Source organism: Aulonocara stuartgranti (genome assembly GCF_965226115.1).
Source record: "Aulonocara stuartgranti genome assembly, chromosome: 10".
Lineage (NCBI taxonomy): Eukaryota > Metazoa > Chordata > Actinopteri > Cichliformes > Cichlidae > Aulonocara > Aulonocara stuartgranti.
In genome coordinates this window covers 259892-331980 of record NC_138946.1, presented here as the reverse complement: position 1 = coordinate 331980, position 72089 = coordinate 259892, and the positions used below count along the sequence as shown (strand labels likewise).

At 44.6% G+C, this 72089-nt stretch overlaps 1 protein-coding gene, 1 long non-coding RNA gene and 1 pseudogene across 4 annotated transcripts in view; 1 reads left to right on the top strand and 2 right to left on the bottom strand.

Moving 5' to 3' along the window:
* Window positions 1–4953, bottom strand: part of csf1rb (colony stimulating factor 1 receptor, b) — a 28281-nt gene extending 23328 nt beyond the window's left edge. For both annotated transcript variants that reach the window (XM_082548108.1, XM_082548107.1), the window contains exon 1: window positions 4857–4953. In XM_082548108.1, the coding sequence (XP_082404234.1) occupies window positions 4857–4908 (52 nt within the window). In that variant the 5' untranslated portion in view covers window positions 4909–4953. The remainder of the gene's footprint in view (window positions 1–4856) is intronic.
* A 6687-nt stretch (window positions 4954–11640) lies between these two features.
* LOC309715621 (platelet-derived growth factor receptor beta-like) lies at window positions 11641–58166 on the bottom strand (annotated as a pseudogene). The gene is made up of 27 exons (XR_014280692.1): window positions 58033–58166; window positions 54737–54802; window positions 54569–54663; window positions 54281–54476; window positions 45726–45986; window positions 45459–45590; window positions 45285–45366; window positions 45126–45200; window positions 44828–45011; window positions 44298–44413; window positions 43965–44076; window positions 43671–43773; window positions 43460–43568; window positions 40350–40444; window positions 40072–40204; window positions 39268–39369; window positions 32309–32413; window positions 31199–31301; window positions 31006–31127; window positions 30742–30857; window positions 15661–15783; window positions 15461–15572; window positions 14777–14876; window positions 14589–14694; window positions 14408–14513; window positions 12114–12246; window positions 11641–12024 (listed from the first exon to the last, which is right to left on the bottom strand). The product of XR_014280692.1 is annotated as a platelet-derived growth factor receptor beta-like (transcript).
* LOC309715622 lies at window positions 58123–59185 on the top strand. Its single transcript, XR_014279248.1, has 3 exons — window positions 58123–58222; window positions 58675–58830; window positions 58917–59185. It is a non-coding gene; the product is annotated as an uncharacterized lncRNA (long non-coding RNA).
* The last annotated feature ends 12904 nt before the right edge of the window (window positions 59186–72089 follow it).

Sequence of the window (72089 nt, the reverse complement as noted above, 5' to 3'; positions counted from 1 at the left end):
AACCTTCAGACAAACAAACGTCAGACACACAAACTTCAGACACACAAACTTCAGACACACAAACTTCAGACAAACAAACATCAGACAAACAAACATCAGACACACAAACTTCAGACACACAAACTTCAGACACTCAAACGTCAGACACACAAACATCAGAAATACAAAACGTTGGAAACACAAACTTCAGATACACAAACGTCAGACACACAAACTTCAGACACACAAACTTCAGACACACAAACTTCAGACAAACAAACATCAGACACACAAACTTCAGACACACAAACTTCAGACACTCAAACGTCAGACACACAAACATCAGAAATACAAAACGTTGGAAACACAAACTTCAGATACACAAACGTCAGACACACAAACTTCAGACAAACAAACATCAGACACAAAAACTTCAGACACACAAACTTCAGACACTCAAACGTCAGACACACAAACATCAGAGACACACACTTCAGACACTCAAACATCAGACACACAAACTTCAGACAAACAAACACCAGAAATACAAACTTCAGAAACACAAACGTCAGACACACAAACTTCAGAGACACAAACACCAGAAATACAAACGTCACACACACATACATCACACACACAAAGACAAACAGGTCAGATACACAGAGTCAGACACACAGACACACAAACATCAGACACACAACCTTCAGACACACGAATGTCAGACACACAAACATCAGACACACAACCTTCAGACACACAAAACATCAGACACTCAAACGTCAGACACACAAACATCAGAAATACAAAACGTTGGAAACACAAACTTCAGACACTCAAACGTCAGACACACGAATGTCAGACACACAAAGACAAACAGGTCAGATACACAGACACACCAACATCAGACACACAACCTTCAGAAACACAAACTTCAGACACACAAAGTTCAGAGTGAGAAGATCAACAATCAGTAATGATTGGCTAACAGCTTGTGAGGTCGTCAGACCGAGCGGACATACGAGGTTTTCACTGTTTGGAGAAAGTGCTGCAGTTGGGATTTCAATGGGGGGGGGGGGGGGGGGTGTGCTGAAACCTCAGAGAGTCAGGAAACACATTTTCTTATTTTTACCAGAGACCACAAATACACACACGCACACACACAAAGGGACTGTGTGTCTGTGTGCGTGTGAGGGTCTCCTCTGTCCCACTTCCTCGTTTTACTTCTCCTTCTCTGAGGACTCTGTGGGAGTGGGGTGGAGGCCATGGAGGAAGCGATCACCACATGTTTACGCCGCTTGGACGCGACTCAGCGGAGTGTCACAGCTCAGCGCTGCGTTTAAGGTCACAACAAAGAGCTGGGAAATGATTGTCCTCTCCTCTGAGGGTGGAGACTGAACACACTGAACAATCACACACACACATACACTGCTGCACTTTTGTTTGATTTAATAAAATATTTAAAAATTAAAACACATTAAATCACAGATCACCACGTGTAACACCATCACGAGTCACAGCACACGGATGAGATTTATTGATTTCAGTGGTTTGTTTCAGCATTTTTGTACTTCATCAATCTGTCTGTGTGTGTGAGAGTTTCTACTATCAGAGTAGAAACTGATCTGGAGTTTCTACTAAAACGTTGGAGGTAGTTCATAAGAGATCACAGGACGAACCTAACCTCAGCAACAGGACTGCTCTCAGCATCGACCAAGTGTGTTTAAACTGTGTCTTCATTCCACCTACTTCACATACAAGGGTCAGTTTTACAGGCAGAAACATGGGTGTGCCATGGGCTCCCCAGTTTCACCCATCGTGGCCAATATGTACATGGAAGAAGTGGGAAAGAGGGCTTTGCTATCCTACCCTGGAACACCACCAATCCATTGGTTCAGATATGTGGATGACACCTGGGTGAAAATCAAATCTCAGGACGTTCCACATTTCACGGATCACATTAACTCAGTGGACCGACTCATCAAATTCACCAGGGAGGATATGAAAAGTGGCAGCTTAGCCTTCTTAGACTGTGAGATTTCCATCAGTAATGGGGGACATCTAAAAGCTGACGTGTACCGTAAACCTACACATACGGATCAGTATCTAAGGTTTGACTCTCATCATCCACCGGAGCACAAACTGGGTGTCATCAGGACGCTACAACACAGAGCGAACACCATCCCCACAGACACAGCGGCCAGGGAGGCAGAAGAACATCAAATCAAGGAGTAATACAGCCCATTGTTGTCTGTGAAGGTTCTCAGTCATCCAGGTCATCGTAGTTTAGGGAGCTTGGAAAGAAAAATGTCTGGACTTCTTTAAGTTTCTTGAAGACGTGTCATCCAAGAAGCTTCTTCAGTTGTAGGTCAAATGGTCGAGAGTCCCAGATTTAAGTCCTAGAGGAGTGTCCCCCAAGGGTGTCATGAATCCCCTGTTGATCCTCTACATAATTGCACAGGTCAAGGTGTGAAAGTAAGTGTAGGTCACAATCAGCCAACGTTGTTTGGCCATTGTCCAACAGTGCTACTGGTTTCAGTCAAACAAATGTCCTGTTTAAAAGGTTGGAAACCTACAGACAGCTGAGACTGAAGAAGTCACCTGATGATGATGAAATGTTTCTCAAACTGAAAACATTCAGATGGACAGAATCCGCTTTCTGTGCTGACTCCAGGTCAGTTTAACCCTACTGTAGGAGGCTGTGTGCAGGAGCACAGATCATAATGCACAAAGTGCATTGTGGGTAAACGCTCAGGCTTGTACCAGCGTGTAAGACAGGTGTCTGCTCAGCACAGGTGAGCACGTGAGGGGTCTGCTTTACTCTACAGCATTTATTAGAGAAAGAAACATGTATAAAACTAACTATTCTGTTTTTCTTTATTCAACTGATAATAAAGCAAAGTCAGAAATTGCTTCAGTGTCTAAAGAAGAGGCAGCTGATTATTGATCACTAATGTACTGATGTATTGATTGAACATCTGTAGGCAGGTGCGACTGCTCTTCCTGTCAGCCATGAGGAGTTCAGGGTCTGGATAGAGGTCCTGGTCCCGCGTTTCTGTGCTGTCTGTGTCTGTGGGCACGGTAGTGTGGGTGTGTGTCCTTCAGCTGCTGAAGCACAGCAAACCCTCCAACCTTCTTCAGGTTTAAGGCGGTGCTTACTGCTTTACAACTCACTTAAGTTTGCATTATTAGGGGCGTGGCCTCGTCGACTGACAGGTGGATGGTGACACAGGTGACTGCAGCTGCTGGCTGTCTGCTAGCTTCACCTAAGCAGGACCTCTGAACATGTTTGTGCTGCTGGAGCATTTTAATGACATCATGTGACCAATAACATGGCTGTTGTGAGGGCACTGTAATAACAGAGGACTTAGCTGCAGGTTACTGATTAGCAGGTATTCTAACAGCTGGAACATTATAACTTTATTTAAAAAAATAATTATAGAACTTGAATTATAAATTTTACAAAAACGAAGCAGCAAACAAGGGAAGTGAAGAAGACACAAACACAGAAATCACTTCAACTTTCAGCAGAACTACAGACCACGCTGACAACACTCCAAGCATCATGTTCATGGAAATCACCGTTTTCAGGTAGAAGCGCTGACAATGATCCAATCAGAATCCAGAGGACAAAAGCACTAAACATGACCTCCTAAGGACTGTGACACCCCCGCCACGTGTACGTTAACCACCGCTGCACAGACACGTTATTAGTAACCTGGGTCTGATTCCACGACATCATTTAAAAAGGAAAATATCAGACGTTAAAGCAGCCGTGCTGTTCCAGCCGTGACCCGGTGACCCCGGTTCTGACTGAAGCTCTGTGCAGACGCTGCTGTGCACATTTGCTTCCTGTGGTTCAAACAGCAGTTTAACTGTCCACAAACTTTTGTCCTGCGAGCGCTCTGAAAGCAGCGCCTGGTTTCCTGCTGCTGAATGGCTCAAAGCCACAACAATAAGAGCCTGAGGTCACATGACCCACGCAGTTGGTCAACAAAATAAAAACTTTTTACAGCAGGTTCACGAAACAAAGAGCAAAACACGTGTTTCATGTCTGATATTATATTAAAATCTTTTCTCTTTCAGAGAAACAAACCATCAGAAAATATAAAAATGATAATTTATAAAGTACTTATTAGTTAGAAATATTAAAACATCAATCTGAGCAACAAATCAGCCATTTTCATTCCTGTTGCTCCAGTGTTATCTAAAAGAATAATATACATGTGATAATTGTGTAATAAACATGTAATAAACTAATGACACCATTACCAAGCTGTAATAACATAACAAAATCTTAAAATAAAATGAATCCTTTAAAACCTGAACCATGAAATAACTGCCAGAAGTCTTTAGTTTTTTGAACTTTCAGACAATATATATAAAAATATATCAAACTTTAATTTGTATATAAATGAATTTTCAGTTGCACCATATTTGCTACATAAGCCATATTTTTGCAATTTAGTCATTAAAAACGTGTCATGTATAATGTTTTGAGGGTAAAACAAAGTCACACTGATGATGTAGAAGTCTCAAAAAGTCACAAAATCACATGAATCAGATACAATACGCCGGGCTTTAAAGAGTAAAATGTTAATTTCAGGTCATGAAAAGATTAAATGTGTCGTAAACATTTTTAATAAAATATTTGTTTTGTTCATTGAACATCACTGATCGATGTTTGATTAAACAAACAAGCTTCCTGATGTTATTGATTTGATTATTAATAAGTGATGTTACTAATGTAACTGTGATCTGAGACCAGTTTCAGGTTTTCCTTTTCATCACTTTGAATGTTTCAGAGTCTTGTTTCTGTTGTTTATTTACAGTTTGTTTTGGTAAACAAAGAGTAAACATAAACAGATTTGTTTTCTTACCTCCTGCAGAGCGGCTCAGGGCGATGAAAAGCAGCAGACAGTGGAGCCACATCTCTCTCTCTCGCTCAGTGTTGTTGGAGCTGAAGTCAGAGTGAATCTGACTGAATGAGTCCAACTTCCTCCTGAAACACCGAGCGCTCAGCTGCCCCTCCCCTCCTCCTTGCATCCAATCACAGGAGGGGCTCAGTCCTCTGAATTTGATCCACAGGTAACTTCAGCTGGTTTCTGTACTATCAAATTGGTTCACTTCTTACCTGGACCATCACCATGGTAACTGATGCTGCAGACCTGACTTGGGGTCCGTTCTTCGTACCTCGCTAAGTAGGTTAGCTGGATTAGATTGTTGACGATTTCGCGTGATCTTGGATCGTTCGGTTCCCCGAAGCTCATCCGGGACTTGCTGCCATAGCAACAGAGCCGTAAGCGTAAACCTGCTCGGGAGCAGGTTTACTTTATGTAAACAGGATTAGATCGCGGCCACGCAGGTATGTCCGCTTCATTTATACGAAAGCAACAGCGATATTCCACCACTGTTTCACCATAAATAAATAACATCAATGTAACTAAAGATAATGCAGCACTTGATCCTTTCATTGATGTCACACAGATACATACAGGTCATTTCCTAAAAAAGGGAAATGTACTATTAACATTCTATTACATGTATGTGATTATTACAGATGTAAGTCATATTTCAGAGTAGTAATTGCAAATTACTTTGTGTAATCAAGATGAGAGACCACGGCTATAAAAGCGAAGGTGGATTTGGGAAGCCCGTCGCAGCCATGTCCTGTCCGTATACGCGAGCCACCCATTGCGGAAGGTGCAAGATTGATAAGGAGAGTCCTCAGAACTCAGCGTATATTGCGGGATAGACAGGATCCTTTAGCTCAGCGCGACAGTGTGCTCATTGAGAGATATCGATATTCCCGTGAGGGTATTATTCACTTAACCAACTTGTTGACAAGGGGGTGCAGGACCACCACCTGTCTTTTTTTTTGCCCTGCCCTTTTCTTGGTTGCTGTTATGAACAAACAAACAGATTATTTCAGGGTCTCTTTTCAAGAGACGAAAAGCAATATAAGTGATAAATATTACCATTCTGTAGAATATTCTTATATTTCACTTTTACCTGTTCCCATGTTCTAGTGGGTCCTGTTGTGGCTCTAATGTGTAAGGGGATATAATATAACATAATATAATATAATGTAATATAATATAGTGTAATATAATAAATCTACCCTACCGCCTACTGGTGTTGGCCAGAGGGGCCGATGGCACGATATGGCAGCCTGGCTGCCAGTGAGCAGCTTCCGGTTCCTTGGCGTACATCTGGCTGAGGATCTTACGTGGTCAGTACACACAAACAAAACAGTGAAGAAGGCGCAGCAGCGCCTCTTCTTTCTCAGGAGACTGAAAAGATTCGGCATGAGCCCCCGCATCCTCAGGACCTTCTATCACTGTGCCATTGAGAGCATCCTCACTGGATGCATCACCACCTGGTATGGCAACAGCACCGCCTACAACTGCAAAGCTCTCTAGCGAGTAGTGCGGTGCTCTGAACGGATAATTGGAGGTGAGCTTCCCTCCCTCCAAGACATCTACAGGAAGCGCTGCCTGAGGAAAGCAGGGAGGATCATCAAGGACTCCAGTCACCCCAGCCATAAACTGTTCAGACTGCTTCCATCAGGAAGGAGGTTCTGCAGCATCCGGTCCCGTACCAGCAGACTGAGAGACAGCTTCTTCCACCAGGCCATCAGACTGCTGAACACGTCATAGACACCTCAGCTTCACTACTGGAACTTCAACATTATGCACTCCACACTGTATATAAATGCCACTTGTTTTGCACATATTCAACTCTGTATATTTTTATATATTTTATTTATTGTTTACTCTATTTAATTTGTAAAATATGTGTACACACACACACACACACACACACACACACACACACACACACACACACACACACACACACGTAGAAAAATATTTAGTATACACATCCAGAAATGCATACACTATTATATATTGTACACATATTTATTAGTTTCAGATGTAGCCATTCTTGTATTTTGCACAACTCTGTTGCTTGTGAAGCTCGCACACAAGAATTTCACTCACATGTGCTGTACCAATGTACCTGCACATGTGATGTGACAATAAAAGTGATTTGATTTGATTTGATTTTGGCTTCTGTCAGTCTGCCCCAGGGCAGCTGTGGCTACAACCGTAGCTGCCTCCACCAGTGTGTGAATGTGAGAGTGACTGAATAGTGGCATTGTAAAGCGCTTTGGGTGCCTTGAAAAGCGCTATATCAATCCACTCCATTATTATTGTTATTATTAAATCACTTACGAGTTTAATTTGTCAGCAACTTTCTGCCAGCCCTCTCTCCTTGCTTTCGCAGCCTTTGCAGTGTTCCCTTGCGTTCTGATTAAACTCTGAAACTCCTGAAATCCCTCACTCAAGAGTTCTTGCTCTGCTGCCGAAAAATACCGAGCGCTCTCCTTCGACATTTTCGCCGACCAATCAGAGGGTTGCCGATCAATGTTTCTACTATCGATGCGTAGCCCCTTTTACGACACCCAGTGATCTCACATTACTTCATCCAGCTGTACTAATCGTCAACAGCAGGTGTGTTCGGAGAACCGGATTAGCGAGCTCACAGTTAGTGCGATGATTTGGTCTTGGGTGTGTCATTTGATCTTGGATGTAGTAAGCGACGTACGAAGAACGGGCCCCAGGTGTGGAGTAGGTAATGTTTGCAGTATAAATTACTATGGTGATGCACCTTTGAGTACAGATACAAGGGTCAAGTTCTGCCTCTGGGCTACAAACAGAGCTTTCCACCTGGATCCTGATCCAGGACGCAAGTTCAGATTAAACTCTGACTTTGTTCATCCGGAGATTAGATGAAGTTGTTTAACAGACTCTGCCAGGTGATCCCTCTGACTCCTCCCCTCCTGCTCCACCTGAAGCAGCTGACTGAGTTCATAAAACAATAAAGTTTCAGGTAGACATCAGTTTTCTCTATCACAGCTTAAATAACCAATCAGACGAGAGGACTGACAATAAACCGAGCGGGTGGAGGGAGTGTGACCCCTCAGGTAACAGCGAGACTCGGCATCCTCACCCAGTGTGGGACAAATGGTTTGGGCTGCAAAAACGAGCGGCCTGGAAATGAAACACAAAAGCTTCTGAAACAAGCCGAGCAGACAGAACCCACCCACAGAAGAACCGTCCACAGAAAAAACAGCCACAGCAAAAACTGTCCACAGCAGGACCCGACCTGAGTCACAGTGAGCTGATTCATGGGTTCATGCTCGGCGCCCAGTGTGAATGGTGGCGTTCACTCAGACTGATGATCTGCAATCTCCTGAGGTTATGTGTAATAAGTTTCTTAATTTCTTTGTGGATAAGGTTGCCAGTTTGAGATCCTCCACTTTATCTTCTGTTGGCCTGGCTGTGCATGTTCCCCGTTTAAATTAATTGTTCTACCTGAACTAGAGAAGCTTGTGTTAACTGCTAACCCGTGTGGTTCTCCGAATGATGTCGCTCATCCCCGTTTTCTAAAAAAAGTGTTTCCTGCTGTTGGACCACGTATTCTGAACCTAATTAATACCAGCCTCTTGTCAGGTCAAGTACCAAGCGAGTTTAAGCTTGCAGTTATTCATCCCTTACTTAAAAAGCCAGGCTCAGATATTTCAGTTCAGTCAAACTTTAGACCCATCTCTAAACTTCCTTTTCTGAGTAAGATCTTGGAAAAGGTTGTTCACACTCAGCTGATGGATTATCTAAACAACTCTCAAATGTTTGAAGTTTTTCAGTCCAGCTTTAAGCCGTTTCATAGCACAGAGACAGCTGACTGCTGCATCTGACACAGTGGATCACGACCTGCTGATCTCTCGATTACAGCTTTGTGTGGGCATTTCTGGCTTGGCACTCCTGTGGATAAAATCATATCTCTCTAACAGGAGCTTCTGTGTTAAGTTGGGCTCGTCATCGTCCTCTGTGGCCCCTCTGCCGTGGGGTGTACCACAGGGATCTATTCTTGGGCCATTACTGTTTAGATTGTATCTCCTGCCACTGGGTGCGATCTTTCGTAAACACAAAGTGTCATTTAATAACAATAATAATGCTAATAATAAATTTTATTTATGAGCGCCTTTCAAGTCACCCAAGGACACTTTAAAATAGGATAAAACGGGTTAGGGTTAGGCGCCCCAGCGTTCACTCAAGCCGGAAGTCTTCAATTTCATTTATATGCTGATGATTGCCAGCTTCATTTTCCTTTCAGTCATTCTGATAGCTCTCCAATTAGACTCCTGCTTGATTTCCTTAGTGATGTTAAGTCATGGATGGCTCAAAACTTCTTAAATTTTAATGAACGTAAAACGGAAGCAATTCTGTTTGGCCCGAATCGTTCCTCTGATATCCCTGATGTTGAACTTGCTGCTCTGACCCTTCACCTGAAGAGCTCGATTACCAATCTTGGGTTAAAAATCGACTCTGCACTTACCTTTGATGGTCACGTGAATGGGGTGGTGAAATCATCATTCTATCACCTCAGGCGTCTGTCGAAGGTTAAACCTTTTCTTTCAAGGCATGATTTGTAGACTGTTATCCACGCTTTTATAACCTCACGCTTGGATTATTGCAGCTCCATTTTAATAGGGGTTGGGCTGGCCACTCTGACACGCCTGCAACTAGTCCAGAATGCTGCGGCACGGTTTTTATCTGGTAAAAGGAAATTTGAGCACATTACTCCGGTTCTGGCCTACCTGCACTGGCTTCCAATTGAATTTAGGATTCATTTTAAAGTTCTTTTATTGGTTTTTAAATCTTTAAATGGTCTGGCACCTGCATATTTAGAAAGAAAGAAAGAAAGAAAGAAAGAAAGAAAGAAAGAAAGAAAGAAAGAAAGAAAGAAAGATTTGTCTGATTTGCTGAAGCCCTATGTCCCCACTCGTTCGCTCCGGTCAGCTGAGCAGCTGTGGCTCTCAGTCCCCAAATCACGGCTGAAACTGAGAGGAGACCGAGCGTTCTCTATCGTGGCTCCTAAGCATTGGAATAATCTTCCTCTTCACATTAGGCGATCGACATCAGTGATGGTTTTTAAATCCAGATTGAAAACGCATTTTTATTCACTGGCTTTTGACTCAGTGTTTGACTGACTTTACTTATATTTTATTGTTTTCGCTATGTTTATTATTTTATCGTATTTATTAATTCTTATGGTATCTATTATGTTTCTATTGTTCAGCACTTTGGTCAGCCTTGTATGTTTTTAAAGTGCTATATAAATAAACGATGATGATGATGATGTTTGGAGACGATGAGGTCGACGTCTAGCTGAACACACACCTCTGTGGTTAACATGATTTCTTACCTGCCTCAGTACACCCGTGTGCTCCTCCCTGCTCGTTGGTCAGTGGTGGTTCGCTCCTTCAGCAGATTAATGATGGCGCCCACGTCACTGAGAGGTCGCATGCTGCAATTCCTGCTTGAACCAAAGAGTGGTGTGAGGTGGTTGGAGTAAAGGTCCAACAGGTGGACCAAACCATCTGCTTTGGGGTTATTGTTTCCATGGGTTCCCCTCTCTGTGTGTATGGTGGTGTGGTTGACTCGGGCTCTGTGGTGAGGTCAGGCGGTCAGGCGGTCAGCTGACCTCTATCTGATATTAATGTGGTTTTTGGCATGTTTGGGGGACCAGCACCCTGCTGGGAGCGGCACACCTGTACCTGTCAGCTGGTTTCCATGACCACAGGTGGACTCATTGTAGGGCCTGAGGTCTAGTTTCATTAAGGCAGAGTCTGTGTTACTGTCTGTGAAATAATGTCATTATTCTGGGACTTCCTGTGGTCAGCCTCAAACCTGCGGTTGCTAAAATGAGCAAAAACCCTGGAAGCTGCTCGGGGATCCATGGTGTGACGACAATCAAGATCTTAGTAGGTTTTCTTGGGTTTAATGAGCTTTCTCACAGTTCAGGGAGTAAACAGCGGTAACGTGGAGGTCCTTTAACCCCTTGCCTGCTGCCTTCTAACACAATATTTTAACTTTGCGGGATAAATGAGGAAGAAGCTGAGTCACAGCGATTCTTCTTTTCACAGGAAACATTTTCAGACATTCAGCACATTTCTGCCCTCCAGCTCTCCAACAGGAAGCAGAAGAAATGCAGCTGGCACAGAGGACGTGGCTTCCAGGGCTCTGAGGTCCCTTTATACTGAGCTCTCACAGGGGGAACCTCCTCCTCCACCTGCTGCAGGTTTCTTGTCCTCACGTGCTGACACTAAGAGTTTTTTTCTCTTTGTCACCTCCCCTCTGCATGTATTATTGTAGGGTCTACCTTATAAGAGATGACTGTTGTGATTTGGCTCTGTATAAATAAAATTGAATTGAATCTGGTTTAAACTTAAAAACTCAAATATTCTTCTCCACCACCAGCACCTAACCAAAAATAAGAAATCCTGAAAACTGCAGTGCCTCTGGTGTCCAGCAGAGGCAGCAGTGAGTCATAGACTCCAATGTTAAAATAAACATGCTCACAGCCTGATACACAAACTGGTCTATATAGATACCAAAGCAGCTTCATGTTCAGAAATTGTATTGAACTTGGCATTATTAGGGGTGTGGCCTCTGTGACTGATGTGGATGGTGAAACAGGTGGCTGTAGCTGCTAGCTTCACCTGAACCTCCACCTGAACATTGGAGGTGAGCTGACTGTTGTTGACCCTGATATGTGTGTGTGTTGTGTTTCTCATGAGGAAGCATCAGAACAGTCTGATCCACGAGTACATTTTAATGGGAGCTTCAGTCCTGACACGGGCCAGCAGTTTGGATATACAGATAGAAAAGTCAGAGTACATGAGGATACTAAAGTTTATAAATGTGAATCAGGACCTGCTGCACACTCAGCACACTCTGACTCTGTGACCTAAACAAGCTTTGCAGGTAAAAAGGTTACACAACCTCCTACAGTCCATACTCAGGGCACAGGAGCCCCCCTGCAGAGATGCATGGGTTATTTAAACCCTGCCCCAGACTTTCAGGCAGGTGAAACCTTCACAGACGACTCTCCTCCTCAGGCCCCACAGCTTCCTGTCTGTTCTCTGATGATGTCACTTCGGGAGAGTATGAGATGGCGGGAGAGTCTGATATCGAAGGGCTGCAGAGAAAACACAGCATCATCTCTATCATCCTCACAGGCATCGTAGCCTGCAGGATCGTACCTGACCACATCACATGGTTTCGTACCTGACTGCGTCCAGCGCAGCGCCACCGCTGCTTTCAATTGTGACTTCGGTAACGGGCAGAATGTAAGCGACATGCGAGGAACCTGCCTCTACTGGCTCCGCCTCTGGCCTATTTACCTGAGAGGTGGCACTTGCTGTGAAGAAAGCGGGCGGGATTTGTTTTAAACTTCTTAAACTTTCAAAAGTGACCTGTCTGTGTCTGAGGGTGTCTGTATGTGTGTCTGTCTGTGTCTGTGGGTGTCTGTATGTGTGTCTGTCTGTGTCTGTGGGTGTCTGTATGTGTGTCTGTCTGTGTCTGTGGGTGTCTGTATGTGTCTGTCTGTGTGTGTATGTGTGTCTGTGTGTGTGTGTGTGTCTGTATGTGTGTCTGTCTGTGGGTGTGTGTGTGTCTGTATGTGTCTGTCTGTGTGTGTCTGTATGTGTCTGTCTGTGCGTGTGTGTGTGTCTGTATGTGTCTGTCTGTGCGTGTGTGTGTGTGTGTCTGTATGTGTGTCTGTCTGTGCGTGTGTGTGTGTCTGTATGTGTGTCTGTCTGTGTGTGTCTGTATGTGTCTGTCTGTGCGTGTGTGTGTGTGTGTGTGTGTCTGTATGTGTGTCTGTCTGTATGTGTGTGTGTGTGTGTGTGTGTCTGTCTGTGTGTGTGTGTGTGTCTGTATGTGTGTCTGTGTGTGTGTGTGTGTCTGTATGTGTGTCTGTCTGTGTGTGTGTCTGTATGTGTGTGTGTGTGTGTGTGTGTCTGTCTGTGTGTGTGTGTGTCTGTGTGTGTGTGTGTGTCTGTATGTGTGTCTGTCTGTGTGTGGGTGTGTGTGTGTGTGTGTGTGTGTCTGTGTGTGTGTGTGTGTCTGTATGTGTGTCTGTCTGTGTGTGTGTGTGTGTGTGTGTGTGTCTGTCTGTGTGTGTGTGTGTGTCTGTGTGTGTGTCTGTGTGTGTGTGTGTGTCTGTATGTGTGTCTGTCTGTGTGTGTGTCTGTATGTGTGTGTGTCTGTGTGTGTGTGTGTGTCTGTATGTGTGTCTGTCTGTGTGTGGGTGTGTGTGTGTGTGTGTGTGTGTGTCTGTGTGTGTGTGTGTGTCTGTATGTGTGTCTGTCTGTGTGTGTGTCTGTATGTGTGTGTGTGTGTGTGTGTGTCTGTCTGTGTGTGTGTGTGTGTCTGTGTGTGTGTCTGTGTGTGTGTGTGTGTCTGTATGTGTGTCTGTCTGTGTGTGTGTCTGTCTGTGTGTGTGTGTGTCTGTGTGTGTGTGTGTGTCTGTATGTGTGTCTGTCTGTGTGTGGGTGTGTGTGTGTGTGTATGTCGGGGCGACCGTGGCTCAGGGGGTTGGGAATTGCATCTGTAACCGGAAGGTCGCCAGTTCGATCCCTGGGCTCTCTGTCCTAGTCGTTGTGTCCTTGGGCAAGACACTTTACCCTACTTGCCTACTGGTGTTGGCCAGAGGGGCCGATGGCGCGATATGGCAGCCTCGCTTCTGTCAGTCTGCCCCAGGGCAGCTGTGGCTACAAACGGTAGCTTGCTTCCACCAGTGTATGAATGTGAGAGTGAATAAATAGTGGTATTGTAAAGCGCTTTGGGTGCCTTGAAAAGCGCTATATAAATCCAATCCATTATTATTATGTGTGTGTGTGTGTCTGTCTGTGGGTGTGTGTGTGTGTGTGTCTGTATGTGGGTGTGTGTGTGAATGTGTGTGTCTGTGTGTGTGTGTATGTGTCTGTCTGTATGTGTGTCTGTCTATGTGTATGTGTGTCTGTATGTGTGATTTTGTTTTTGTATGTGTGTCTGTGTGTGGGTGTGTGTGTCTGTGTCTGTGTGTGTGTGTGTCTGTATGTGTGTCTGTCTATGTGTGTGTGTGTCTGTATGTGTGATTTTGTTTTTGTATGTGTGTCTGTGTGTGGGGGTGTGTGTGTGTCTGTGTGTGTGTGTGTGTGTGTGTGTGTGTGTGTGTGTGTCTGTATGTGTGTCTGTCTATGTGTGTGTGTGTGTCTGTATGTGTGATTTTGTTTTTGTATGTGTGTCTGTGTGTGTGTGTGTGTCTGTGGGTGTGTGTAAATCTGTGTGTGTGTGTGTGTCTGTATGTGTGTGTCTATATGTGTGTCCGTGTGTGTCTGTCGGTGTGTGGGTCTGTGTGTAATTCAGTGTGTGTGTGTCTGTGTATGTATTACTGTGTGTGTGCGTGTGTGTCTCTGTGTGATTTTGTTTTTGTATGTGCGAGTGAGTGTTACCGCGTGTGCTACCGTGTGTGTTACTGTGCGAGAGTGTGTTAGCGTGTGTTACTGTGTTTGTGTCTGTGTTACTGTGTGTGTTACCGTGCGTGTCCTCCTGCTCCTCTGCACCTCTGGATAAACTCTGCTTGTATCGGTGCACAGCTGGATTTCCTCCCTTCAGGAAGTCTTCGGCAATCTGCAGGTAACGCTGACACACAACAACATGATCAGCGTCTCCTGGGTCAGGTGGTGTGTGATGCTTACCTGAGGCAGGTGTTGGTACCTGTTTATAGTCGTCAGTCAGCATGTTGCCCATTGCGATGAGCAGTAAAGAGAATGAAGGTCTGGACTGAGGTTTCTCTTCCCAGCAGCGTTTCATCACGTCGTACCTGCAGACCGAAAAGTGCAGAGGGTCATGCTGAGCGTTGTCACAGGAAGCTGATGTGTGCGCCTGCATGCGTTGTGTCATACATGTCCTCAGGAGCGTGGTCGGGTCGACTCATCCTGTATCCTCTCTTCAGAGCAGAGTAGAATTCCTGGGTCATGGGGAGGTCGGGGTACGGGCTGCAGCCTGGGACCAAAACACAGAAACCCTGTGGTGAGGGGGCGGAGACGAGGCTGACAGTAGTGAGCAGACACACCTGTCACAGTCGACCAGAGGGAAGTGTGAGGCTGAAGGAGATCTCACAGCGACGTCTGGACCTTTGTTCTTGTTTTTGATTGAAATGTACAATAAATTCCCTTTTTTCTCTTTGATTAAAGTTAAGTCTGTTCTTCTGGGCTGTGAGGTTGCTGGTAATGGTTTGTTCCAGCTGCTGGATCTGTTTCCTGGTTTTGAACTGGTTTCCAGTTAATGACCAATTTACAACTTCAAATTAAAACTGTGTGTATAACTTTAAAGGGTAAAGGTCAGCAAGAAGAATCAATAAACTTCAACCAGTCAACCCCCTGTTAATGGTAAATGGTAAATGGCCTGTATTTATATAGCGCTTTTCTAGTCCCTAAGGACCCCAAAGCGCTTTACACAACCAGTCATCCACCCATTCACACACACATTCACACACTGGTGATGGCAGCTACATTGTAGCCACAGCCACCCTGGGGCGCACTGACAGAAGCGAGGCTGCCGGACACTGGTGTGACAGACTGGGTTACCCAGAGAGAATATCTCCCACAGCAGAACTCCATAGGACCAAACATCGCTCTGCGAGCTGTAAATGTTCTGGAAGATGCTCTCTGGAGACATCCACTTCAGCGGCAGGAAGCTCTGAAACACACAGGTGGGTGCACAGGTGAACACCTGACCTGATGATGTCAGGAGCCCTCAGTATAGTTGACTGAACTGGTTAACTAACGTTTCCCCTGGCGATGTAATCCTGGTCCTTCAGCAGGTCTCTGGCCAAACCAAAGTCACAGACCTTCACCAGCTTCCCCTCGCACACTAGAATGTTCCTCGCCGCCAGATCTCTGTGCACACACTGAGGGACACACAACACGAATACAGATAAATAGGTAAACAAGGTAACATGTGAGTACATCAACTGGTCAACAAAACCCTCGTATCTCAGTATCACTTCCTGTTCCTGTTACATCGCACAGTGGTGTCTTGATGCACGCTCATGCTCCAAGTAAGGAAATCCCTAAAGTTGACTGCGTTCATCTGGACATTTTCAGTGGGAGAAATGTTTCATCAGCATCAGGTGACTTATTCAGTCTCAGCTGACTGCAGGTTTCAACCATATAAACAGGACATTTTAACAGTGACTGAAACTTGCACCACTGAAAGAATTGTCAAGGATGTTTGATATGAAAGGAAGGTTGGAGATTGGCCTATAATTAGCTAAGACTGCTGGGCCTAGAGATGCTTTTTGAGTAAAGGTTTAACTACAGCCAGCTTGAAGGCCTGTGGTACATAGCTGATTATTAGAGATAGGTTGATCATATTTAAGACTGAAGCATTAATTAATGGCTGGACTTCTTTGAGCAGACTTGTACAGGCCTCTGGAGTGCAACCAATTTGGTCCAAATGCGACCAAATTTTTCAATGGTGCGACTAAAAAAAAATCCTAGGTTGCACCAGTGCGACCAACTTTTCGAGTAAAAAAATAAAATAAAAAAATTCCCTGCAACACATTATGCCCCTATCATGGTCTAAACCAATCAGAGATAGTCAGGGGCGGGACCTCTCTGAATAGCTTGAATAAAGCGATATCGATTCATTAAATCCTGAATCGACTTTTAAATATTACTGTATTTTGCCAGAATTTCAGGTTAAAGCTCTCAGAACTATTTCAACAGCCACCAAACAGCAAATGAGAGCAGGTACACGGATTCTGCACAAAGAAGTAAACACAGAGCAGACCCGACGCATCAGAATCAGCTTTGTCTTTCTCGGCTTTCTCACCCGACGGCCATTGAGTTTACGTGTTTTTGCGCTGATTCTGAGCTGCAGGTTTTGTCTGTCTCCAACCAAAATTCACTGACTAGCAGCAAAAGAAGATCCAAACTATGATTCACATTTGATAAATGTCGTCATTTATTAACTCTTACTTTTGCTGTTTTGCTTCCACCACGATAAAATCACACTTCATGCACAGTTCTCTCTCTCTCTGTGTACTTCAAGAACAGTTTCCCATCTCAAATCTCTGTTTTCTGCATTATTCATTCGCTTATTACCCACCAGTCTACCGTTGCTTACAGCGCTGCCGGCCGCTAAAAACCAGGAAAATCTCCTTCATGTTTTTCTGTGTTTTATTCTCAGTTTCTTTGACACAAAGACATCTGCTGTGATGCTCACACCTCTGATGAAGTCTCACAATTGTCAGTACTGATAAAGGATCAGAATTATAATATTTCTGAATGTCTGAGACAAAATTGAATAGAATCAGGACTTTGTGAATCGGAATCGAATGGATTGTAGAAATCAGTGATGGTACCCAGCCCCAGTGAGCAGCCTTGGCCTGACAGAAGTGGATGTAGCTATGGGTAATGAGAAAAAATGAAAAGAACAATTGATAACTTTTTTGTTAAGTTAAGGCCTGATCCATCTGAAATTCATAGCCAGCTCTGACATTGTCTACAATATCACCAAAGAGAGCCAAAGCACTTTAAGCACAAGCACTTTTTCAGTAACTTACCTTTCTTGTAGAACTGTGCTCCAAATAAAGAACTTTGTATTGACAAGACTGTTAGTTAATTATTTACAAATCAATATTGTCTGTATGGACAGCAATTTCCCCCCCGAAAAAGTGCACATGTAAAACTGCGGTTTTAAGCAATGCAGTTGAACAATTTGGATGCACCTAACTTTTGTGCTGGTGTGCCTAAAAAAAGTTAGGCACACAAGTGCAACCGTGGCAAAAAATTTGTCTAGAGCCCTGCTTGTAGGAATGTGCTAGTCTAATTTGGTTGTATGAGGTCAACATTGACCTTCTGTGTTGTAAGTTATAATGGCTGCACAGCCATTAAGGATCAAATCAGCTTCTAAATAATTTTCTGGTTTTTCTCCCTCTGGATTTTTGCTATTGAAAATAAAAGTTGGACTGACTTGCATTTAATTTGTGTGTAAGCAAAATTTAAAATAGTATGCTACCACAAATTGTTTTTTTTAATTTAGTAGCACTTGAAATGTTTGCCAGTGAGTAAACAATTAGTATTGCATAGTCAAGAACATCAATTCATTCTTAGTACTCTGTACTGTGTAACAAGAGGTGTCCTCCTACCTCTTGTTACCCCCGTTTCTGTATTCGTACTTTTTATTTTGACTGTTGTGTGCTTTTTATTCTTGTTTTAGCTTTGTGCCTCTCTGAGAATAACACATTAATCACATATGATCGGCTAACTTGGTTAAATTTCCAGCGACCGCTTTTTCATGAGTCGGATCCACATCGGGATTTTGGAGACGCTACACTGCTGTGTACCTGTCTGCCTAAACAATCTGCTTGCCTCCACCCACCCTGTTTAAGAGGTCCATCAGGAAGCGTAGTAAGCATTCATTATAAATAATCTTTTCCTTACTCTACATCTGGATGTGTTGTTCCTGACTGAAACTTGGATTCGCTCCAGTGAGCTCCTTTCCAGATGAACAGAATCAAATTTTTGGAGGCTTCTCCAAACTTCTTCCCCCCTGACTGTGTTTTTTTTCAGATTACCAAGATTCACAGGGAATGGTGGAGCCATGGTCTTTAAAAACAAACTTACATTTCGGCGACTGCCTTCTCCCACCTTCTCTAGCTTTGAGGCTCAATTTTTAACCTGGTGTTCAGTCTGCGTCTCTCCGAGTTCTTTAGTTTTCCCCAGTTTAGGTTTGTTTACTCCCCGCTCTGCTCATCCTGTTTTTGTCACCTTATCACCTCTGTAAATAAACTTTCACTCGCACCCTAGCCAGTGCCAGCATTTTGGATCCTTTTCTCAATTCACCACATGACTGCTGCGCAGCCGTGACATGTTTTTTGAAGGCCGAGAAAGATGCCAAGCAGATTTACTTTACCAAGTGGATCATCATGGCCTTGCCATATTGGTCCATTTAATTGACCTTAATTATAATTGTGTATTTATTTTATTAGATTTTCGGTTGTTACAGACGGGACAGACATGACTGGGGGATAGGACAGGGAGAAAGAAAGAAAGAAAAAGATGGAGAGAAAGAAAAATAGAGGGGAGAAGAGATGGTGAGAAAGGGGGGAAAACAAAACACCTGGATCACCTGTATGGAGAAAAAAACCAGAAGAGAAAACAAGCAAGAAAGAGCAACATAATAAATACAACACTATCACAACAAACTAGCTAGCAGTAGATAACAGTAGATACTAAATATTAAGTGTTATTGTGCAGCACACAAGATCGACAGTGCACAATGTGCTTTGGGGTAGCAGCCAAAAAAGGTGAAGTTTGTGTCTGTGAACACCCGTGTGTACACCTGTGTGCACACCTGTGTGGATCAGCACGCTTGTATTCAAAAGGTTTCTCCATGTAACGATCTGCTAGGGAGTGTGGGGAGCCATAGCACCGCCCCCCCAGGGCATGAAGCAGGTATGGAGGAGATCAAGGCCCCAGACATCCAGAGGCCCCAGAGTACGAGGACCCAAGGAGGACCACCAAAGGGGCAACTGTGCCACCCTCCTGGGAAGAGCTGAGGAGAGCCCCAAACGAGAGGTCACCAAGCAGCCACAAATAGACACTCTACACACATTCACACTCCCCAAACATATTCTATATCCCAGGTCCAGGTACCCCCGCATCCCAAACCCCAATCTGACGGCCAGCACCTCCTCCCAGCACCCCAGCCCTGACAGTTAACAGAACGGGTGTGGGAGAGGACCCCAAACCGCCCTCCACCCGCTCTTATGTAGTGTTGCTGCGTGCTGTTCTAAAGTGCAATTCAAACACAGGAGGGCATGGTGCTGCTGCCAGAGAGCAGCACGGCTCCTCCCAAAAACCCTCAGTGTCTATATGCATTTAAAATTGAGGGTAGGGCACCAGCACCAAAGATGGGTTTGAATACACAGACCATCCTCTGGAGCCTGTAAAACGTGCCCACCCCCAAGGACCTATATGTATGTGTTATGAGAGTATGAGTAATGTGGATGTCTAGTTTGCAGAATAAAATTGAGGCACAGGTGGCCAGAAGGGGACAGAGGGGGAGTGCCTCCCCTGCACCCTGGTGACACACCTGCACCCCAAGGCCCTGCATGTGTGGGTGAGCGTGGTGGAGCGTGGTGGAGCGGGAAGAGGGAGGCAACTGAGGAGGATGGGGAGGGAAGGCCAGCTCCCCTGCTGACCCCAGTAGGCACCCCCACACTCTGGAACCCACCCACCACCCTGTGCTTTCTGACTTACATTGACTGCCTATTAAATTTCGTATCGATTTCAAAGTCCTGTTGCTTACTTTCAAATGCCTAAACAACCGGACTATCTTACTGACCTCCTCAGTCTTTATACTCCCGGCCGTTCATTGCGATCATGTGGACAGTTACTCCTGGCTTAACCCAGGCACCGTCTGAAGACTAGAGGTGACCATGCCTAGCACCATACCTCTTAATAGTCTCCCTGTTACCATTCGTGCCTCTGGCACCATTCAATCTTTTAAAGCACGCTTGAAAACTTAATATTTAAACCCGCTTTTTTCCCTTGTTAATTCTCATTTCTTAATCGCTGCATCTTTCCCTAGATTATTATGTATTCTCCCTATCTCTACTCACTAATGATTTTGCTTGTCCTTCATTTTACTGTGTTTTTAATTTTTCATTGCTCAGTATAATGATTTATTGTCTATTGCTTCGTGAAGCACTTTGTGTACCCCTGGTTTTAAATGTGCTATATTAATAAATTTGTATTGTATTGCAGTGTACTTGCAATGAATAAGTTGTCCTAACAGTCATCTTAAGTAAGCTTCACTTAGTTTTTTTGAGGCAGAGTTTGCATAATTTTGTTAAATTCTGGGAACTAATGAGGTTGTACAGTGTGTAAGGCAGAGTATACTAATGTAACCCAGTGAGTTTACACGACTCAGTAATGCACTATAACATGTTATTGTTAATTGGGATTTATCATTACTCTGTTAATCACTGAGTTGATCAAAAATAAATCAATAATAAAAGATAAATACTATAAATATAAGAATAAAACTAGAGCTGGGCGATAGAACGATAACGATATGTATCGCGATATAACTTTTACTCGTTAGAGAAATTAAACTATCGCGATAGACCTCGCCGCTTTTGTCCTCTTAAAAAAAAGAAAAAAGGTCAGCCAATCCAAATTAAGTAGCGCAGAGCCGAACCAATCACAGCCGCAGCGTCACGTGACTTGTTACGTACAGCACAAGTGCCAAGCCGCACATGTGTATTTGTTTGGGAAGCAGCCAGCCACCGTACCGCCCGGGTAATGGAGGAAATGAGTGCACCGACTAGAAAAATCAACCGAGCGTGACCGAAGAGAAAACAGATGATGGTTCCAACGCCGGAGAGATTGTCGAACGGAAGAGCCATAGAAGTTCCGTAGTGTGAAGGTATTTCGGCTATTTCAAGTTTGACAAAAAACAGAGTAGCGTGCACTGTAAATGTGCCGAAAGCAAGTCTGGAAATACAATAAACTGGTGCATGCGTCACACTGTGCGCCACGTTATTGTTTCGGTGAAATGAATTTCTACAATACTGTTAATTCTACTCTCTGCAGTGTTTAAATGCTTACATATACACACAGTTACTGTCCCTCCACACATACGACTCGGTTCTGCTTCTATGCCCCAGCTTTGTTTACTTTTTCCCACCGAGGCTTCTAGACTTCTGATTGGCCAACATTTCTGCACGGTTAGGAATCTAGCGCCACCTGCTGCTTTGGCATGTTCATAGCAGCGTTTTCCTTCATTTCTGCCTTTATGTGTGGACGGGATTATTTTTTAAAACGAAAACGGAAAATCTCAGTTTTCAAAAATACCCGTGTACGTGTGGACACGTCTCTGACTGGAAGCGCTGATTCGTCATTCGGCTTTTGTCAGACTAAAGTAACTGTTAAAACTGTTTGAAAAGCTCAGCTATACAACAAGGAGAGATTGAGAATTTCCTTTTAGTTCTCAGTTTATTTGATATTGACAAAAGTTAGTCAGTTTTGTCTGTTCTTCTGTAAAACAAACTAAGATTTATTTTTAGAATTAATATTTTGTTTCTAAGTGGAATTGACAATTTAGTCTGTTTCGTTTGTTCTGTTTTGAAACTTAAACGCTTTAGCGGCTGCCTTTTGTGTAGTTTGCAATATTTGCCTTTATTTATCTGAAAAAGTCTCATGTTCCTTAAGTACATCTACCCTGTTGAACTTCATCCATCCATTCGCGTCCACTTAATGGATGAACTTATTATGGGAAATAAATATTTAAATAAAAACAAGCTGCTGATTATTTCACATTTTACTTGTGAGCAATGGCACATTTAAATCTTACAAATATAGTTATTTGGCTTATATCGTGATAGATATCGTTATCGCCTGAAATGAAAAAAACATATCGTGATATGAAAAAATCTTATATCGCCCAGCTCTAAATAAAACCCAAAGAGTATATTTAACACCCCTACTGGTTAGGAAGGAACAAGCCTCGCCTTCCCCTGCTCTGTACCGTCACATGCTCAGACACAGAGAGAGACGGAGGAGCACGAGACCATCGCTGGTTTTCACCGCCAAGCTTTTCGCTGGAAAATAACTATTAACTTGATAAATTGAGCAAATATCCATACCGGAGATCTGCATGGACCTTGGAGAATTTATTGTGAACATTTTGGACCTTGAAACCATCGCGGTGAGTCAGAAGCTGTTAAGCTAACCTTGAAGCTAAAAAGCTAACAAGAAGTTAACAGGGAATATAATGGCCCGATTTCAATGTTGTAGATCTGCGCGGGAGCAGATGAAGTGGACAAGATCCTCTCTGAGAGTTGAACAAGATCCTCTCTGAGAGTTGAACAAGATCCTCTCTGAGAGTTGAACAAGATCCTTTCTGAGAGTTGAACATTAGAAGTGTGCTGGTGAGTTAAACTGGGGCTGGGCGAATCAGGCTAATTGAAAAGCTAACTAGCCTAATGCTCATAGCTGCAGCTGTAGCTGACCACGTTTTCACTGTGGGAGAACACACGGGGTTTCTCATGGAGTTCAGCCATTTTGAGCACTCAGCTTGTGTGCTGATGATGTTCTAGTATTACTTGTTGAATATTAAATGCACTAAAATTAGATGATGGAATAAGTTAATGTTGATCTTAAAGGTCATGAATCTACTTTATTTTGTTACATTTGATGCTCGAGCGGCACTGGATAGATGTCCGTGTGTATTCTTACTGTGCTGATACGTTACCACATACTGTAAAACTACAGCCTGTGAGTTTTTGTATATTATTTTGGTAATTCTATTTTGTACATTGAGTGTAAATAATATATTGCTTCATTGCTATGCAGTGTAAAGCAATGCTCCTGTAATTCAGTTAAAGGGCAATGCTGTAAAAAAAAAAAAAAAAAAAAAAATCTACCATAGTTTATGGTTTATTTCTGATCTCTGATAGAAATGTGCACATTGATGATAGAATAAGCTGATTGTGATTTAAAGATTGCATTCATGATTAAGATGCACTGTATAGACTATAGTTAGAAATTAGAATTAATGTTTTGTGCTTGTTTTGTTATAGCACTTGCATTATTTACTCATATGGCCATGTATATCATTAGAGTGTGAACTGAATTAGTAATAGTCCTGTTTTTTACAGGCTAGGTTTTCTTTTTTGGGATCGTGAGACCTGGATCTCTTCCTGACGAGGAAGATGGCGAGCCTTTCCCTTTGAACTGAACCACAGCCATTCCGAGTTGGCCCAGAAGGGCAGGTTGCTCTTCTCTCATGAACAATTGCAACAGTGCGGTAGGATGAAATCGCACCAATCACAAACTTTTGACCTGTTGGGTTTGACTTGACTGAACACTGACTATTAAGCCGGCAAGACTGACATATCTGTGCTCAGATAGGATTCTGATTGTTATTATTATTGCTGTCACTGTATTATATTTTATGTTTTCATTCCTGTTCATGAAATGCTGTTAAATTGTTGCTAAATAGTTTAATACAATTCATAGCAACTTTACCTGTGGCTCCAGTCATTCTTCTCCAAGCAACTCACTTTATCCCCCCTACGAATCTAGCTATTGGAGCATTCTCTCCATCTTACTTTAATTTCCCCTACCCTATCCTGTACTTGGCTACACTAACAAAGACTCGGAAGAGAGAGACTTAATGTTTAATAATAAAAATAATAATAACCATGAAGATGATAATAATAATAATATAATAAATTTCCCTGTTTTACTCTTTTGTGCTGTTGTGCGTACTATATATATATTTTGTGTTTAAATTGCTGGTTTTTAGTTTGTTTTTTGTCTGTTTGGGAGCTGACACAGTCTCTGTGGAGATGGGGTTTTGGGGGGTAACAGGAGGAGAGAAGCTGCAGAGAGGCGTGTAAGACTGCAACTCTGCTTTCTGGTCTCAACTCTGGATAGTCATATTTTGGGAGGTTGGATGCCATCTCTCCTAACAAGACCAGGTTTCCTACAGAAAGTTTCCCAATTATCTATGAAGCCCATATCGTTTTTTGGACACCACTCAGACAGCCAACAATTTAAGTGAACATCTGGCTAAACATGGCACTCCTGCAGAGGTGGATAGTAACGAGTTTGATTTACTCTTTTACATTTACTTGAGTACGTTTTTGAAAAAAAGAAGTACTCCTAGCAGTACCTTTATTGCACCATACTTTTTACTCATACTGGAGTACATTTGTGAAGAAGGAACTACTGTTATTCTTCTATATTTGGCAATATTTGACTCATTACTTAAAAAAAATGGTAATTAATTTCAAACATTAGATAATACTAGAAATAACAGATTGTGCCACCAGTGGAGTTTCCTGTACCTCTTTCACCAATCAGATGTAGGCATGCAGTCACATGACCAGTTATTCACTATGGCGGGCAGAGTGGCCCAAGAAAGAAGAAACACATAATAACATGGGAGAGGCAACCATCTCCGCTAGAATTGAAGAGGATGAACACCCTTGGCCTCAAATACAAAGAATGTTTCGCTTACAAGAACAGCTTTATAATGCGGTGACTTCAGTGTGAGCCACAACAAACCAACATTTCAGCATGAAAAAACTCAACTTGTCTAACTGTGTCCAGGTAAGTTTACTCTAAATTTCTTTTTAGCTGTGGCTAGGTGGTAGGGCTGGGCGATATATCAAGTTTTTTAAAAATATCGATATATTTTCATACGAGATATAAGATGTGATAATATCGTTTATATCGATATAGTCTATGTTACGTTATAATTATACTTGTGGAGCCGCAGGTTTGCCTCTCTTTCATCCACTTTTGTCTCTCCTTCACTGAACACAACTCCCCCTCCCCCATAGTTTCACCTGCAGGCAATGACAAGATGAAAGCGGAAAATCTCCGTTAGCAAGTTACTGCGGCTCGCCGGACGGTGTCAACGTGTTAGCGAGCTAACCTCGCTAACGACATGCAGCCCGGAGGAGCTGCACGGCCTAAAATCCTTTCATTTTCTCAAAACTCGACAGTGCGCCTTATGTATGAATTCTGGTTGTGCTCACTGACCGCGAACCGATTTTATGTGGTACACAGCGCTCAGCAATCTGTCAAAAAATGTTTTAATATGACTTTGCTAAGCTACGGAGCTGCACCGCTTGATGGATTGTCAGAGGATTACGGCTACCGAGGAGGAGCCTCGCGGAGTGATACTACTGTGCTTCAATGTAATATTACCGTACTGTGTGTGTATAAGGACCATAAATGGCACCTGTTCAGAGACGTGGTGCAGCTGTGAAATCTGTCTCTTTGTTATTACGCTCAGCGTCTATTAGTTTACATTTTGACTGCACAATTGTGAGCTTTTTGTTATGCACAAAAACAACATTGTTTTCTTTTATTTATGGACCATGATTATTTAATAAATGCTGATAATTTATTTTTGAGTAATTTCTTCATGTACATCTACGCTGTATGTAAATAAAAGTGCCCGTGTGACATCTGGGACACAGTGTGACTAAGAACTCTCTTTTTGTTCTTAACTTATGGCTTTAAAAAAAAAAAATCGAGATATATATCTTATGTCGCCATCCAGCTAAAAAATATCGAGATATGAATTTTGGGTCATATCGCCCAGCCCTACTAGGTGGACTTCAGTCTAATGTTGTGTCAACAACTTTTTGATATGTCTGTAGTCCAACACACATGAATTAAATGGCTGAATTGCCACCTCAGCATGCAGTCAAGTACTCGCTAATGACCTAATAATTTTATTCTGGTGTGTTGCAGTGAGGGCATGTTTAATAGTTTTAGGATACTGGACCTCCTTTGCCTTGTTCACTTCTTCCCTGTGGAGAGGTCCGTCACATGACTGCGGGGATATGGAGGCGGTTTCCTCCTTCCTTCCTGAGTTTGACCAAACTAGAATCACATCATATTTTCGGCGCCACGTTGTGGTGAGATAAGTTTGAGATAACCTATCACCCACAAACTGTGTGAGCTATAAGCTAACAGCTAGCCTGGTTAATGAAGTTAGAGTTCCACGCAAATGTAAACACAGCTTGTCTCTACTGCTTTAACTGTTAAAGTGTGTGAATGTGTGAATGACTGAATGTAGTGTAAAGCGCTTTGGGGTCCTTAGGGACTAAGTAAAGCACTATACAAATACAGGCCATTTACCATTTAAATCAGAAGGCAATGCTGCGGTTGACAGGGTTTATTATGTGAAACAGCAGCTTTAGTTTAAACAGCCTGTGTTAGGAGGCTAGCTTCATCCGTCTCCCTTCCCTTTGGTTGGAAGGGACGGGGTTTCATCTTTTTGCAGCCAGTCACGGCTTTCATCACCGTCTTTCTCGTCTTTCCCTGGAGTAACAGCCAAAACGTGCAAGGAGGATCTATTAGCTAGCACTGCTTAGCCTTGCATACGTTCCTATTCTAAACTTAATCTGGAATTCATTGCAAACTGTTTGTGCGGGATATGAATGACAACATTTTGTTTTTCAACAAGAGTTAGTAAAAAACATCTCCAGTGTGACAACATTTTTATGCCAAACATCCGCAGCTTGGCAGGCTATACAGCACTGTAATGCCCAGACCTCATTCTTTTGAAAACCATACATCTTTCCACAGGTCTGAACTTCATCAGACATCACCTAGACACAGAGCTGGATGAGGCCAGCACAAACAGCAGCCTGTCTGATGAAGATGACTTCTTTGGATCCATGGGGTCAGGAAAGCCAGGAGCCGAGTAGCAGGAGAGGTACCTTTCATGTCTGTTTACTGGAGGTGTGAATCTATTGCATGTCTTTCCCCACATCAAGAACCTGTCATTTAAAATCAATACAGCTCTTCCTGCATCTGGAGCTTGTGAAGGACTTCTTAGTAAGGCAGGACTCCTGTTCACTGTTAAACAGTTACATCTCCACAGCAAGAACCTTGAGAGCAAACTGCTGCTGAAGCTTAACCATCATTTCACTGAGCGAAGAAATGGCACATTTTTGCTAAATATGCAGAAATAGATGCACACCCATATAGTTTATGGTAAAGTAAACTGGCTTCTATGTACATGTTCTAATGTTTTCTCTGAGGCTACTGTACCATTTGGATTAAAAGTGACTTTAAAGTCTACAGCACATTCTTATCACTGGATATGGTTTGCTCCGTTTATATATTTATATTATTTATTGTATGTATTGGTTAAAAAGTTTTATGTTGTGAAAAACCGAAATCTGGAAATTAGAATTGTTGTGCCTTAATTGGGGCCCGAGCCCTGAGACCGCGAAGGCCCTTTTGTATCTGTTTCGTTTATTAATAATAATAATATTACTATTAATAATATTTAGTGAAAACAAAAGCACAAGTTTACCATGCTCAAAAACTCATGAAATTTTGCACACATGTCAGGTCTGGTGAAAAATTACGTGTTTTAATGGTTTCACATATGAGCATTGCAAAATGGTCTGGAGCGCCACCTATACATTGTTAAATGAAGTCCCAAGAACACAAACTTTGAGCTACATGAATAAAATTTTGCCCAAATTTTGACAAACAAAAAAGTCATGAGCCCATCAATGCAACGCATTTGACATTGGGGAGAGCGCCACTTAGTGGGAATAGGAAATGTCATGTTTTAAACTTTGGTGTGCAGTATAGAAATTAGTGCCCTCAGCAGCCTTAAATTTCTCTAGGAAAGCCTTAAGGAGTTGGTCTTGGGCTGTATTGGGGCGATCGTGGCTCAAGAGTTGGGAGTTCGCCTTGTAATCGGAAGTTTGCCGGTTCGAGCCCCGGCTCGGACAGTCTCGGTCGTTGTGTCCTTGGCCAAGACACTTCACCCGTTGCCTACTGGTGTTGGTCAGAGGGCCCGGTGGCGCCAGTGTCCGGCAGCCTCGCCTCTGTCAGTGCGCCCCAGGGTGGCTGTGGCTAGAATGTAGCTGCCATCACCAGTGTGTGAATGGGTGGATGACTGGATGTGTAAAGCGCTTTGGGGTCCTTAGGGACTAGTGAAGCGCTATATAAATACAGGCCATTTACCATATTGGAAACTGTGAGTTTTCAGCAAAGGGCGTGACCCCAGCAGCAGGGCGAACATTGATGTGTCGCCATGAAGACCAAAATTGCTATAACTTAAAGGAATCCAGTCTGATTGCCCCCAAACTTCACAAGCAGGATAACACTCCCACCCTGAACAGACTGATATGCACATTGTCAGAAATACTCAGAGCGCCACCTAGTGGGAACAGGAAATGTCATGTCTTACACTTGGATGTACTGCTCCTCACATGATGATCAGATTCATCTGAAAAGTGGTGAGAATAAACATCAGTCCCCAATGATGTTTCAGTGTCATAATTATATTTAATTTTAATAACTGTACAGTACTCTGATTTTGGTAACTATTGTCCTTGATGTAAATATGTAAAAAAATTGTATGTTACTGCTCTGTGCCCTGTGTACTGTTTGTTTGTGTATGTATTTTTCTTGCTGCTGTTACAACTGAATTTCCCCTTGTGGGACAATTAAAGGATTACTCCTATTCTATTCTAATTGTGAATTTAAATTGAATGGCGCACCCGTGTGGCAAGGCGATTCAGCATGATTCACTTCTGTCAGTGCGCCCCAGGGCAGCTCTGGCTACAATGTAGCTTGCCATCACAAGTGTGTGAATGTGTGTGTGAATGGGTGGATGACTGAACGTGTAAAGCGCTTTGGGGTCCCTAGGGACTAAGTAAAGCACTACACAAATACAGGCCATTTACCATTTTTACCATGGAACATGATGTAGCTTTTGAGGGGCTTGGAAACCTCAAAAAATCTTGAAATCTGGCACACACCTCCAATGTGAGGAAAGCTTTCTTTTAGTCTGATCATTTTCATTAAATATTGCAAAATGGCTCCACAGCACCCCCTACAAAACTTCAAAATACCCTTGCCCTATGTTTGATTTTTGACTCTGAAACTTGGGAAGTTAATGTAAGATATCAAGATGTACAAAAAGGTGTCTTGGAGCAATACCTCAAATCCAACAGGAAGTCAGCCATTGTCAATTGAAGGTGTAATTTTGGTGACATTTTTTCCTCTTTTCAGGCCTCGTACTTTAACAACCTCCTCCTAAGGATCTCATCAGACTGATGTGATTGTCAGTGAATGGAATCTAAAGATGTTTGTGATGTTATATTGCGAAGCATTTTACGTTTGGTGAAATGGCATGGCCATGGCGTCACGCGGAGTTTTAAGCACCCGCCAAAAAGCACGAAACTGCTGTCATTCAAAGACACAATGCCCAGTCTCTCCCAAACTTCACAGGCATGATGAGAGCCAAGCTCAAAAATGTTTGATATGCCATTTCTCAGTAATGTTTAGAGCGCCACCTAGTGGAAAGAGGAAATGCAAAGTAGAGTATAATCATCATTGAACAAAATGAAATTTTATCTTGTTCTTCTACGCGTTAAATCCATCAGTGTGACATTAGATAGGACCTGCTGGGCGTAGGTGATGGGCGTGGCTCGACACGCCGGGGTACGAGGGCCGTCTTAACGCTGCTTGCAGCTTTAATTTGTTAATGTTTTTAAATATATTCTTTTGGAAAATACTAAAATTTGTGTATTTATTGTCATAGTTCTCAGCATCTGGAGAGAGTGTGGTGTGTTTTTGTCTCCCACCAGGGCGGAACTGGACTTTGCTTCCCCACCTCTGAACCCACCCTTAATGCACACGATTGGCTCATTCACACTGATTCTGCTCTAGCTTCTCATCACAAGCATTATTCCTGGCAGACTACTTAAGACGGCAGGAGATGCTGCTTCCTCGCTGGATCGTCACACTACCTAGCGTCAGTGTAGCCTCTTTACTCTTACATGAGTAATTTTTTGAATGACTACTTTTCACTTTTACTTGAGTAACAATATTTTAAAGTAATGCTACTCTTACTTGAGCACAATTTTGGATACTCAACCTACCTCTGCACTCCTGGGTGAAGCCCACATTGTTTTTGACACCACTCAGACAGCCAGCAATTTAAGGAGAAGATGCGGCTAAACATGCCACTCCTTGTCCAATTGGGGAGGGGACCAGAGAAATCTACAGAGTCCCACAATTGTTTTGGCAAAGTTACACACTGATTCAATATTGACTTTATTGACCTCTGACTGACTTAGCTAGTAATCAGACACTAATTGTACTCACTGCATCCACAAAGCCACCAGCATTGTGGAGCATCCCACGAACTCTTCACTCCGCTGCAATGGCTCCCTGTTATATTCAGAATTCAAAATCCTGCTCCTCACATTCAACGTCTTAAATCATCAGGCCCCATCACCTATGGTCATGTGACAGGTACATACTGAACAATTTGCGTTTATGAGTGTTAGTACCTTTCTAGATGATAGGAAGTCCATAGCCTGAACAATCTGGTAAGAGAAGCTGATGAGATCATTGAGGCTGAGGAGAGGACTGTCACTGAGGAGCAGCGATGATGCCTCCTGCTGGTCTGAAGTAGAACAACACCAGTTAAACCAGAGATATCCCATACTTGTCCATGGAACAGCTTCTTAATATGGATGTTCAGTGACTTGACTCTGCAGGTAGGAGTGTGGTGTGTCCACATATTTATGGCCATAACTGTGTGCAGCCATCACCTGCAGGCGTGTACGGTGTCTCGTATACGGCGGGTTCGATGTCGGCGTAGCTGAGCTCCTTCATGGCAACGTACTGAGCGCTCTCCTCTTTGTTCATGTCTATGTAACCTCCATCATTGTCACTGTGAATGAGCCGGTGAGTCAGCACTGGACAGAATCTACATGTGTGTGTGGCTGTGGGTGTGTGACAGACCTCTTGGTCTGTGTGTCTCCATGTAGAAAGGTATGTTTGTTCCTCTGCAGGTAGTTCACCAGGTCTCCATGACAACAGAACTCAGTGATCAGATAGACGGGACCTGCACAGGTGACATGTCAGGATTAAGTTAGCATCAGTTTGAGTATGGACAGCATTGGAGATGGTTTAGGACTAAGACTTGGGTTAGAACTAAGTCAAGTATCTCCATAAATTATAATCCCAGGATACTGCAGATAACAAGAACAGCTCTGTTTAATCTCCGCTATGTACAGTCGGTGTGCCTCACCTGTTCACTCATTAGTGTTGGTCATAATCAGTCATGGTTAAGTTGGAAACTTGTAAATAAATAAAAATAAAATTACTTACTGTAGGATAGACATTAGTTTGTGAATACTCGGGAAAAGAATAGTCTAGAAATAAATGAGGATTAGAAGAGGATTAATTCTGTATTTGCTTGGAATTATGTCTGGATTATGTCTTAATGCATGCTCAATCATCCAGGTAAGTAAATCTCCAAAAGTTGATTCTGTTCATCTGGACATAAAATGGTAAATGGTAAATGGCCTGTATTTGTATAGCGCTTTATTTGGTCCCTAGGGACCCCAAAGAACTTTACACTACATTCAGCCATTCACCCATTCACACACTGGTGATGGCAAGCTACATCGTAGCCAGAGCTGCCCTGGGGCGCACTGACAGAGGTGTAGCATTTTCAGTTTCAGAAACGTTTCGTCACTCATCCAAGTGACTTCTTCAGTCTCAGCTGACTGCAGGTTTCCCAAATCTTATAAACAGTACATTTGCAAAATGACTGAAACCAGTGAAACCACTGAAGGAACAATGGGCTGGGAGGCCAGGTTCTTCAGTGGGCTGGTTTCAGTAATTATGCAAATGTACTGTTTATAAGATTGGGGAAACCTGCAGTCAGCTGAGACTGAAGAAGTCACTTGGATGAGTGACGAATTGTTTCTCCCACTGAAAACGCTGCGTCCAGATGAACAAAATCAACCTTTGGAGATATGTCTGGATTTGTTTAAGAATGATATTAGGGTTATATGAAGAACACTTTGGGATTAAACAAAGATTATATCAGGAGTAAACTGAGACCTCCTCTCGTGCAGGCTCCCAGCAGGTTGACAACATTCAGGTGAGGACCGAGATGAACCAAAACCTTCAACTCTGACATCAGAGACTGAACTGCATCACTTCTCGCTGCAGAAAGACAGAGTCAGTCAGTCAGACAGTCAGACAGACGGGTAGATAGCCCAACCAACAGAGAGACAGAGAGACAGACCTACAGACAAACAGATACATTCAGACAGACAGACAAAAAAAAAACAGTCAGGAAGAGTTTGTCAGACATACAAACAAACAAGAGACAGACAGACAGTCAGAGTGTCACAGACACACAGCTAGACAGTATGTGGTGCTGTCATTTGGTGTTGGTTCTCTCTGTGGTAGAGTATCACTTCCTGTTCCATTTGTGTAGCTCACCTGTGCAGCCAATTTAATTAAACACTTACAGATAACATTTTATTTCACAGCATAATCTTCACTTACTTCATCCAAAGCACAGTCTCTGTGTACTCACTACCTAATTTATAGCCAAAGTATTCACTCACTGTGTCTTTACTGTTTTGCTAGCTTAGCTTAGCTTATAACGCACTCGCTAGCAGCATGGCCTCTTCACGTGTCCCTCCTGCACTTTCCTGCTCATTGTGTCAGATGTTTAGTTACTCTTCTGCGTCCTTTAGCAGTAATGATACTTGTAACAAATGCAGCATATTTGCAGCTCTGGAGGCCAGGATTACTGAATTGGAGACTCAGCTTCGCACCCTTCATTCACCCGCAGCTAGCCAGGCCCCTGTAGCTGGGGCAGCCAAAGATAGCGTAGGCCCCGCTAGCTATTCCCCGGCAGACCCCAAGCAGCTGGGGAAAGAGGGCGGCTGGGTGACGGTGAGGAGGAAGCATTGTCTTAAACAAAAGGTCCAGGTACACCACCAACCTGTTCATGTGTCTAACCATTTTTCCCCACTCGGCGACACACCCGCTGGGGGTCAAACTCTGGTAATTGATGATTCTGTTCTCAGACATGTGAAGCTACAGACACCGGCAATCATAGTCAATTGTCTTCCAGGGGCAAGAGCAGGCGACATTGAGGGAAATGTAAAACTGCTGGCTAAGGGTAAATGTAAATTCAGTAAAATTATAACTCAGAATCAGAATCTATTAATCCCAGAGGTAAACTGAGTTGTCATAGTAGCAAATATACAATAACCAACAAGCACTCATATAAAATTAGTGTAGAAACAGAGATATTGATAGATAAATATAGAAATAGGTGTAACCCAGTTTCTAAAATCATCTAATTTCATGTTCATTATTTCTGCTCTTATAGTCCTTCTTTAATGACAGTGAAACAAAATCAATATATTTATGTAAACCTAAAAGGGACGCAGATTTATATATGTGTTTTGGTTAAACAAGAGGTTTTTTTTTTCCAAGTGTTGATGAGCTCTGATGAGAGCCTATTGTTTTATTCCACTCCTCTCGTGTAAGCCAATCGGTAAAGCTCTAGGTAGCTCTTGTCCCTCTTTAGTACCAGCTCCCAAGTTTTAGTGTCTTGCTTCTACAGCCGATCAGAGCAGGTGGGCTAAAACATTTTTATCGGTAAGCTCTAACAAGTTAAAAACCATTTAAACTGATATTGTTCATGAAGTACAGTTTTGTGTTTGCTGTCATAGAGGACAGAGCGACACCTTCCTTATACTGTTTTGATGTCAATCGGTTATTTTACTATGCTCAGTAATGGATATGTGGAGGTAATTTTTAGTGTATTTCCACTTGTACTATTAGGCCTATGGTACGTGAAGCACATCTATGTTAATATTCCTATTCGTAGACTGAAGTCACCTGTTTACATGTTATTGAAATTGATTATATGCACTTTGTTCAGTTTCTGATAATTTTTTGCATATTATTCCATTTCTTAAAAGGAGTGATATACTTATTTATTTGGGACGAATCCAAGGACCAGTTCAGCGATTCCAAATCCCGGAGTATTCCAGTGTTCATTGGAGCCAACCTGAGATTCTAGTGGACAATACACATATGTGCGCACACTCTTTTGCACATTGATGGACTGCAATCCTGCACTGTACAAGTAATGCGGTAGGACAGACAAACACACGCACACACTTCTCATTGAACAGAACTTTGTTGCAATACATCCATTTGTCATGGGCCCCACTGGTACCATTTGGACCTAAAAGACTCATTCTTTACTTGTGCACAATTTAATTTAATTTAATTTATTTTTTTGCTACTTTGGGGGAAATTTTATATACTTCAAATCTTTGTTAAAATGTGTTGTAATTCTGTGTTGTTTAAAAAAACATCTTTTTAAAAAAAGGCTTAAATCACTAAAATTTCCTTTAAGCCACACAACTGTGCTTTGTCTGGTTTCTCTGTCATTCATTTCTCTGTACCAGAGCTCTAAGAGTCATTCTTACTCTTCTGATACTAGCCGATATTACTAATCACCTTGGTTATTATCCATTGGTACTGTATATAAACCCACATAAGTGCTACATATAGGTATAAATAGGGGTGGGCGGTTTAAATGGTATACGGTAGAAACTATATAAATCTGGCCAACAGTAGGAATTTTAACTATACCGCTCTACCGCAATAGCACATGTGTGTCATCAAGCTGCGCCTGTTTTGGTGGAAAGCAATGCAGCGGCTGCAAGCAATATCATCTGCAAATTCTGCCGGGTGACAGTAATGGCAAAGAGACGAAGCACGTTTGGAATGTGGTGCAAGCCAAAAACTGCTCTTCTTCCACTTCTTTACCATTGATTCATTAATGCTGAATTCTGTTGAAGGAACCTGTTGGTGAAACTGCTTTTCAATTCAATTCAATTCAATTTAATTTTATTTATATAGCGCCAAATCACAACAAAAGTTGCCTCAAGGTGCTTCATAGATACAGAGAAAAACCCAACAATCATATGACCCCCTATGAGCAGCACTTTGGCGACAGTGGGAAGGAAAAACTCCCTTTTAACAGGAAGAAACCTCCGGCAGAACCAGGCTCAGGGAGGGGCGGGGCCATCTGCTGCGACCGGTTGGGGTGAGAGAAGGAAGACAGGATAAAAGACATGCTGTGGAAGAGAGACAGAGGTTAATAACAGATATGATTCAATGCAGAGAGGTCTGTTAACACATAGTGAGTGAGAAGTGACTGGAAAGGAAAAACTCAGTGCATCATGGGAATCCCCCAGCAGCCTACGTCTATTACAACATAACTAAGGGAGGATTCAGGGTCACCTGGTCCAGCCCTAACTATATTTTCACACTGGCTGTAATGACACCCAGGTTATGTCAATCGGAGGTCACTAAAATCAATATTGAATCGGTGTGTAACTTTGCCAAAACAATGTGGGACTCTGTATTTTTCTCTGGTCCCCTCCCCAATCAGACCAGGAGTGACATGTTTAGCCGCATGTTCTCCTTAAATTGCTGGCTGTCTGAGTGGTGTCAAAAAAACGATGCGGGCTTCATAGATAATTGGGAAAGTTTCTGGCGGAAACCTGGTCTTCTTAGGGGATACTTTGGATGGAGCAGCTCTCATTTCTAGAAATCTGGCCAAAGTATTAAACCCCCTCAAGATGGCAGCACATACGGTAGCACATAGGTATGCAGCAGCACAGCGCTCCCAACTACTGTGCACCTTTTTGGGTTTTTCATGCCTTTTCTTTGCTCCTTCCTGCAACTCACTGATCACTTTCAGTCATCAGGAACTAACAGACATCAGCCTCGGCCTAAGCCTCGACTTTACTTTGGATTGAAATTCCACCAACTTGTTCAGGATTCTACCAGGGGGATAGGACAGTCAACCATGTGTATGGTGACATGAAGCAGATGATGTTCTTCTCCAACTATAGGACTGTCTTGATCTCACAGACTGGTCCATCTTTGAACAGCAGGGTCCAGAGACTTTCCATCAGTGTGTCCTTATCATTTCCTTACCCTAAACATTTCCTGATAACATTTACATTTACAATAATTGATTACACAGCAGCGGAGAGTTGACTTCATCACAGTAGATGACTTTCTGAAAGTGCTGTAACTAAGTTTAAGAATATAATCCACCTGTGGCGGACCACTGGAGGGCTCCACTCACACCCAGTTCTCAGGAAGTGTTGTTGCTGTGTTTTGGAGGGAAAAGTATTCAGTTGTGTGGTGATGAGTAATAAACCAGCAGTGTTAATCGAGAGCTCTCGTGTCATCTGTGTTTACCTCCACACACCCACTGTTATCATCTTCAATGCCCTGTACCAACACAGAGCAGAGCAGCTACCTGAACGCTACTCCAACAGAGGTCGATCATCTTGCTATTAACCTCCTAGGACCTGGCTTCCACATATGTGGACATCACATTTTGGGTTATTTAGACCAAAATACTCAATTTTGCTCTAAAACTGCCTGATATCCACTTACGAGGACATTATACTGCTACTGTTCTATCGAAATTTTAAACAAATATCCTCATATGTGGCTCTGATTTTTCTTAGAAACAAAAATTAGGTAAAAAAAAAATCTGGTGATTCTTTGTTTTTACATTCATCGGGTCCCAATCAGCCCAAATATCAAAGAGAAATTAAAAATGCATGCTGTGGAAGAGTTCGGGTCTTAGGAGGATAATTTTACCTCCTCACTACGTACGACTCTGGATACTGTAGCTCCTGTGAAAACTAAGGCCTTAAATCAGAAGTACCTGACTCCGTGGTATAATTCTCAAACACGTAGCCTAAAGCAGATGACTCGTAAGCTGGAGAGAAAATGGCATGTCACAAATTTAGAAGCTCATCATTTAGCCTGGAGAAATAGTTTGCTGCTTTATAAGAAAGCCCCCCGCAAAGCCAGAACATCTTACTATTCATCACTGATTGAAGAAAATAAGAACAACCCCAGGTTTCTCTTCAGCACTGTAGCCAGGCTGACAAAAAGTCAGAGCACCGTTGAGCCAACCCTCCCTTTAACGTTAACTAGTAATGACTTCATGAACTTCTTCACAAATACGATTTTAACCATTAGAGAAAAAATGACTCATAATCATCTCACAGATGTAACATTATCTACAGCTACTTTCAGTACCATTGATACTCATTTAGAGTCTTTTCTCCAATTGATCTTTCTGAGTTAACTTTGTAAATATTTCTTCCAAACCATCAATGTGTCTTTTAGACCCCATTCCTATAAAACTGCTCAAAGAAGTCCTGCCTTTAATTAATGTTTCAATCAATTTAGTTCAATTCAGTTGTATTTATACAGCACCAATCACAACAACAGTTGTCTCAAGGCACTTTATATTGTAATTTACACCCTACAATAATACATACAGAGAAAACCCCAACAATCATATGACCCCCTATGAGCAAGCACTTTGGCAACAGTGGGAAGGAAAAACTCCCTTTTAACAGGAAGAAACCTCCTGCAGAACCAGGCTCAGGGAGGGCTGTGATTGGTTGGGGTGAGAGAAGGAAGACAGGATAAAAGACATGCTGTGGAAGAGAGACAGAGGTTAATAACAGATATGATTCAATGCAGAGAGGTCTATTAGTGAGTGAAGAAGAAACACCCAGTGCATCATGGGAATCCCCCAGCAGCCTATGTCTATTGCAGCATAACTAAGGGAGGATTCAGGGTCACCTGGTCCAGCCCTAACTATATGCTTTAGCAAAAAGGAAAGTTTGAAGCCTAATCTTGAAAGTAGAGATAGTGTCTGTTTCTTGAATCCAAACTGGAAGCTGGTTCCACAGAAGAGGGGCCTGAAAACTGAAGGCTCTGCCTCCCATTCTACTTTTAAATACTCTAGGAACAACAAGTAGGCCTGCAGAGCGAGAGTGAAGTGCTCTAATAGGGTGATATGGTACTACAAGGTCATTAAGATAAGATGGGGCCTGATTATTTAAGACCTTGTATGTGAGGAGCAGGATTTTGAATTCTGGATTTAACAGGAAGCCAAAACAGGAGAAGTCTGCTCTCTCTTTCTAGTCCCTGTCAGGACTCTTGCTGCAACATTTTGGATTAACTGAAGGCTTTTCAGGGAGTTTTTAGGCCATCCTGATAATAATGAATTTCAGTAGTCCAGCCTAGTTTTTCAGCGTCACTCTGAGACAGGATATTTCTAACTTTAGAGATGTTGCACAAATGGAAGAAAGCAGTCTTACATATTTGTTTAATATGTGCATTGAAGGACATGTCCTGGTCAAAAATGACTCCAAGGTTCCTCACAGTTTACTGGAGGCCAAGGTAATGCCATCCACGGGGTAACCGTGGTTCAGGGGGTTGGGAAGCGCATCTTGTAACCGGAAGGTTGCCAGTTGGATCCCCAGCTTTGTCTGTCCTGGTCATTGTGTCCTTGGGCAAGACACTTCACCCTACTGGTGTTGGCTGGTGGGGCCGATGACAGCCTCGCTTCTGTCAGTCTGCCCCAGGGCAGCTGTGGCTATAACTGTGGTTTGCCTCCACCAGTGTGTGAATGTGAGAGTGACTGACTAGTGGAATTGTAAAGCACTTTGAGTGTCTAGAAAAGCGCTTTATAAATGCAATCCATTACTATCCAGAGTAAGAATCTGGTTAGATACCATATTTCTAAGATCTTCAGGGCCGAGTACAATAAGTTCAGTTTGATCTGAATTAAGAAGCAGAAAGTTAGCGGCCATCCAGGTCTTTATGTCTTTAAGACATTCCTGCAGTTTAACTCATTGGTGTGTGTCATCTGGCTTCATGGACAGATAGAGCTGGGTGTCATCTGCATAGCAGTGAAAATGTATGCTATGTCTTCTAATGATGCTGCCTAAGGGAAGCATGTATAATGTAAACAGAATTGGTCCTAGCACTGAACCCTGTGCAACTCCATAATTAAACTTGTGTGAAGTGTGTGAAGAAGACTCTCCATTTACATGCACAAATTGGAGTCTGTTAGATAGACATGATACAAACCACTGACAGACAGACAGTCAGAGAGACTGAAAGACAGACAGACAGCTACGTACGTTTGACCATCTTCACGGCCGCCTTTGTAGAATGAGAATTAATCAGACCAGAGATGGTTGCCTCAACAACACGTCCGAAAGCCCCTGAACCCAGCACCTGTCCTGAAGACAGAGAGGCAGATGGGGTTTCTGCGATGATAGAATGACTTTCTCATCTTACTTCAAACTGCAACTTACTCCAAAGCTTAAAGGTCAGTAACATAGTCTTTAGATGTGGAACAATTCAGTCCAAATGTGAATTTCAGCTTTGATATAAAAGAATCTGATAAGGAATTGAGTTTTTATACACAGTTGTCCCATTTTTTCTCAGGCTCAGGTGTGATTGGACAGTATCGTGGTTGGTTGAGTTTCTTGATGACTTTCTTGATGAAATCAAAGATTTGCAGTTTGTTCCAAGTGCTCATTGGAACATTGAATATATTCTGCAGCATGAGGAAGATCTGAAAAACATCTGAAACACAATCTCCCAGGGGAAATTTCTGTTTACAATCAGGAAACGCCTTCATGAATGGCCCAGAATCCTCAGCTGCACAATCATCAATCTTCACACCTAGTGGAGGTAGGATGAGGGTCACTGAGAGTCAAATTGCTGAGACAGAGCTCCATAGATAGCAGATCAATAATCACACTGAAAATTATGTGAAAACAATCCAGAAGTGTTTGAAGGCAAAAACAGGTTTATACCTGTTTGGAGCCAAAGACAAAACCCAGGACACAAAGACTCGTGCCGTGTAAGGCACAATGAGGGAGAGACATTGATGAATTAATCTCATTGTTACATAAAATATGGTTTTGCAGTCTTACCAAGAACTACATGGTCTCTGTCTATTTCCCAGGTTGGGCTGTAGGGCAGCTGGGTGGGGTCGAGGTAGGTGTACTGCTGTCCATCAGGACTCACAGACTCGATCACCTTCCAACGAACTTCATAATGAGGTTTCTACACACAGAAATAAAACGGAACCAAATACTTTGGTGGATTCATGAAGTTACATGAACATGCAGCAAATATTTGACGGTCCATGCAACAGTAATGGAGCTAGTACTACTGTTCAGCTAGACGTTTATTTCATCTGAATACTAACTTTCCTCCATAAGATGATGAGGATGATGAGGAAGATGACAGCAATGATGACCAACACCAGGACTACTGCTAAGACCACCACCTGAGACAGGAGAGCTGAACACAGATAACATAAGAAATGTTAGAAATAAACACAATAATTTACCCTAAACAACAAAAAAACAAACAAAACCTGCCAAAAACTGTAGGATTAATTATTATTTTGTTTTAATATTAACTTTTTTTAGCAGGAGGCTTGACTTTATCCCTCTCACCCAGTACTGATCATCTTTTCTTGTGGGTTTATCCTAAATAGAGCTTCTCTTATTGAAAGCAATTTTATTTATATAGCGCCAAATCACCACAACTGCCTCAAGGCGTTTTATATTGTAAGGTAAAGAAGCTAAAGAAGAGACAGAAACCTCCAGCAGAACAAGGCTCAAGGACCGGTGGGGGTGAGGGGAGGGTGCCGGTTCTGTCATGATGCGGAGTCTAGTGACTCCGTGTTTATGTTTGCGATTATTGATATTGTTTCTGGTTATTAATGATTTCTAGTGCTTAGATGTTCCTGTGCCTCACTTTTGTTCCCTCTTGTCATCCCTGTTTCTACTTTCGTGTGCCTCCTGTTTTACTTTGACAGTCTGTGTCGGGTGCCGGTTTCTGTTTTGCTTTCTCCATGTCTCATCTTCTTCGATTAGTTACAGCTGTGTTCCCTTCCTGTTCCCTGTTTCCTCATGTGTGTATTCTCCGTTGCTACCAGTCAGATCATCTGTTCATCGTCCCCTGTGTATCTCCACCTGCATTTCCAAGTTTCAGGCTTTTCTTTGTATTTGTCAGTTCCCTGTTTGCCTCTGGGTTTTGTTTTGTTTTTATTTTTTCCCGCCAACAATTACGGCTTGCTTTTTGTTAAACATTCACCTCCACTCCATGTGTCTGCAATTGGGTCCACCCTCTAACCCCGCCACGGTCTGCCAGCTCAGACAGTGACAGGTTCTCCTGGCTCTTTAATGAATGAATGAATGAATGAATGCTTTATTGGCCATATGCAGCTTGCCCCACAGAGGAATAGGACCCCCCCCCCCCGACTTACACACACAACAACAAGACAACACAAGGGAATACAGTCGGAGATCGGCAGCGTTGGGAGAATAACACTGAAAAAATTACACAACATTGGGAAAAGTACAAGAGGAAAAAAAAGAGACCTCTTCACACGCTGGGCAACCTATGGGAGGACAGCATGAGAACAGGAAACAAAAAAAAAAAACTCCTCTGCACAGAGAGCACATTAATGTCCGCATCACAACATCAGAGCACATGACAAGCCACAGGGGATGGATAGCGGGGTGGGGGGTGATTCGAAGGAACACAGCAGTCGTCCTGCACCATGCTACCATTTCAGCGCGGCACGCAGACCCGCTGCCTTCCCCCGCAGGAACAAGCATCGAAGGCGTTTGGAAGGGAGGGGGATGAGTGCGTGCTTATCAGTGTAAGTGTATGTGTGTGCGTGTCCATAGTTCAGCTGAGACAGTGTCCTTCGCTGTATCAGGCTAAGTAAACAGTCCTCCAGCCGATCCAGGTGTCCTTCATGGGGCGGGAAGAATAGTCATCACACAGTCGTTATCAGGGAGTTGTTTTGGTGGGCTCCAGCCTTGGGCCTAAGCAGCTGGCGCCGTGGTGTCCAAATGTAGAATATTGTTGATTTCTCCTTTATGCGAGCAGCGAATTTAGCACTCTGACACTGGGGCCTCGATTTCCCGTTGGAGCGCTGCGAGCCTCCCCATGATGGTATCAAGCTTCTGTTCCGTGGTGTTGTCATTCTTTTGGTTCTGAGACCCCACAGCTGCAGTGAGCCGTTCTGCGATGTTATCCAACTTTCGCTCAAGGGTGTTATTGTGAGCAGGCCCCTCTCTGATGTATCCCATCATACGCTCAATGGTGTTAGTTTGAGTCTTCACGGCAGCTGTAAGCGTCTCCAAGGTGTTAACCATGCTGCGTTCGGCGTGGGAGGCCGCGCCTCGTCCCATCGCTTCAATTCCAGCGGTCAGCTTAGGGGGGGTTTGAACAGCTGGTTCCGCTCTCTTATTTCTCCGATAAGTCAGGGCCAAGCCAGCTCCGATCAGCAAGAACCCTGTTATCATGGTTCCGAATAGGTAAATATCCTCAGCGTCCTCGATAGACAGTCCCGCCAGGCACAAGATCCTCCAGGTTTGCCACCCATCCATCGTGTATCCGGCAGGGAAAGTCCCTCCAGGGCACTCGGGCTCTCCCGAGCCCAGACTTCTCGTTGAGAAGAGGGTAAATGGTAAATGGTAAATGGCCTGCATTTGTAGGGTGTCAATAGCGTTCAGAGACCAGTTGATCAAATCCATAATTCTCTGTTAGGTTTTAGAGAACGACAGTGAGAGACTGTTCAAGGGAAAAGTAGTGCACGCGAGACAAGACAGGACACAAGAGGCTAAACAGGGAAGATAAGGGGAAGGAGGAGAGGAGAAAAGTGCGACCGCCTTCACCGAGAGCCAAGTAAGAGAGCCAAGCCAAGTAATATTTCAGGTTCCTCTTTTTAGCAGAAGATTTGACTCTGTCACATCCAGCACTGATCATCGTCCTCTGAGGGTTTTCCTAACCAGTGCTGCTCTCTTTGTTGAGGCCTCAGTTCTTCTTCAGTAGATTTTCTTTAGAAATAAATTCTTCTTTGTCTCTCTGAGCTCCTCCTGAGATGTTTGAGTCTTTGTACCAAACTCAGTGAAACTTCAGCTTCTGATCATCTCCTCCATGTATCTGCAGCACCTTTATTCAAAGTACTGAACATCTGGCAGGAGATCCCGATGTTCACATGCTGACCAGATGAGTTATGGTGTGTTAGTCTAAGTCACAGCATGAGCTTGTCTCCACTTCTCTAGTCACATTTCACTTTTCATCTCTTCCTTCATGCATTCAGCCACTCCTGTGACCTCTGTGATGGACAGGAGCTCTGAGGAGCTCTTTCTCCTCTGTCAGCAGCTGTTTGTGTGCTCAGGATGTGGACGATGTTTTAAAGCAGACATCTGAAGACAGTGTTTGAATGAACGTTCTGCCTCAGTTCCTCAGAGAACCCGCCTGAGCTCAAACGCCTGCAGCATGGATACGTACAGCTGGAGATGACTCGCAGGTCCTTCGCTTGTCTGCCCACCGAGTTTGTGGCTTCACAGCGAACGGCCGACAGAGAGCTGAGAGTCTGGAGGGTCAGCATGCTGTGTACCTGCACAGGTAGAACAAACACACACAGAGCCACCGGTCAACTTAATATGTTACTGTTTCCCCTCCCTTCTGATGACATCACTCTCTTGATGTCAGTGGTTACCTGGGTGACACCTCTCTCTGCCACCATAGTAATGTTCTCCTGTAGCGTCATGCCCTCTGAGTCTTTTGATTGGCTCCTCCACTCGCCATTCAAATGATTGCATCTGCAGTAGGTTAAAGGACAGGATCACCATGGTAACACCAATACTGTTACACTATGTGTGTGTGTGTGTGTGTGTGTGTGTGTGTGTGTGTGCGCGCGTGTGTGTGTGTGTGTGTGTGTGTGTGTGTGTGTGCGTGTGTGTGTGTGTGTGCGTGTGTGTGTGTGTGTGTGTGTGTGTGCGTGCGTGTTTACCTGTGTGAGCTGGAACAGGTGTACCAGGTAACAGAGGGGGGTGGAGCTCCCTCACTCACACACAGCACAGCGTTACTCCTGACCTCTGACAGGGATGTGATCCTGGGTGGAGCTACACACACACACACACACGTGTTATTAAAAAGTAAAATGTGCCCTCTGTTTAAATGCATACACAGATGTCTGCTAGGAGGCGGAGCCTGAGGTCATGTGATAATGTTACTCCTCAGCTCACACAATACACTCGTTACTGAGCATGCACACAAAAGGTCTGTAAATGACAGCATGATGTCACATGATGTGGCATACACACCTGGTGGCCATGTGGCTCACCTTGTACCTCCAGGTTGAATGTAGCCTCTCTGATGTCGTCATCATTGGAAATAGTTGCGGTGTAACTTCCTGTCTGATCCATCTGCACGCGCACCAGCGTCAGTGTGCTCACATACCTAATCAATCAAACATTTAGCTCCTCCTCATTTTAGCAACCATTAGCACATATGCCAGGGCTGTTGCATTAATAAATACACTCGGGGGATAAATCACTGCGAAAACACAACCCTCAACTATGCAATATTTTCTTTTCTTTTTTCTTTTTAACTGTGCAATATTCTAAGGTCTGAAGCACTGTGCGGCAACCGTATTCTCACTTGTTCATTCTTATATAAAGTCTTGTACATACTATATTTATTTATTTATTTGTTTATTTGTTTAAAATGTATTGCACACATAAACTTCTTTCCTTTTAAAGTGCCCTTTTTTCACTTGTGCTGAATGGGTTTGCTTACAATTTTTGTTGTTTGCAAACACAATGACAATAAAGATTCTGATTCTCCTCATCTGAGGTCTGACCTCTGACCTACCGGCTGTCTGACAGGTGTGTGGTGTTGATAGTAGTGGTTTCTGTGGCAACAGATTGGTTCTGTCTCGTCCAGATGATGGTGGGGGCGGGGTGGGCGTCAATATCTACACTTAATTCCAGCGTGTGATGGAGGAGAGATGACACATTGGTCTCACCTAAGGGCCACAGGTAAACATAACCTCGGTCTGCAGAGACATGGAGAAACACACTTTACATGTGTGTGTCTGTTCTATGTGTGTGTGTGTGTGAGTGTGTGTGTGTGTGTGTGTGTGTGTGTGTGAGTGTGTGTGTTTGCTGACCCAGCACTGTTATTGTGATATTTTTCACCACAGTTTGTCCCTGTGTTGTCTCCTGCACCGTGCAGCTATAAACACCTGCAGGAACAGTACGGCATTATTTCCCTCAGCACAGTTTCTCAGCAAGCTGCACACCTTTACCTGAGCCACCGAGCGCCCTACCTGAATCTGCCACTGTTGCTGCAGTGATGTTAACAAAGGAGCGGATCTGATTGGGCAAGAAGTCCGTCAGCGGCTCAATTTCCTGCAAAGAAAAATCATCATAGTTAGGTGACACCAGACAGACAGGTACAGACAGGTACAGGTGGGTAAGCAGACAGGAAGGCAGACAGGTACCTGTCTGCGGGGGGAAGCCCCAGGAGAAGAACACCATCTCTGTGTCTCTAACTGTGCAGTTTACTGTGAGGACCTCGCCCTGCTTCAGCACACTGCTGGACACCGTCAGGTCCACTTCCATTACCTTTGGGACTGAAATACGCAGGTGCACAAAAATGATACAGGTAGCAGGGGAGACAGGTAGGAATATGACTTGTTTATGAATGAATGGCAACCTTTCAGCATAAATGTGAACTAAACATTATCAGAAGGTAGACAGACACAAACCTATAATGCTGAAGACGTAGTACGTCTGCGACTCCTTCTCCTCAGCTCCGTTTGTGGCGATGCACATGTATGATGTGTCATTGAGGTGACCCGTGAAGCCACGCCCCGGCTCATATGTCATCCCGCTTACCAGCCTCCTGCTGGGGCGCTCGTACAGTGAGACATTGAGGTTCGGGTTGGACACCATGCAGGGAATTGTGCCTTCCTCTCCCTCCTTCATCACCACACCCAGATCCAAAGGGACAAACCATTCATCAGGACCTGAGGGGGGAACAGGTAAACACGGAACATCACGAGGAATGCAGGTACTCTTAGAAAAATTATGGTTCTTAAATGGTTCTTCAGATGTCTTCATGGTTCTTTAAAGAACCATCATACGTCAAAGAACCTTATTATTTTGTAGATGGTTCTTCAGCTATTACAAATGGTTCTTTAAAGAACAAAAGGTTCTTCATCCTTAGCAATCTAAGTTTGATGGTGTAAAATGGCATAAATATTTATTTACTATAATGAGGCTGTGAATTATACTGTGTGTTTTGTTTGTGTGCATGTGTGTGCGAAGGGGGAGGGCGGGTTACCTGGTGATTACCCTTTAAGAGCAGATGGTAGGAAACTGAATATTCAAATAAAAGTTAGAAATACTTAAAAATATACTGGTGGCAGGGGTGGGGGCCAAAGCCTAAAGACCCTACCCCCAACACCCCTAACCCCGCAAACCCACTGATCACAAATAATGTGGTAATAGAATATGGAATTTATTATTAAGACATTTATGAATGTGGTGAGTTAACAAACAGTAGGCACAATACACACATTCAAATACTGTACTTTAGTTTTACATTTTAATAAAGTATTACTATTTTTGGCTTTAAGGCATTACTTTTGAGATTATTATATATATTAGAAAATATAGCATAATGATAATACTAGTTATTGTAAACTTTCCAAACCACCCAACAGTATGTAAGTGTGTAAGTCAAATTATAAAATACAAGTAAATAACAATTGCACAACAGAATGTCAATGTAATGAACATACTTATGTGTTCATTACCAACACAGTTACTTAGTTTTGACAAAGCACACTGCTTAGGTAAATGATCTGACTATATGTTTATCACTGAGCAATTTGTGAATATGTGTTTCGAGCCAAATGACAGGTCGAGAGAGTGACGTTAGAACACTTTGGCTTCTAAAATATGTGGTTCAATTGCGTGCTGCGTACATAACGTAATGTCAGCTAGACTGATATTAAAATTTATAATATTGTTAAAGTCACTAAAATGGCGCCTGAAGCCTGTTTTGACATGAGCTCTGTGTCTGCTCTAGAAACTCTGAAATTCAGTAGAGCTGAGCCGTACATTAAATACTCACATGAACCTGTACTTTGAATTCTGGAAGAGCATGAAGGTGCGTCTTTGACTGTTCCTGTATAACTTATTTTCGGACTAGTTGACAAGTTATGCTCCAGTCATTTGATGTTTCCAAGATAGATGTCCTTTTGTAATATAGTTAAATTTTCTTTGCATATTTCATTTATCCACCATCATACATTAAGCCAAGAAGAGGTCATTATTGCTGGGCCAAAGTTGAGCACGGGGTTAAAGTTTGTAATCCAGCCAGGGTGTAAATATCACTCAGCAGCCAGTCGTAGAGATGAAGCAGGTAGCATCAACACATAAATCTTCCCAGCTTAAATCACAAGACCAAAAAGCTGTAGATTTTTCTTGTTTGCACAAATTAATCCAGATTCACACTAATTCTGTTCACAGCTCCAACAAAATGAGGAAGAGGAGGGAGAGAAAAACAATTAGATTGAATTACAATTGGATGGAAGTCGAGGACAAGGAGAAGGAAGCTTAGGATGAGGAGGAAGAGAAGCAGCAGGAGCATCTTTAGGGATCCCTATGATGTCATTGAGGTTTGTTTCATTAATATGGTCCTCTCACAAAGAAAGATGACTTGTTTTAGTTCACCTACTTCCTGTATTAAATAGTGATGTGCAAAACGTTGTGGAAAACCACAGAGCACACACGTATAGTGCATCTGCAGGTAAATGAACATCAAATCTCTAAGACAGACTGAAATCTGTATATTTATCACCCTTATGATAAAACCCATGTCAGTCATTGGTTTATGGACTTTGTATTTTGAAGCCTCAGCATTTGCTATGTGGGTTTTTGTGAGCCATTTGGAACCCTATTAGGATGAGGGATCAGAATCTGGAGTCGTGCACACTACTGTTTCATTTAGTGTGTATCCATAAGATTTGTACAGCAGATCCAAGTTGTGCCTTGAAAACAGGAACGTTGTCTGCATAGAGGAGAACTGTAATAGCAGGCTTGTACAAAGTGAGGCTTTGTGCTCACATTTGCTGCAAACACTCGTTTTAATTCTGTCTCCGTTTTGATGAAGAATTCAGTTGAAATCAGGCAAGAATGGGACTTTCTTTTACAATGCGTTCTTGTGAATTGATTGTGTATCGCATACATTTGATTTAACTTTCTGCAAGACAACAGTCGTCCTCTAGCCAAAACAGTTTTCCAAATACCTCCACATGATCAAGCCTGGAAAAGAATAGCAAAAATGCAATTTGTGTTTCTGTGTTCAGAGGCAGCGGCGAGAGGGGAGACCTCGGCTCATCCAGCTGGAGAGCCTGATCAGGAGGAGTCAAACATTAACTCGGCTCTTCCAGGGCACGCTGCAGACTCGGCTACTGGCATTGGCGAGGGAGTGTGGCCGCCGCTGGAATGAAGTGAACGCCAAACTGGAGTCCATCGCAGGTCGACTGCAGGTATGCGAGTCAGACCTACTGAGGAGGGTTTCACTTTTCTCTCTTCTTTATAATTGACTCTTTTCTCTCTCTCTCAGCTCCTTGTCTCAGAGTGGGAGGGATTTGAAGCACAAAGGGAGGAGCTTGTCATTTGGTTGGCTAATATGGATGTCCCCCCTGAGTGAGGTTGACCAGCTGACAGGAAACACCTGTGAAAAACTGAAACAACTGCAGGTGTGGGGTTGTTTTGATATGACATATATTTGATATGATACATACGTCAGAGACATTGTCCTAAACTGGACTAACAAAGAACCATGAGTCCAACATAAAACTTACCTTACAGAAAGTAAGTTCATTGATAATTTTAATCAAAAACTTGTTGTTGAAATATTTTTACTGAACATGCAAACATCTGCTGATGAAAATGTGTTGATTTATTGGTCTGTTATGAAGGTATTGCTATTTCTAATGTGTTTTTATCACTTTCTGATGTTTTATTAATTAAACAATAAATGTATTAATTGTTGTTGTTATCTATAGATGTAGTATTTATATATATTTATTTATAGTATGGCAAATATATTTAATTATTACTGTTTAAATAACTAATATGTGACATCTATTAGTAGTGATGTTGTGCTGAGGGTTAAAATGTCTTTTTGTCTTTTGGTATGCTGCGAAATGGCAATAAACCATTAATATATGTCTATGCTCAATTCAATTCAATTTTATTTATATAGCGCCAAATCACAACAACAGTCACCTCAAGGCGCTTCATAGATACAGAGAAAAACCCAACAATCATATGACCCCCTATGAGCAAGCACTTTGGCGACAGTGGGAAGGAAAAACTCCCTTTTAACAGGAAGAAACCTCCTGCAGAACCAGGCTCAGGGAGGGGCGGGGCCAGTGCCGCCTGTAGCGCAGGCCCCAGTAGCTCCAGTGCCGCCTGTAGCGCAGGCCCCAGTAGCTCCAGCATTACCGGTTCCACCCGTTCACTCCGTGCAGGGAGAAAGCCTAAGTCCTACTCAAGGTGCTTTTCATGATTCAGCCGCCATTGGCACTGTTTGCCGCTCCAGGGCTTCCCCAGAGGCTAGGTCCCAGTCCTCAGCTGATTCTGGACCCCTGGAGTTTAAGCAGCCACCTGGGAAGTGCCCCGTGTCAGTGCTGTCTGAGCAGGGCCAGTGCTCACCACAGCACCCATTTCCTTCATGTCTGCCAGTGGACTCCATGCCTGCTGGCTTTGTGATGGCTTCTGCTGGAGGGTCCAAGGGGCCCGTCCAGCCTTCGTCTCGTATCTCCGCTGGAGGGTCCGAGGGACCGCTCCGGCCTTTGTCTCCTGTTTCAGCTGGGGGGCCCGAGGAGCCCGTCCAGCAGCCTTCCTCGTCAGCTGGCGGTTCCGGAGAACCACACCAGCCTCATGCCTCGTCGGCTGGAGGGTCCGAGGGGCCCGTTCAGCCTCCTGTCTCCGCTGGAGGGTCCGAGGGGCCCGTTCAGCCGCCTGTCTCCGCTGGAGGGTCCGAGGGGCCCGTTCAGCCGCCTGTCTCCGCTGGAGGGTCCGAGGGGCCTGTCCAGCCGCCACCTGCGGCCGCCTCGTCGTCGCCTGGTCCAGCTTCATCAGAGTCTTCATCCTCGTCTGGTCCGGCCTCATCAGAGTCTTCATCCTCGTCTGGTCCGGCCTCTGCTTCTGCTACGTCTGGTCCGGCCTCTGCTTCTGCTACGCCTGGTCCGGCCTCTGCTTCTGCTACGCCTGGTCCTGCGGCTGTTAAGCCGCCGCCCAAGCCTCGCTCTGCACCTCGATATCGCCGGCCATTTTCCGGGCCACCTGCTGGACGTCACCGCCGTCGGGGTCGGTCCCCTGAACTGCTCCGTGGTCTCCTTCGTCGCCGCCGCTGCCTTCCGCACGGCCGGCCCCCGGACCGCCATCGCCTGAGTGGCCGCCGCTGCCTTCCGCACGGCCGGCCCCCGGACCGCCATCGCCTGAGTGGCCGCCGTTGCCTTCCGCACGGCCGGCCCCCGGACCGCCATCGCCTGAGTGGCCGCCGCTGCCTTCCGCACGGCCGGCCCCCGGACCGCCATCGCCTGAGTGGCCGCCGTTGCCGTCCGCACGGCCGGCCTCCCGAACTGTATCCGCGTCGCCGCCGTTGCCGTCCGCACGGTCGGCCCCCCCGAACTGTTTTGGACTCCTGTGCTGTCGGCCCCCTGGCCGGCCCCCCCGAACTGTTTTGGACTCCTGTGCTGTTGGCCCCCTGGCCGGCCCCCTGAACTGTTTTGGACTCCTGTGCTGTCGGCCCCCTGAACTCTTCTGTTTTGGACTCTGTTTTTTCCTGTGTTTTGGTGTGCTTCGTTTCTTTTGGTTTTGGGCTCGTTTTTTGTTTTTGTCTTTTGGCCTTCTGGTGCTCTGGTTTTGTTTTGCTTCGAGCCCTCCTTCCTGGGCCCCCGCCGCCCGCCCTGGTCGGGTTGTTTTCTGTTTTTTCTGGCTGTTTTTTGTTGGGCTGTCTGGAGCCAGCCTTTGAGGGGGGTGGGGGGGGGGTACTGTCATGATCCTGGGTCCTTTTGACCCAGCGTTTTGTGTTTTCTCTTCGCGATTTTGGTTCTGTTCTTCCTCTGGTTAGTGTTTACTCTGTTCTGCCCGTGTGTTCCTGTATCTAGTCCGCGTTTCTTAGTTTGTGTCCTTTCATGTGTAAGTTCCTGTTTAATTGTGAAGGTCTGTGTCTTATGTGAGTGTTTTCAGTTTGCCTCCCTAGTCTCGTCATGTTAATTACTCCCAGCTGTGTCCCCACCTGTATGTAATCCCCCTGTGTTCTCTGAGTGTATTTAAGTTGTGTCTTCTGTCATAGTAGTTGCTGGTTCGTCTGTGTTGTTTCCCCTCGGTCTCCCTGTATGTATTTCCCCGGACCTCCCTGCACCGTCATTCCTGGTTTGTGTTGTTAGTTTACCCAGTTTAGGTTTCGGTTTCATGTTCACACCCTGTTGCTGTTTGTACCCACTGCTGTAAATAAACACTCACCTGCACCAGAGCTGCCGCCTTTTGGATCCTCACTACAAATCCACACGGCTTGCCCCGCAAACCGTGACAGTTTTTGCAATTATCATCATTGCTTCTTTGAAATACTCCCCGTCTAAAAATGCCTTCTTTTTCTTAATCATGAAATGTGTAGCTCTAAATGAGGCTTCGGTTGCTTTTTGAGAGTTTTTCACCGGTCTCGTGAAAAAAGACTGCTGTTTGCGCAAACCTGCCTTTAATTCACGGGCCTTTTCCGCTCGCAGTGTGGTGCCCTTTGGGTAGTTAGCATGGTAGCTTGTGTGACACGTTCGGAAATGTCTCTCCACGTTGTGCCGCTTTGCCGTTGCCACAGTTGCCCCGCAAATGAGACACACGCATGAATCTTTCACAGTGGTAAAAAAGAACTCTTCCTCCCATTCACTGTGAAAATGATATGTTTTCTTCCTTTTTTCCGCCATGTTTTCCTCATCTCCTCACCTTTGCCTTTGCTGGTCTTCACGGCAACTGTTTCCGTGGAGACCAGCTAGCACTAAATATTAGATCATGATCTAATATTTAATAATAAACATTTTTTTTATATATTATCTCTAACAAATTAACACCAATGCAATTGTGATTTAAAAAAAAAATAGCAAGAAAAAATAAAAATAGATGCAGCTTACTGGTAAGTTGTTATGGTGAGCTATTTTTAGAACAGGCCCGCGGGCGACTCATGTGGTCCTTGTGGGCGACCTGGTGCCCGCGGGCACCGTGTTGGTGACCCCTGTTCTAATCGCTCTAATAGGATATTATGGTCGACAGTATCGAACGCTGCACTGAGGTCTAGCAGGACAAGCACAGAGATGAGTCCACTGTCAGAGGCCATAAGAAGATCATTTGTAACCTTCACTAAAGCTGTTTCTGTGCTGTGCTGAGCTCTGAAACCTGACTGAAACTCTTCAAATAAACCTCTGCAGATGATCTGTTAGCTGTTTGACAACTACTCTTTCAAGGATGTTTGATATCAAAGGAAGGTCGTATTTATTTTACCCTACTCAAATTCAATTTATGATACATTTTATTTTTAAAGATTTAAAAAGGTTCTTTAAAATGCTTTTTTAACCCTTGGTAGTACCTAAAACACGTACCCCTTATGAGGTCCTAGAGCCAAAAATTGACCACGCCATAAAAAGTGCTATAAAAAGATTATACATTAATATTTCATTCCACTTTAAATTAGCCAATCTTTTAGACCTACTTCTCCTTGAAATATTCATGTCAAGTTTTAATTACATTTCGCGGATTTTAACCCTTTATATCCCGGTTTTGTCATATGAGCGCACGGCCGTTTTTGGCGAAAAAAATGAAAAAATTAAATATTTTCCATAAAATACATTTGAAAGTTATATTTTATTGTACTTTTAATTAGGCCTTTGGATGGACCAAAGATTGGCACCAACAGTCATTTTGATCGCCTTTTATTTTTTTTGCAGGAGCGCATTTCATAAAATGCACACACTATCGGTCCCAATCGACCACGCCCAAAAAAGTGCTATAAAAAATTTATAAAATAATATTTTATTCCACTTTAAATTAGCCAATCTTTTAGACCTACTTCTCCTTGAAATATTCATGTCAAGTTTTAATTACATTTCGCGGATTTTAACCCTTTATATCCCGGTTTCGTCACATGAGCGCACTGCTTTTTTTGCCCCAAAAAACATAAAACTTGAATATTTTCCAAAAAAAACATTTGAGGTAATATTCAATTGTTATTATAATTAGGCCTTTAGATGGACTAAAGATTGGCACCAACAGTCATTTCGATTGCCTTTTTTTTTTTTTTCAGGACCAGAAAATGGTCTCCAGGCGGCAAATGCTCCTCCTCTAGGCCGAAATAAGTGCATTCTTGCCGGGGTAAGTCGTGACGATTACCGGGGCACGATCACCGGGGACTCATTTTTGCAGCACACACATCCGATACCACGTGACAACAAATACGTCATTTCCTGTTGACTAAAAAAAAAAGCACCCTCATACGGTCCTAGGGGCCGAAAATGGTCCCGCCCGATCAGCGGGCGAAGCCGCTGCTGCACGCCGGAAATGAGGCTTCATTTCCCGCAGGTCTGTCCAAGAAGCCCGCTGTTTTCCAGCAGGGGTCAAATGTGAAGCAAGGGCGCCACCCGGTGGCCAAATAAAAAAATTACAATTCTAAGGTCCTGACTACAGAACAAAAACGAAACTTAAGCCATCGCCACTACGTTAATGGTAATAATTGTGCAGTGAAAAATAGCGTTTATAATGGGTTTCAATGGGGCGATTTATGGCTTTTGGTACTCATGTGGATGTCGGTTTTTAGCTTAGCCACCTTAAGCTAATCGAATAAACGGAGACGGCAATTCTAAAGAAAGAAAAAAAAAGGGTTGGGAGGTTTGGCTATATTCTATTCAACACAGTGAAAATGGCCTAATATTAAAAAACGCTGTGGATGATAAATGGCCGTAGGTACTACCAAGGGCCATTTGAAGGACCTTTTTTAAAATGGTCCTTTGAAAAACCATTAAAGGTGCCCTAAAGAACCATTTCTTGATGGTTCTTTAGGGCACCTTTAAAGGTTCTTCAATGAACCACTGAAAGAAATGGTTCTTCAAAGAACCATTGTTTGAGCGGTTCTTTGTGGCACCAAAAAAGGTTCTTCTATGGCATCAGGCTAAAGAACCACTTTTGGTTCCAGTTGGCACCTTTATTTTTCTGACACAAACAACAGGAGGAACACACGTTGGAAGATGGTTACCTTGTCCAGGTATAAAGACATCAACATTTCTGCTCTGATCAGATGATGGCTCCTCACAGGTGTATCTCCCAGAATTCCTCCATGTGATGTTAAAGAGATGCAGGATGCTCATGGAGCCTCGATTGTCCAAGAGGACCCCTTCTACTGGCGGGTCCTGAGGAAAATGCCACTTCACCTCACTCCACCCCAAACACTCCTGAGGAGAAGAAAAGATACCTGAGAGAGAGGTACTGGAAGACATCTGAAGACAGAGACAGGTAGGTGTAGAGACAGACAAGTGTTACTGACCACTGTGTAATTGGAGTTAGAGGGGACCAGAACTTCAGAGGCGGATGGCAGCAGCTCCAGAGAAACCGCCCCTTCAGGATGAACCAGGAATACACCTACACACAGAGACAGGTAGACATTCAGGTGTCACCTCTAAAATCCTACTGATGCTTTTACGTTATTACTCACCCAAGAGAAACCCCAACAGGCTGATATTTCCTGTTCCCCTGATGGATGCCATCATGGCTGCCAACCCTGAGCAGTGACAGGTGGAGGAGAGGTTTCAAAATAAAAGTCTAACATCATTAAAACACAAAATGGACTTCCTGTGAAGCTCTGATATTTGGTGGAAGCTTTAAAAAAATGCAAATAGTTGAATGCAATAAGTGTTGGATGCTGCAGGCTGTGTACAAATACTGTAGTAATGATTGTCTGCTATTACTGCTCTATATTCCAGAGAGATGTGTTTACTGCATGTCAGTGGCAGCTGGAGACTGCAGAAATAATAAACTCAACGAAGTTACTTTGAAGGGAGGCGTCTAAGAAGCTTCATTAAAGTTTAACAAGTTTATTTAAACCGTAGCAGTCTGGACTTTTTTCATTCCCTGCATTCAGTCGGCGTCTGTTAAATCTGTCGAGGTGACTGATGCTTCAAACAGACGTGAACACATTCCTGTGTGTGTGTGCATGTGTTTTCACACAAAGCAGCCACTCACAGTCATCCCTAGGGACTTCAGCCAATCAGAGCCCTGGTTGATGGAGAGAGAATGAGGAATGCCAGCTGACCACCGAAGAAGAAAATAAACAGCGAGGTATTTCCTGTGGGCAGCAGAGAGGAGAGCAAGCCTCATCTCAGGGTTTAGCCAATCACAGCTCTGAAGCTCTGTGCCCTGACTAATGCTCAGCAGGTGATGTCACCAGTCAGCTGCCGAGTCTTCCTCTTCATCCCTACCTCCACTGTCACAGAGTGTCAAATTTGAGCGTCCAGATTGGTGGCTTCAGTCTCTCTTGTGATGTCACCAATGGAAGTTTTAAAGGGCTTTTTATTAACTCTCTTAAGGCTGAAGAGAGAGGAATGCCTCAAATGTGTGCTTGAGTAAAATTTGCTTTGAAGTACTGATCTTGTGATCAGGTTACTGACCAACAGAAGACACTCTTTTACAGCTGCTAAGTTAAAAGATCACACCATTGTTTTTCCAGCCTGCCGTGTGTGTGTTGTGACTGCTGTGTGTGTTTGGTTCAAACTGACTGTGCAGCACAAAGCTGATCTCAGATCGAATCACCAACATGTTCATCGGCCGACGTTCTTCCAACTGTGTTTTTGGATTTTTGTCTAGTTCGTGCTCAGTAAAAATCACCTTTAAGCAGCTCTGATCAGAAATATGAGCAGCTACAAGACATCGATCGGCAAAGTAGGAGACAGCGAATCTGACTATGGTGATCTATTTAAGTAGTATTCCAGATAGGTAATCATACACCTGTTCATCAACACCGAATATTCTACATGTAATCATTTCATATCCTGTCACACTCACCTACTCTACAGGTGTGCCACCTGCCTGTCACTGCTCCATACTAACGCTGTGATCGGTCACCTCAGACCTGTAGCACACAGCACACACACACTGTAACACAATTAAACTGATCAAACTGCAAACCACAAGATTTATTGTTGGTCAAGTCGATGCATTTGAATGATCAGCATGGCAAACATAAAAACAGAAATCTAACGAGAAGCAGGTGAGGCCCAACAGCAACCAACCACAGTTCAGATAATGCACAGAAAAAATAACTGGATATATGCTCGTGTATGATGTTATTACCACACAATAAGTTTGATCAGAATATTTCTGACACTTAAAGTATTACAAACACCAAACATGTAAGGAACCAAACTGGATGATCAGGTAGGGCTGTTGGATCTGAAAAGTTGATTTTCATAGATTAGACTTTCATCAATAATTCTTCAGTCTGTGCTTTTAAAATGTTTTGAAACAAGTTCAAACTCATAAAAACAGTAAATCTAATGAAAATGAGAATTAGTTCACCAAACCAGTTAAAAACACGCAAACTGAGCAAATACACCAAACCTACAAATGGAAACATCCTACGAGAAGGTTCAAAATATGTTTACACTCATATATGCCTCTCTTCAGCGTCTTATTCACTTCAATTCTTCATGATGAAGAAGAGAACATATGAATATTCTGACTCTGTGGTGACACACAGCAGGCTCTCCCTGAGCCTGGTTCTGTCAGAGGTTTCTCACTGTTAAAAGGGAGTTTTTCCTTTCCACTATCGCCAATGGTGTTGGTTACGTTACTTGAAAATAATAATTAGTTACTATTAGTGATTACTTCTCCAAGAAATTAATCCAGTTACTTTACTGATTACTTATTTTCAAAAGTAATTAGTTACTTTATTACTTAATTACTTGTTAAAAACATGGTACACAACCTGAATACGTAATAAAGCAATAGGCCTTTCTGCTCAATTCTATTTTTTTCTGCATAATCCATCATAAAAAATGACGCTTGTATGTCATTGTCAGCTGCCTGAGACACAGGTTTGAAGATGTGAGGTTTAATTAGAGGGAGGATCAGCTGTGGTTCTGTGGTTGCTCAATTTTTGAAGATGTTCTGAAGCTGAGACATGAAGAGGAACCTGCTGCCCAATCAGAGCTCCCACTGTGAGGAGATGTCAGAGTTCAGGAGGAACGTCTCTTACTGAGCCCAGTTTTATTTATCTGATTTTAATCTGTCAGTTTAACCCCAGTTTCACTGGCAGTAAAATACCTTTATAGAATGGTAAATGGCCTGTATTTGTATAGCACTTTACATAGTCCCTAAGGACCCCAAAGCACTTTATACATTCAGTCATCCACCCATTCACACACTGGTGATGGCAAGGTACATTGTAGCCACAGGTGCCCTGGGGCGCACTGACAGAGGCGAGGCTGCCGGACACTGGCACCACCGGGCCCTCTGACCACCACCAGTAGGCAACGGGTGAAGTGTCTTGTCCAAGGACAAGACACGCTGGAAGTTCCGCCCCCTCACTGGCCTTCAGCCTCATGATTGCTGCACAAGCTTCCCTCCATCACTGATCTGTTCAGCAACAAACTGCAGGAGGAATACCACATTCAGGTGCCGATACTCAGCTGAGATTCACCTGACCCACTGCTATGTGCACCAATGCAGTGAAGGTATTGCACACAGGACTTACTCGCAGTACGTACTCCCAGTGCTCACAGTCTTTACTCTCAGTACTCAGAGTACTTATTCGCAGTACTCACACTATGTACTCACAGCTTTTACTCAGCTTTTACTCGGAGCACTACTTAGAGTAGTTAAAGTATTTACTTGCAGTATTTACTCACAGCAGCATTTCAGTATTTCTAGTACATGTAGTACTTGTACATAGCAATACTGTGTGGAATCTAATCAGGATTCAGAGAAAGAAAAGAGAGTAGAGTTGGTTCAAACCTTCTGAAGCTGCTCCTTTTCCTTCTCTTCTTCTTCTTCTTTTCACTGTTTGTGTCTCCTCTTCTTCTCTTCAGTTCATTCCAGACGAACGACGAATGGAAACCAACAGACTGATTCACAGTGAGAGAGGGAGACATAGGGCCAGAGTGGAGAGAGAGAGAGAGTCTGCAGTACTGAGGGAAGAAAACGGGTGAGAGACACAGACGCACATAGAGAGAGAGCGAGAGAGAGAAAGAGCATCTGTTTTCAATCTGTCTCTCTGCCCTCCCCCCTTCTTTGACAGGAAATGAACCGAGTGCAACACACACACACACACACACACACACACTCACACACACACATACTGAAACACACATACAAAAAAGTCAGTTTTCTGTTTTACAGTCAGACTTACTGCTTTGTGTGTGTGTGTGTGTGTGTGTGTGTGTGTGTGTGTGTGTTTGTGTTTTGTAGTAGACTTTATTAAACAGAGTGCTATGTGAGAGAGTCAGCTTACTGACTGATCAGTAATAATTGTCAGGGTCCTGGGTCTGAGTGACCCAGGGTCCCTGAGCAGTTTTGGACTTGTCTTGTATTGTATGTATATTTGGTATTGCTGTCCCTCTTCTCCCTGTTTGCGGGTGTGTGTATGTGTTTCTGCAGGCTACTTCAGGCCTGGTGAGTGTGGCTCTGCTGGCGGACTGGCCACATCCGAAGCTCCTGCAACACCCCCTGTTGTTGATCAGGGCTCGTCGGGGGAGCTATTTAGGAGAGTGTTGGAGCTCCCACCGGCGCGGGATCATTACGTTAGACTCCCAAGTCAGTGTGTGTGTTTAGGAAGTGCAGATCGTGTGTGTGCCCACGGGGGTCAGTGTTTAATGGCTGCCTCTATTGTTTTCCTACAGGAGGAACGTGAAGAGGAAGGGCAGCACGCACAGGGTGCGCTGGTGGGCAGCTCTGAACACCACATCCAGAACACCCTGGATTTTGTTGAGAAGGTGAGAGATGTCATTATGGAGGCAGATGAAACCATGGTCTCGTACGACGTTACATCTCTCTTCACTTGCATCCCAGTCACAGAGGCGTTGGAGGTAGTCCGTAAGAGATTACAGGATGACACCAACCTCAGCAACAGGACTGCTCTCAGCATCGACCAAGTGTGTTTAAACTGTGTCTTAATTCCACCTACTTCACATACAAGGGTCAGTTCTACAGGCAGAAACATGGGTGTGCCATGGGCTCCCCAGTTTCACCCATCGTGGCCAATTTGTACATGGAAGAAGTGGGAAAGAGGGCTTTGCTATCCTACCCTAGAACACCGCCAAGCCATTGGTTCAGATATGTGGATGACACCTGGGTGAAAATCAAATCTCAGGACGTACCACATTTCACGGATCACATTAACTCGGTGGACCGACACATCAACTTCACCAGGGAGGATATGAAAAGTGGCAGGTTAGCCTTCTTAGACTGTGAGATTTCCATCAGTAATGGGGGACGTGTACCGTCAGCTTTTAGATGTCAGGACACTACAACACAGAGCGAACACGATCCCCACTGACACAGCGGACAGGGAGGCAGAAGAACAGCACATCAAGAAGGCCCTGAGTAAACGTGGTTATCCCAGCTGGACTTTTGGCAAAGCGGGAAAGGCTCCTAAAGAAAGCTCCAGCCGATCCAGGAGAGAAAGACAACCGCTGCCCAAGCGAAAACCTGTAGTGATCCCATATGTGTCAGGAGTATCAGAGCAGTTGAGAGGCATTTTTTCTAAACACCGGGTCTCTGTTGCTTTTAAACCCCAAAAACACGCTGCCCCAAAAATTGGTCCACCCCAAGGATCGGGTCCCCTGACACAAACAGAGTAACATAGTTTACGCTGTTAAGTGCCAGGAGGATTGCCAGGATTTATACATCGGGGAAACCAAACAACCTCTGGTGAAGCGGATGGCACAACACAGAAGAGCTACCTCATCAGGCCACGACTCTGCGGTCTATTTACACCTACAGGCCAGTGGACACTCTTTCAATGATGAGGATGTTCACATCCTGGACAGGGAGGAACCCTGGTTTGAGCGTGGAGTCAAGGAGGCCATTTACGTGAAAAAGGGAAAGACCATCTCTGAATCGATAAGGGGGCCTAAGGGTACATCTTTCGCCATCTTACAATGCTGTGATTGCAGCCGTTCCCCAACTCTCTGTGAATGGTACTCATGGTTGTTGATCAATGGTCATGAGAATTTGCATAATTATGATTAAGGAACTGACCTCCCAGCCCATTGTTCCCTCAGTGGGCTGGTTTCAGTCATTATGCAAATGTACTGTTTATAAGATTTAGGGAAACCTGCAGTCAGCTGAGACTGAAGAAGTCACTTCGATGAGTGATGAAACGTTTCTCCCACATAATGTCATATGCTGTGGGAGTGTCTGGTCGGGTGTGGTCCAGGTTCCTGTTGTCCATCCCCTGGGGTGGAGTTGGCCAGCTCATCACCTGCTTCCAATTTCCGGGGCTCCATCTAGAGGGTTTTTAAGCCAGCACTGCCTGCTACTCCTTGCCAGTTCGTCCTGCTACCACCCGTGGTAAACTTAGCCTCCTCTGTGCTCAGACTCTGTGTGCCTGGATCGTGGGTTAATGTGTCCTCCGTCTCCTGTATTCTCCAGATTCATCACCCGTCGTACACACCAGCAGTGCTGGTTCTGTTTCCGTCCCGTTCTCCCGTCTGCCCAGAACCCGAGGACCACACACTCATCTTCTCCTCAGCCTGCCCTCCAGCCCGTACTTCAACCTCCCTGGACACCTTGGAACCTGGACCAGCCTCCCCACACTCTCAACCATCCCTGGAATGCTCCCACGGCAACCCCTTCCCCCCCTAATAGCCGGTGTTTTCAAGTAAGCCCAAGACTCTCCACTAGTACCACTAACCTCTGCCCTTTAATTGTTTCCCATTCAGTAAAACCCTTCTCCTGTGTTTGCAGAAGTTCCCGCCCATGATCTCCCTGTGTTCTACGTCCGTTTCTCCGCCCTCGGGCCTCCCTCAGTTCCTGCGAATGATTTCTGTTAGACCCAGTCTTGTTTAAGTTCCTTTTCCTTTCAATAAATTGTACATGGTTCGAGCAATTGAATCTGCTCTTGAGTCCACTGCATCCTTGTTTGTGACAGAACGAACTGTCCAATAATGGACTCAGCGGACCCAATTCGCGCCGCCATAAATAAACCGGGCGCGGTGTTAGGACGGCATGAACAGACATTGACGTCCCTAATGTACCAGTGTAACGCTATTAGTGAGAAGCAGGAGGAGTTACTCACCAGGTTTTCAGAAATCAGGGAGCCGAATCCGCCCGTTTTCCCCAGTCAGCTGGGACCATCGCCTGCACCCACCGTTGCGCACCCCGCGATAGAATCGGCTTATCGGGGCATTTCCTCCCCTCCACCGGAGCCTTTCCACGGAGAGTTGGGGCAGTGTGGGGGTTTCCTTTTTCAGTGGTCGTTGTTCATCAGTCGCACGCCACACGCTTTCCCAAATGATGCTGCCAAGATTTCCCATTTTGTAGGGTTGCTTAGGGGTAAGGCGCTCGCGTGGGATGAGGCGTTTCTGTCTTCTCACCCGATTGCCTCATGCTCCTATGAGGAATTTCTCAAGGAATTCAAGTCTACATTCGCTCACCCGATTTCTGAGGGTACTGCAGCTAAGAGGCTGTTGGGACTCCGTCAGGGAAAACGCAGCGTTGCGGAATATTCGATCGAGTTCCGCACCGCTGCTGTAGAAGCGGGTTGGCCAGACGCCACGCTGCGGGGTATTTTCCTACCATTCCTTACCGAACAGATGAAAGATCAGCTAGCTGTACACGACGAGCCGGCCACGTTCGAAGCGCTTGCCTCTCTCGCTCTCAGGATTGATAATCGACTGAGGGAAAGAGACGCTGAGAGGCGTTCCAAGCCCTCTCCGTCTCTGTTTCGGCCCGCGAACACTTCTGCGTTACCCCCACCACTTCCGGTAACAACATCCGCCCATCCCCGCTCTCCTTCCCCAGAGCCTATGCAAATCGGCCACTCTCGGCTCACTCCTGAGGAGCGGGAACGGCGTTTCCGAGCCGGAGAGTGCTTCTACTGCGGAGGAAGCGGCCATCGCATCGCTGTCTGCCCAGTCCGGCCAAAAGGCGTGGCCCGCCGGTAAGTCCGGGGTTACGGGTGGGCAGTGTTTTCAAAGGAGATAAACCCCGTTTTCTGCTGTCAGTTTCTTTAATAACTGGTACTAAAGCTCATTCTTTTCACGCTCTCGTTGACTCAGGGTCAGAGCAAAATTTAATAGACACTGCGGTTGCTAAATCTTTGAACTTGCCCCTCACTCAGCTCGAGCCTCCGATCCCAGCCTCTGCTTTAAATAATGAGGTATTCGCTATGATCACTCACCAGACCGCACCTGTCAAATTAGTCACGTCAGGCAATCATCAGGAAAACATAACACTCTTTACCACTTCTTCCCTTGACGCGCCAGTAATCCTCAGTTTTCCGTGGTTGCAGAAGCACAATCCACACATTGACTGGACAGGGAAAAGAGTAGCCAGTTGGAGTCTATTTTGTCTCGCCAACTGCCTTAAATTAGCCTTGCCCTCGGAGGCTTCTGTTTCTCCTCCATCGGTTGTTTCCCCCCCCCCCCCGACCTTACCGCTGTCCCTCCTGAATATCATGATCTACAAGAGGTGTTTAGTAAAGACAGAGCTCAGTCGCTGCCCCCTCATCGACCTTATGATTGTGCCATTGATCTCCTTCCTGGTGCTCCTATGCCCTCCAGCCGTCTTTATAACCTGTCCCGTCCCGAAAGGGGGGCTATGGAGAAGTACATCCAGGACTCGTTAGCAGCCAGTCTCATTCGTCCTTCCTCCTCGCCAGTGGCCGCCGGTATCTTTTTTGTTACTAAGAAGGATAAGTCACTCCGGCCATGCATCGATTACAGAGGACTTAATGCGATCACGATTAAGAACAAGTACCCCCTGCCTTTGATCAATTCAGCTTTCGAACCCTTCCACGGTGCTACTATCTTCTCCAAGCTGGACTTGAGAAATGCATACCACCTCGTCCGCATAAGGGAGGGCGACGAATGGAAGACTGCTTTCAACACTCCTCTGGGGCATTTTGAATACCTGGTGATGCCATTTGGCCTCACCAATGCCCCTGCAGTCTTCCAAGCACTTGTGAATGACGTGCTCAGGGATTTCCTGAATGTTTTCGTGTTTGTTTATCTGGATGACATTTTGATTTTTTCACGATCTCTCGAAGAACATCAGGTGCATGTCCGGAGCGTGCTGCAGCGACTATTGGAGAACCGTCTCTATGTAAAGGCCGAGAAGTGTGACTTCCATGCCTCGTCTGTCTCATTTCTGGGCTACCTACTGGCGGGAGGGCAGGTGAAGACGGACCCTGTAAAGATCAAGGCAGTGGTGGAGTGGTCCGTCCCTGATTCACGCAGACAGCTACAACAGTTCCTTGGTTTCGCAAATTTTTACAGGCGCTTTGTTAGGAACTACAGCCGGGTGGCTGCACCCCTCTCTCGCCTCACTTCCTCAAAGGTCCCCTTCGTTTGGTCCCCCGAGGCTCACTCAGCCTTCACCATGCTCAAACAGCTCTTTACATCAGCTCCCATTCTGATCCATCCTGACACGAGTAAGCAGTTCATAGTGGAGGTTGACGCTTCAAGTGTGGGGGTGGGGGCTGTGCTGTCACAATGGTCTGGTCCACATGGCAAGCTCCAACCCTGCGCCTATTTTTCTCGACGCCTTTCTCCTGCCGAACAAAATTATGACGTAGGGGATAGGGAGCTCCTAGCCATTAAATTAGCTTTGGAGGAGTGGTGCCACTGGCTGGAGGGAACGGAACACCCGTTTATTATTTGGACAGATCACAAGAATCGAACTTATCTCAAATCAGCAAAAAGACTGAACTCCCCCCAGGCTCGGTGGTCTCTCTTCTTTACCCGATTTAACTTTGACATTTCCTATCGCCCAGGTTCCAGGAATCTCAAACCTGATGCTCTGTCCCGCCAGTACTCCTCGGACTCAGAGCCCCGGGGCCCTGAGCTCATTCTCCCTTCCACCTGCAGAATTGGCTCCCTCACCTGGGATGTGGAGGAGGCCATACGCCAGGGTCTACGAGGTGAAACCGATCCGGGAACTGGCCCACCCGGTCAGCGTTTTGTGCCCTCTGCCGCCCGGTCGGCTGTGATCCACTGGATCCACACAGCAAGGTTTACTTGCCACCTGGGAGTGAGTAGAACCACAGCGCTATTGAAGAGGTATTTCTGGTGGCATTCCATGGACAAGGATGTAAAGGCTTATGTGGCAGCCTGTTCCATTTGTGCCCGTAATAAGACCTCCAATAGGCACCCGTCTGGCTTACTCCAACCACTGAGTACCCACATAGGCCTTGGTCTCATATTGCATTGGATTTTGTTACCGGCCTCCCAGCTTCCTCAGGGAAGACGGTGATCCTGTCCATAGTCGACCGGTTCTCCAAAGCGGCCCATTTCATAGCCCTAGAAAAGCTACCAACGGCTACCGAGACCACCCAGATCCTTACAGACCATGTGTTCCGACTTCATGGCATACCCTTAGAAATTGTTTCTGACAGGGGGCCCCAGTTTGTCTCCCAAGTGTGGAGAGCCTTTTGTTCGGCCCTGGGTGCCAAGGCTAACTTGAGTTCCGGTTTTCATCCACAATCCAATGGTCAGACTGAACGTCTGAACCAGGAATTGGAATCCGCTCTTCGCTGTGTAACGTCACAGAACCCGGCTACCTGGTCGTCTCAGTTGCCTTGGGTGGAATACGCCCATAATTCTCTCACGTCCTCGGCGACAGGCTTGTCACCCTTTGAAGCCTCACTAGGTTATCAGCCACCGTTGTTCCCGGAGAATGAGACGGAACTGGCCGTTCCTTCTGTCCAGCACCACCTTCGACGCTGCCGGCGGGTGTGGCAGAGGGTTCGACGGGCACTCCTCACGACTGTCGACCGTCAACGGGACTATGCGGATCGCCGCCGCTCTGTTGCCCCAACTTATCACCCTGGACAACGGGTTTGGCTCTGTGCTAAGGACATTCCCTTACGGTCACTTTCTTGGAAGTTGGCTCCCCGTTACATTGGCCCCTACGAGATCGCTGCTGTCGTCAGTCCCTCGGCAGTCCGACTCAGGCTCCCAGCTTCCTGGCGCGTCCACCCAACGTTTCACGTCTCTCGGGTCAAGCCGGTCCGTAGCAATCCTCTGTGCCCGCCATCCGTTCCCCCACCCCCCGCCGGGCTCGTGGACGGTCACCCGGCCTACTCGGTCCGGCGGAACGTTGACATGCGCCGCTGCGGTCGTGGTGCCCAGTAACTAGTGGACTGGGAGGGTTATGGCCCCGAGGAGCGTTCTTGGGTTCCCTGGTCGCTCATCCTGGACCCATCCCTGATCTCTGACTTTCGCTCCTCCCTTCGCAGGGCGCAGTCCGGGCGGTTGCCGGGTGGTGACCCTTGAGGTGGGGGTGGTGTCATATGCTGTGGGAGTGTCTGGTTGGGTGTGGTCCAGGTTCCTGTTGTCCGTCCCCTGGGGTGGAGTTGGCCAGCTCATCACCTGCTTCCAATTTCCGGGGCTCCACCTAGAGGGTTTTTAAGCTACTCCTTGCCAGTTCGTCCTGCTACCACCCGTGGTAAACTTAGCCTCCTCTGTGCTCAGACTCTGTGTGCCTGGATCGTGGGTTAATGTGTCCTTCGTCTCCTGTATTCTCCAGATTCATCACCCGTCGTACACACCAGCAGTGCTGGTTCTGTTTCCGTCCCGTTCTCCCGTCTGCCCAGAACCCGAGGACCACACACTCATCTTCTCCTCAGCCTGCCCTCCAGCCCGTACTTCAACCTCCCTGGACACCTTGGAACCTGGACCAGCCTCCCCACACTCTCAACCATCCCTGGAATGCTCCCACGGCAACCCCTTCCCCGCCTAATAGCCGGTGTTTTCAAGTAAGCCCAAGACTCTCCACTAGTACCACTAACCTCTGCCCTTTAATTGTTTCCCATTCAGTAAAACCCTTCTCCTGTGTTTGCAGAAGTTCCCGCCCATGTTCTCCCTGTGTTCTACGTCCGTTTCTCCGCCCTCAGGCCTCCCTCAGTTCCTGCGAATGATTTCTGTTAGACCCAGTCTTGTTTAAGTTCCTTTTCCTTTCAATAAATTGTACATCGTTCGAGCAATTGAGTCTGCTCTTGAGTCCACTGCATCCTTGTTTGTGACACATAAAGCTACGTCCAGATGAACAGAATCAACTTTTGGAGATGTCAACATAGTTGTTTCTTTGCAGGAAGGTAGATAGCCTTTGGGCCAAGACACTGAAGAAGCTCTTTCCTTCTACGTTCAGCAGACTGATCTGACGAAACTGGCTGATGGATGAGGAGTTCTTGTCCTTAGGGATCAGAATACCTCCTGCTCTCCGCCAAGCCTTTGGAATTGCTCCTTTCTGCCACGCTACCTTCACATACATGGTCTTAAATAATCAGGCCCCATCTTATCTTAATGACCTTGTAGTAGGACTGTTTTGAAAACACGGACTGGAGCGTGTTCGAACATCAGGACCTTAAAGAGCACACAACATCAGTGCTCTCATATATTAACTTCTGTGTCAACAGTGTCACTGTGGACAAACGTCTCCGGGTGTATTCCAACCAGAAACCCTGGATGACTAAAGAGGTCCAGGTCCTGCTGAAGCAACGTGACGCCGCTTTTAGATCCGGTGATGGTATGCAGTACAGTGCAGCCAAATCTCAGTTGAAAAGAGGCATCAGAGAGGCCAAGGCAGCGTACAAGAGAAGGATTGAAGACCACTTCACCACCAACAACTCACGACAGGTATGGCAGGGAGTTCAGCACTTAACCAACTACAAACCTGGCAATACCACGTTGACTGAGGGTAACGCGGAGCTTGCAGAGGAGCTGAACCACTTCTTCGCACGCTTTGAGGTGAAGGGACCAGAGGCAGCAGCAGCAAAAACATCGGACAGCAGCAGCCCAAGCCTCATAGTGCAGGAATATGAGGTGAGGCGCACACTGAGGGCAGTGAACCCCAGGAAGGCCACCGGACCAGATGGGGTAACCGCAAAGGTCCTAAAAGAGTGTGCAGACCAGCTGGCTGGGGTCTTCACTAAGATCTTCAACACTTCACTGTCCCAGTCCTGCATCCCGCCGTGCCTAAAGTCAGCCACAATTGTCCCACTGCCAAAGCGTACTAACATTAGCAGCCTCAACGACTACCGACCAGTTGCTCTAACACCTGTTATAATGAAGTGCTTTGAGAAACTGGTCCGACGTCACATCATGTCCTGCCTGCCACCCACACTCGACCCGCTCCAGTTTGCATACAGAGCTAACAGATCAACTGAAGATGCCATTGCTACAACGCTCCACACCACCATCTCTCACCTGGAAGTGCAGGGCCGTTACGCCAGGCTGCTCTTTGTTGACTTTAGCTCTGCTTTCAATACGATACTCCCGGACAGACTAATAGATAAACTGCTGGAAATTGGACTTCCTTCCACCACCTGCCGCTGGATCAGAGACTTCCTCTCAGACCGTGTACAGAGAGTTAGAGTGGGGCCTCATCTTTCCTCAGCCCTCAGCCTCAACACCGGCTCTCCACAAGGCTGTGTACTGAGTCCCCTACTGTACACTCTGTACACACATGACTGTGTTAGTTCCCACCCAGACAACACAGTCATGCTGCGTGCCCTCTTGAGACAGCGAGTGCTGTACAGGTCCTTCAGGGAGGGAAGAGGATGTCCAATGATTTTTTGGGCCATGTTGATGACCCTCTGGAGTGCCTTTCTGTGTGCTGTGGTGCAGCTGGAGAACCACACACCGATGCAATATGTCAGCACACTTTCAATGGAGCAGCGGTAGAAGACGGTCAGCAGCTCCTTCTTCAGGTCCATTTTTCTGAGGATTCTCAGATGATACCACTGTGGTGGGGCTCATCTCAGGGGGAGATGAGACTGCATACAGAGCTGAAGTTCAGAGGCTGTCAGATTGGTGTGCAGACAACAACCTGGACCTCAATACCACCAAAACAAAAGAACTGGTAGTTGACTTCAGAAGGAGGAAGTCCGAGCTGCAGCCTGTCAGCATCAATGGGGAGTGCGTGGAAAGGGTCTCCAGTTTCAGGTTTCTGGGTGTGCACATAGACACAGACCTCCAATGGAGCTCTAACACCTCTGCGGTCTTAAAGAAGGCCCAACAGCGTCTCCACTTTCTGAGAATCCTCAGAAAAATGGACCTGAAGAAGGAGCTGCTGACCGTCTTCTACCGCTGCTCCATTGAAAGTGTGCTGACATATTGCATCGGTGTGTGGTTCTCCAGCTGCACCACAGCACACAGAAAGGCACTCCAGAGGGTCATCAACATGGCCCAAAAAATCATTGGACATCCTCTTCCCTCCCTGAAGGACCTGTACAGCACTCGCTGTCTCAAGAGGGCACGCAGCATCCTACGGGACTGCACACACCCAGGACACCGGGTGTTTAAGCTGCTGCCGTCTGGCAGGAGGTTCAGGCTGCTGAGGTCCCGAACAAATAGACTCAAGGACAGCTTTTACAACAGGGCAATAGCCCTGATCAATGTAAATAGCTGACCTGACTGGATACCTCCCTGGACTTTTTAGGGGGAGGTAACAATGTTTAAAACGATAACAATAATATTTATATTTATAACAAGGTGCAATAATAATTAATGTGCAATAATAACAGTGTGCAATACACATACACTTATTCTTCTTTTTTATACTAAGTTAATATACTGTGTTGTGTTGTTTGTTACGTTGTGATGTGTCATATCGTGTCGTGTTGTGTTATATGTAGTGCCGACGTAGGACAGTTTTTCCAATTTCATTGTACTACTGTACTATGTATGACTGTGCAATGACAATAAAGAGTTATCTTATCTTATCTAGTACCATATCACCCTATTAGAGCATTTCGCTCTTGCTCTGCAGGCCTACTTGTTGTTCCTAGAGTATTTAAAAGTAGAATGGGAGGGAGAGCCTTCAGTTTTCAGGCCCCTCTTCTGTGGAACCAGCTTCCAGTTTGGATTCGGGAGACAGACACTGTCAATGGAAAATTGTATTTAGTAGTCAGTATAATCTTTTAGTGATATAAGTTTGCATATGGTAGAATGCTGCATGTAAACATTTGTGTGTAGAAGTATATAGTTGGTGACATCCATACATATGCAATAATACTAAGTGCAATAATCCTTTCTGTCATCGTTGTATTTTTACTCAGTTGTATATAGTATTTGTATTTGTATTCTATTTTTATCTTATTGTATATTTATTTTATTTTATTCTACTGTATATAGTATTTTATTTTATTCTATTCTGTACAGTTGTGTACTGTATTTATTCTTATTGTATTCTAATTTTTGCCTCATAACTTTTGCACTGTCCACTCCTGCTGTGACAAAACAAATTTCCCACGTGTGGGACTAATAAAGGTTATCTTATCTTATCTTATCTTATATTGAAAGAATGTCTCATCCTAGGAGGTCTGTAACATTCTAGGATGTTCACCCCCACGTCCTGGGAGCATGAGAGAGGTCGCACCTTGTTTTATTGTTTTATTGTTTTAACATAGCTATGTCTGTTTTAGTCTAAGTGCCTTTTTGTCTAGATGAACTGCTGGACTTCTTCACTGTGTTATCTAGGGTGAACCATCTAGGGTGAGGGGGAGATTACCCTCTTCCTGACCAAGGATGTACCTTTTGTGCTTTGATGTTATATGACCCTTTGATCAGCAGGACACACACACACACACACACACACACACACACACTGAAGTATAAATAAAGACCGGGGCAGTTTCTTAGCGCGAGTCTCAGTCTGGAGGCTGCCCTTGCTAGCAAGAAGTTCTGTGTGTTTCTCTTCTCTGAGTCTTTACTGAAGAAGTGTTTTAGAATATTTTCCCTAACAGACACTATCTCTACTTTCAAGATTAGACTTAAAACTTTCCTTTTTGCTAAAGCATATAGTTAGGGCTGGACCAGGTGACCCTGAATCCTCCCTTAGTTATGCTGCAATAGACGTAGGCTGCCGAGGGATTCCCATGATGCATTGAGTTTTTCCTTTCCAGTCACCTTTCTCACTCACTATGTATTAACACACTTCTCTGCATTGAATCATATCTGTTATTAATCTCTGTCTCTCTTCCACAGCATGTCTTTTATCCTGTCTTCCTTCTCTCACCCCAACCAATCACAGCAGATGGCCGCCCCTCCCTTAGCCTGGTTCTGCTGGAGGTTTCTTCCTGTTAAAAGGGAGTTTTTCCTTCCCACTGTTGCCAAAGTGCTTGCTCATAGGGGGTCATATGATTGTTGGGTTTTTCTCTGTATCTATGAAGCGCCTTGAGGCGACTTATGTTGTGATTTGGCGCTATATAAATAAAATTTAATTGAATTGAATTGAATCAGCTTCCACGGGTATTTGAGAACTTGTGGGGTGTTTTTATAGAGCCTATATGAGATGCCATTAGGTCCTTGGGCCGATGCTGCTCTTGCCTGCTTCACTACCTTCTCCACTTCACTCCATGTATGTGGTCTTATGTCCATTTGGTGTTCAGGTGCCTGGATAGGCAGCATATCACTCGGAATGGTGACTGGCTCATGCCTCTAATCATCAGAGTAAGTTTTCCTCAGTTGATCTTCCATGTCTTTTATGGGCATTTTGAGGCACCCACTCTTCTCTTCAGCAAATAGACTCTTAACAAAAGTTGTATGGGTTGCTGTAGAAAAGGGTCCTTGTCCGTTCTTTCTTCTTACGTTGTCGTCTGAGGTGTTCTGCTCTTTGGAGCTTTGTAAGTTGTTGCTTTATTTCCTCCTGCAGGGCAATGAGTCCCTCCCTTTCTGTCTCATAGGCCCCCCTCCATTGTTTCCTCAGTTGTCTTCTGTCTTTCACTAATGTATCAATTTCCCGCTGAATCTGATCTTTCCTACTTTCCATCTTCCTTTCCCTTGCTGGTAGTGGTTTGGCTAGACTCAGTGTTGGAAGATTCTGTTGGCCTTTTCTGGATGAGCTCTGGACTGGAACGCAGTGTTGATTGTGGCTGGCTAACATCTATACACAAATGTGTTCCTAGCTGTTGGTGGCTAAACTCCAAACTAGGGGCTAATATTAAATGGCCGGGCCCTGAGCTAGAATCTAATATTGAGTGTGGCTGGCTAAGCTCTAGACTGGGAACTGCTACTGGTTGGATTTGACTGAGTTCCGATCTGGAGACTATGGGGGACTCTGTATGACAATGAACTTCGAAAAGGGTGCTGATATCCTGAGGACTGTGGGGATTCTCCTGCCTCTGGACTTCAATCGACTGATTTGACTTCTTAAAAAGTATGTGTTAAGGAATTTTTATTGTTTTATTTGATTATGCTTCAAATGTTATGTTATACATATTTCACCAGACACAGCTTTCTGTTGAAACAGGAAGCTGACCCTGTGACGCTGACAAGAGATCAGTACAGAAATACATATCCGCAGAAGTTGACTTGCATTATATTATTCTTAGAAATTGACCTGCAACACACATACTCTGTGACACACACACACACAGATTGCATGCAGACAGACATCAGGACCTGCGTGACAGGAAATGTGATTATATTTGCATATTGACGATGTAACCTATAAAAATAAACGAATACTGCAGTTCGGTGTGATTTGCTCTGAGCTTTTCACCCGTGCAGCAAGTTAACCTACATAAGTGTCTCATTGTTGTTTATTCACCTGACTGTTTGTTAACTGTAAATCTCTGACAATGTGTTAATGTGAGGCCCCTTTCTCAGCTCGCTGAGGCACTTCTTCCTGCCTTGGTGGATTTTAAGGACCATGTCAGTAATTAGTTTTGACCAGCCACAAATGCAGTTCTGCAGCTAATAAATAAAACTAAATTAAGGCTGATCTTACTGTATGTACTGTACACTTTCTCTTCAATCAAAGAAATAAGCAAAACATTTTGAACAATGACCTGTATTTTTGAAAATACTACACATTTGTAACAATGGACTTTCAATTCAGGCTTCCAA